The 72,089-nt window shown below is 34.5% G+C and overlaps 1 protein-coding gene across 1 annotated transcript; it reads right to left on the bottom strand.

Annotated features, from left to right (window-relative positions):
• Positions 1-18,709: 18,709 nt before the first annotated feature.
• Positions 18,710-62,246, bottom strand: MS3_00009844 (uncharacterized protein). Its single transcript, XM_035731501.2, has 7 exons — positions 59,614-62,246; positions 31,403-31,501; positions 28,678-28,824; positions 25,135-25,323; positions 22,739-23,512; positions 20,777-21,092; positions 18,710-19,548 (listed from the first exon to the last, which is right to left on the bottom strand). The coding sequence occupies exons 1-7, from the start codon at positions 62,101-62,103 to the stop codon at positions 18,998-19,000; spliced, it is 4,566 nt and encodes a 1,521-aa protein (XP_035586014.2). The 5' UTR covers positions 62,104-62,246; the 3' UTR covers positions 18,710-18,997.
• Positions 62,247-72,089: the final 9,843 nt, after the last annotated feature.

Raw genomic sequence — 72,089 nt, 5'->3', positions numbered from 1 at the left:
CGTGGGGCTCGAACCCAGGACCTACTGGCTTCGCGCGCGAGCACTTAACCACTAGACCACTGAGCCGGCATCCAACGGTGTTAATGTCTAACTTCAACCAATCCACGAAGTTGCGCCACCGTACACCATTGTCTTCAGTGAGTTCCTATCTCACAACAGACCTGGTTGAACTCCACTGGTAACGGCTTCTCACTAGAACTTCGGGAGTTTTTCCTGAAGTCAGTCACTAGTGAGCAGTTGATTATTATCAGAATGGGTTTTGTGGAGATTTTTAGAAATTTCACAGATTGAAATCATGAGTCAGTTGAAGCTAGACCACCATTGAGAACCTGGAAGCACTGGACGGCCGTTTCGTCCTAGTATGGGACTCCTCAGCAGTGCGCATCCACGATCCCGCACCACGTGGGGCTCGAACCCAGGACCTACTGGCTTCGCGCGCGAGCACTTAACCACTAGACCACTGAGCCGGCATCCAACGGTGTTAATGTCTAACTTCAACCAATCCACGAAGTTGCGCCACCGTACACCATTGTCTTCAGTGAGTTCCTATCTCACAACAGACCTGGTTGAACTCCACTGGTAACGGCTTCTCACTAGAACTTCGGGAGTTTTTCCTGAAGTCAGTCACTAGTGAGCAGTTGATTATTATCAGAATGGGTTTTGTGGAGATTTTTAGAAATTTCACAGATTGAAATCATGAGTCAGTTGAAGCTAGACCACCATTGAAAACCTGGAAGCACTGGACGGCCGTTTCGTCCTAGTATGGGACTCCTCAGCAGTGCGCATCCACGATCCCGCACCACGTGGGGCTCGAACCCAGGACCTACTGGCTTCGCGCGCGAGCACTTAACCACTAGACCACTGAGCCGGCATCCAACGGTGTTAATGTCTAACTTCAACCAATCCACGAAGTTGCGCCACCGTACACCATTGTCTTCAGTGAGTTCCTATCTCACAACAGACCTGGTTGAACTCCACTGGTAACGGCTTCTCACTAGAACTTCGGGAGTTTTTCCTGAAGTCAGTCACTAGTGAGCAGTTGATTATTATCAGAATGGGTTTTGTGGAGATTTTTAGAAATTTCACAGATTGAAATCATGAGTCAGTTGAAGCTAGACCACCATTGAGAACCTGGAAGCACTGGACGGCCGTTTCGTCCTAGTATGGGACTCCTCAGCAGTGCGCATCCACGATCCCGCACCACGTGGGGCTCGAACCCAGGACCTACTGGCTTCGCGCGCGAGCACTTAACCACTAGACCACTGAGCCGGCATCCAACGGTGTTAATGTCTAACTTCAACCAATCCACGAAGTTGCGCCACCGTACACCATTGTCTTCAGTGAGTTCCTATCTCACAACAGACCTGGTTGAACTCCACTGGTAACGGCTTCTCACTAGAACTTCGGGAGTTTTTCCTGAAGTCAGTCACTAGTGAGCAGTTGATTATTATCAGAATGGGTTTTGTGGAGATTTTTAGAAATTTCACAGATTGAAATCATGAGTCAGTTGAAGCTAGACCACCATTGAAAACCTGGAAGCACTGGACGGCCGTTTCGTCCTAGTATGGGACTCCTCAGCAGTGCGCATCCACGATCCCGCACCACGTGGGGCTCGAACCCAGGACCTACTGGCTTCGCGCGCGAGCACTTAACCACTAGACCACTGAGCCGGCATCCAACGGTGTTAATGTCTAACTTCAACCAATCCACGAAGTTGCGCCACCGTACACCATTGTCTTCAGTGAGTTCCTATCTCACAACAGACCTGGTTGAACTCCACTGGTAACGGCTTCTCACTAGAACTTCGGGAGTTTTTCCTGAAGTCAGTCACTAGTGAGCAGTTGATTATTATCAGAATGGGTTTTGTGGAGATTTTTAGAAATTTCACAGATTGAAATCATGAGTCAGTTGAAGCTAGACCACCATTGAGAACCTGGAAGCACTGGACGGCCGTTTCGTCCTAGTATGGGACTCCTCAGCAGTGCGCATCCACGATCCCGCACCACGTGGGGCTCGAACCCAGGACCTACTGGCTTCGCGCGCGAGCACTTAACCACTAGACCACTGAGCCGGCATCCAACGGTGTTAATGTCTAACTTCAACCAATCCACGAAGTTGCGCCACCGTACACCATTGTCTTCAGTGAGTTCCTATCTCACAACAGACCTGGTTGAACTCCACTGGTAACGGCTTCTCACTAGAACTTCGGGAGTTTTTCCTGAAGTCAGTCACTAGTGAGCAGTTGATTATTATCAGAATGGGTTTTGTGGAGATTTTTAGAAATTTCACAGATTGAAATCATGAGTCAGTTGAAGCTAGACCACCATTGAAAACCTGGAAGCACTGGACGGCCGTTTCGTCCTAGTATGGGACTCCTCAGCAGTGCGCATCCACGATCCCGCACCACGTGGGGCTCGAACCCAGGACCTACTGGCTTCGCGCGCGAGCACTTAACCACTAGACCACTGAGCCGGCATCCAACGGTGTTAATGTCTAACTTCAACCAATCCACGAAGTTGCGCCACCGTACACCATTGTCTTCAGTGAGTTCCTATCTCACAACAGACCTGGTTGAACTCCACTGGTAACGGCTTCTCACTAGAACTTCGGGAGTTTTTCCTGAAGTCAGTCACTAGTGAGCAGTTGATTATTATCAGAATGGGTTTTGTGGAGATTTTTAGAAATTTCACAGATTGAAATCATGAGTCAGTTGAAGCTAGACCACCATTGAAAACCTGGAAGCACTGGACGGCCGTTTCGTCCTAGTATGGGACTCCTCAGCAGTGCGCATCCACGATCCCGCACCACGTGGGGCTCGAACCCAGGACCTACTGGCTTCGCGCGCGAGCACTTAACCACTAGACCACTGAGCCGGCATCCAACGGTGTTAATGTCTAACTTCAACCAATCCACGAAGTTGCGCCACCGTACACCATTGTCTTCAGTGAGTTCCTATCTCACAACAGACCTGGTTGAACTCCACTGGTAACGGCTTCTCACTAGAACTTCGGGAGTTTTTCCTGAAGTCAGTCACTAGTGAGCAGTTGATTATTATCAGAATGGGTTTTGTGGAGATTTTTAGAAATTTCACAGATTGAAATCATGAGTCAGTTGAAGCTAGACCACCATTGAGAACCTGGAAGCACTGGACGGCCGTTTCGTCCTAGTATGGGACTCCTCAGCAGTGCGCATCCACGATCCCGCACCACGTGGGGCTCGAACCCAGGACCTACTGGCTTCGCGCGCGAGCACTTAACCACTAGACCACTGAGCCGGCATCCAACGGTGTTAATGTCTAACTTCAACCAATCCACGAAGTTGCGCCACCGTACACCATTGTCTTCAGTGAGTTCCTATCTCACAACAGACCTGGTTGAACTCCACTGGTAACGGCTTCTCACTAGAACTTCGGGAGTTTTTCCTGAAGTCAGTCACTAGTGAGCAGTTGATTATTATCAGAATGGGTTTTGTGGAGATTTTTAGAAATTTCACAGATTGAAATCATGAGTCAGTTGAAGCTAGACCACCATTGAGAACCTGGAAGCACTGGACGGCCGTTTCGTCCTAGTATGGGACTCCTCAGCAGTGCGCATCCACGATCCCGCACCACGTGGGGCTCGAACCCAGGACCTACTGGCTTCGCGCGCGAGCACTTAACCACTAGACCACTGAGCCGGCATCCAACGGTGTTAATGTCTAACTTCAACCAATCCACGAAGTTGCGCCACCGTACACCATTGTCTTCAGTGAGTTCCTATCTCACAACAGACCTGGTTGAACTCCACTGGTAACGGCTTCTCACTAGAACTTCGGGAGTTTTTCCTGAAGTCAGTCACTAGTGAGCAGTTGATTATTATCAGAATGGGTTTTGTGGAGATTTTTAGAAATTTCACAGATTGAAATCATGAGTCAGTTGAAGCTAGACCACCATTGAAAACCTGGAAGCACTGGACGGCCGTTTCGTCCTAGTATGGGACTCCTCAGCAGTGCGCATCCACGATCCCGCACCACGTGGGGCTCGAACCCAGGACCTACTGGCTTCGCGCGCGAGCACTTAACCACTAGACCACTGAGCCGGCATCCAACGGTGTTAATGTCTAACTTCAACCAATCCACGAAGTTGCGCCACCGTACACCATTGTCTTCAGTGAGTTCCTATCTCACAACAGACCTGGTTGAACTCCACTGGTAACGGCTTCTCACTAGAACTTCGGGAGTTTTTCCTGAAGTCAGTCACTAGTGAGCAGTTGATTATTATCAGAATGGGTTTTGTGGAGATTTTTAGAAATTTCACAGATTGAAATCATGAGTCAGTTGAAGCTAGACCACCATTGAAAACCTGGAAGCACTGGACGGCCGTTTCGTCCTAGTATGGGACTCCTCAGCAGTGCGCATCCACGATCCCGCACCACGTGGGGCTCGAACCCAGGACCTACTGGCTTCGCGCGCGAGCACTTAACCACTAGACCACTGAGCCGGCATCCAACGGTGTTAATGTCTAACTTCAACCAATCCACGAAGTTGCGCCACCGTACACCATTGTCTTCAGTGAGTTCCTATCTCACAACAGACCTGGTTGAACTCCACTGGTAACGGCTTCTCACTAGAACTTCGGGAGTTTTTCCTGAAGTCAGTCACTAGTGAGCAGTTGATTATTATCAGAATGGGTTTTGTGGAGATTTTTAGAAATTTCACAGATTGAAATCATGAGTCAGTTGAAGCTAGACCACCATTGAGAACCTGGAAGCACTGGACGGCCGTTTCGTCCTAGTATGGGACTCCTCAGCAGTGCGCATCCACGATCCCGCACCACGTGGGGCTCGAACCCAGGACCTACTGGCTTCGCGCGCGAGCACTTAACCACTAGACCACTGAGCCGGCATCCAACGGTGTTAATGTCTAACTTCAACCAATCCACGAAGTTGCGCCACCGTACACCATTGTCTTCAGTGAGTTCCTATCTCACAACAGACCTGGTTGAACTCCACTGGTAACGGCTTCTCACTAGAACTTCGGGAGTTTTTCCTGAAGTCAGTCACTAGTGAGCAGTTGATTATTATCAGAATGGGTTTTGTGGAGATTTTTAGAAATTTCACAGATTGAAATCATGAGTCAGTTGAAGCTAGACCACCATTGAAAACCTGGAAGCACTGGACGGCCGTTTCGTCCTAGTATGGGACTCCTCAGCAGTGCGCATCCACGATCCCGCACCACGTGGGGCTCGAACCCAGGACCTACTGGCTTCGCGCGCGAGCACTTAACCACTAGACCACTGAGCCGGCATCCAACGGTGTTAATGTCTAACTTCAACCAATCCACGAAGTTGCGCCACCGTACACCATTGTCTTCAGTGAGTTCCTATCTCACAACAGACCTGGTTGAACTCCACTGGTAACGGCTTCTCACTAGAACTTCGGGAGTTTTTCCTGAAGTCAGTCACTAGTGAGCAGTTGATTATTATCAGAATGGGTTTTGTGGAGATTTTTAGAAATTTCACAGATTGAAATCATGAGTCAGTTGAAGCTAGACCACCATTGAAAACCTGGAAGCACTGGACGGCCGTTTCGTCCTAGTATGGGACTCCTCAGCAGTGCGCATCCACGATCCCGCACCACGTGGGGCTCGAACCCAGGACCTACTGGCTTCGCGCGCGAGCACTTAACCACTAGACCACTGAGCCGGCATCCAACGGTGTTAATGTCTAACTTCAACCAATCCACGAAGTTGCGCCACCGTACACCATTGTCTTCAGTGAGTTCCTATCTCACAACAGACCTGGTTGAACTCCACTGGTAACGGCTTCTCACTAGAACTTCGGGAGTTTTTCCTGAAGTCAGTCACTAGTGAGCAGTTGATTATTATCAGAATGGGTTTTGTGGAGATTTTTAGAAATTTCACAGATTGAAATCATGAGTCAGTTGAAGCTAGACCACCATTGAAAACCTGGAAGCACTGGACGGCCGTTTCGTCCTAGTATGGGACTCCTCAGCAGTGCGCATCCACGATCCCGCACCACGTGGGGCTCGAACCCAGGACCTACTGGCTTCGCGCGCGAGCACTTAACCACTAGACCACTGAGCCGGCATCCAACGGTGTTAATGTCTAACTTCAACCAATCCACGAAGTTGCGCCACCGTACACCATTGTCTTCAGTGAGTTCCTATCTCACAACAGACCTGGTTGAACTCCACTGGTAACGGCTTCTCACTAGAACTTCGGGAGTTTTTCCTGAAGTCAGTCACTAGTGAGCAGTTGATTATTATCAGAATGGGTTTTGTGGAGATTTTTAGAAATTTCACAGATTGAAATCATGAGTCAGTTGAAGCTAGACCACCATTGAGAACCTGGAAGCACTGGACGGCCGTTTCGTCCTAGTATGGGACTCCTCAGCAGTGCGCATCCACGATCCCGCACCACGTGGGGCTCGAACCCAGGACCTACTGGCTTCGCGCGCGAGCACTTAACCACTAGACCACTGAGCCGGCATCCAACGGTGTTAATGTCTAACTTCAACCAATCCACGAAGTTGCGCCACCGTACACCATTGTCTTCAGTGAGTTCCTATCTCACAACAGACCTGGTTGAACTCCACTGGTAACGGCTTCTCACTAGAACTTCGGGAGTTTTTCCTGAAGTCAGTCACTAGTGAGCAGTTGATTATTATCAGAATGGGTTTTGTGGAGATTTTTAGAAATTTCACAGATTGAAATCATGAGTCAGTTGAAGCTAGACCACCATTGAAAACCTGGAAGCACTGGACGGCCGTTTCGTCCTAGTATGGGACTCCTCAGCAGTGCGCATCCACGATCCCGCACCACGTGGGGCTCGAACCCAGGACCTACTGGCTTCGCGCGCGAGCACTTAACCACTAGACCACTGAGCCGGCATCCAACGGTGTTAATGTCTAACTTCAACCAATCCACGAAGTTGCGCCACCGTACACCATTGTCTTCAGTGAGTTCCTATCTCACAACAGACCTGGTTGAACTCCACTGGTAACGGCTTCTCACTAGAACTTCGGGAGTTTTTCCTGAAGTCAGTCACTAGTGAGCAGTTGATTATTATCAGAATGGGTTTTGTGGAGATTTTTAGAAATTTCACAGATTGAAATCATGAGTCAGTTGAAGCTAGACCACCATTGAAAACCTGGAAGCACTGGACGGCCGTTTCGTCCTAGTATGGGACTCCTCAGCAGTGCGCATCCACGATCCCGCACCACGTGGGGCTCGAACCCAGGACCTACTGGCTTCGCGCGCGAGCACTTAACCACTAGACCACTGAGCCGGCATCCAACGGTGTTAATGTCTAACTTCAACCAATCCACGAAGTTGCGCCACCGTACACCATTGTCTTCAGTGAGTTCCTATCTCACAACAGACCTGGTTGAACTCCACTGGTAACGGCTTCTCACTAGAACTTCGGGAGTTTTTCCTGAAGTCAGTCACTAGTGAGCAGTTGATTATTATCAGAATGGGTTTTGTGGAGATTTTTAGAAATTTCACAGATTGAAATCATGAGTCAGTTGAAGCTAGACCACCATTGAAAACCTGGAAGCACTGGACGGCCGTTTCGTCCTAGTATGGGACTCCTCAGCAGTGCGCATCCACGATCCCGCACCACGTGGGGCTCGAACCCAGGACCTACTGGCTTCGCGCGCGAGCACTTAACCACTAGACCACTGAGCCGGCATCCAACGGTGTTAATGTCTAACTTCAACCAATCCACGAAGTTGCGCCACCGTACACCATTGTCTTCAGTGAGTTCCTATCTCACAACAGACCTGGTTGAACTCCACTGGTAACGGCTTCTCACTAGAACTTCGGGAGTTTTTCCTGAAGTCAGTCACTAGTGAGCAGTTGATTATTATCAGAATGGGTTTTGTGGAGATTTTTAGAAATTTCACAGATTGAAATCATGAGTCAGTTGAAGCTAGACCACCATTGAAAACCTGGAAGCACTGGACGGCCGTTTCGTCCTAGTATGGGACTCCTCAGCAGTGCGCATCCACGATCCCGCACCACGTGGGGCTCGAACCCAGGACCTACTGGCTTCGCGCGCGAGCACTTAACCACTAGACCACTGAGCCGGCATCCAACGGTGTTAATGTCTAACTTCAACCAATCCACGAAGTTGCGCCACCGTACACCATTGTCTTCAGTGAGTTCCTATCTCACAACAGACCTGGTTGAACTCCACTGGTAACGGCTTCTCACTAGAACTTCGGGAGTTTTTCCTGAAGTCAGTCACTAGTGAGCAGTTGATTATTATCAGAATGGGTTTTGTGGAGATTTTTAGAAATTTCACAGATTGAAATCATGAGTCAGTTGAAGCTAGACCACCATTGAAAACCTGGAAGCACTGGACGGCCGTTTCGTCCTAGTATGGGACTCCTCAGCAGTGCGCATCCACGATCCCGCACCACGTGGGGCTCGAACCCAGGACCTACTGGCTTCGCGCGCGAGCACTTAACCACTAGACCACTGAGCCGGCATCCAACGGTGTTAATGTCTAACTTCAACCAATCCACGAGGTTGCGCCACCGTACACCATTGTCTTCAGTGAGTTCCTATCTCACAACAGACCTGGTTGAACTCCACTGGTAACGGCTTCTCACTAGAACTTCGGGAGTTTTTCCTGAAGTCAGTCACTAGTGAGCAGTTGATTATTATCAGAATGGGTTTTGTGGAGATTTTTAGAAATTTCACAGATTGAAATCATGAGTCAGTTGAAGCTAGACCACCATTGAAAACCTGGAAGCACTGGACGGCCGTTTCGTCCTAGTATGGGACTCCTCAGCAGTGCGCATCCACGATCCCGCACCACGTGGGGCTCGAACCCAGGACCTACTGGCTTCGCGCGCGAGCACTTAACCACTAGACCACTGAGCCGGCATCCAACGGTGTTAATGTCTAACTTCAACCAATCCACGAGTTGCGCCACCGTACACCATTGTCTTCAGTGAGTTCCTATCTCACAACAGACCTGGTTGAACTCCACTGGTAACGGCTTCTCACTAGAACTTCGGGAGTTTTTCCTGAAGTCAGTCACTAGTGAGCAGTTGATTATTATCAGAATGGGTTTTGTGGAGATTTTTAGAAATTTCACAGATTGAAATCATGAGTCAGTTGAAGCTAGACCACCATTGAAAACCTGGAAGCACTGGACGGCCGTTTCGTCCTAGTATGGGACTCCTCAGCAGTGCGCATCCACGATCCCGCACCACGTGGGGCTCGAACCCAGGACCTACTGGCTTCGCGCGCGAGCACTTAACCACTAGACCACTGAGCCGGCATCCAACGGTGTTAATGTCTAACTTCAACCAATCCACGAGGTTGCGCCACCGTACACCATTGTCTTCAGTGAGTTCCTATCTCACAACAGACCTGGTTGAACTCCACTGGTAACGGCTTCTCACTAGAACTTCGGGAGTTTTTCCTGAAGTCAGTCACTAGTGAGCAGTTGATTATTATCAGAATGGGTTTTGTGGAGATTTTTAGAAATTTCACAGATTGAAATCATGAGTCAGTTGAAGCTAGACCACCATTGAGAACCTGGAAGCACTGGACGGCCGTTTCGTCCTAGTATGGGACTCCTCAGCAGTGCGCATCCACGATCCCGCACCACGTGGGGCTCGAACCCAGGACCTACTGGCTTCGCGCGCGAGCACTTAACCACTAGACCACTGAGCCGGCATCCAACGGTGTTAATGTCTAACTTCAACCAATCCACGAGGTTGCGCCACCGTACACCATTGTCTTCAGTGAGTTCCTATCTCACAACAGACCTGGTTGAACTCCACTGGTAACGGCTTCTCACTAGAACTTCGGGAGTTTTTCCTGAAGTCAGTCACTAGTGAGCAGTTGATTATTATCAGAATGGGTTTTGTGGAGATTTTTAGAAATTTCACAGATTGAAATCATGAGTCAGTTGAAGCTAGACCACCATTGAGAACCTGGAAGCACTGGACGGCCGTTTCGTCCTAGTATGGGACTCCTCAGCAGTGCGCATCCACGATCCCGCACCACGTGGGGCTCGAACCCAGGACCTACTGGCTTCGCGCGCGAGCACTTAACCACTAGACCACTGAGCCGGCATCCAACGGTGTTAATGTCTAACTTCAACCAATCCACGAGGTTGCGCCACCGTACACCATTGTCTTCAGTGAGTTCCTATCTCACAACAGACCTGGTTGAACTCCACTGGTAACGGCTTCTCACTAGAACTTCGGGAGTTTTTCCTGAAGTCAGTCACTAGTGAGCAGTTGATTATTATCAGAATGGGTTTTGTGGAGATTTTTAGAAATTTCACAGATTGAAATCATGAGTCAGTTGAAGCTAGACCACCATTGAGAACCTGGAAGCACTGGACGGCCGTTTCGTCCTAGTATGGGACTCCTCAGCAGTGCGCATCCACGATCCCGCACCACGTGGGGCTCGAACCCAGGACCTACTGGCTTCGCGCGCGAGCACTTAACCACTAGACCACTGAGCCGGCATCCAACGGTGTTAATGTCTAACTTCAACCAATCCACGAAGTTGCGCCACCGTACACCATTGTCTTCAGTGAGTTCCTATCTCACAACAGACCTGGTTGAACTCCACTGGTAACGGCTTCTCACTAGAACTTCGGGAGTTTTTCCTGAAGTCAGTCACTAGTGAGCAGTTGATTATTATCAGAATGGGTTTTGTGGAGATTTTTAGAAATTTCACAGATTGAAATCATGAGTCAGTTGAAGCTAGACCACCATTGAGAACCTGGAAGCACTGGACGGCCGTTTCGTCCTAGTATGGGACTCCTCAGCAGTGCGCATCCACGATCCCGCACCACGTGGGGCTCGAACCCAGGACCTACTGGCTTCGCGCGCGAGCACTTAACCACTAGACCACTGAGCCGGCATCCAACGGTGTTAATGTCTAACTTCAACCAATCCACGAAGTTGCGCCACCGTACACCATTGTCTTCAGTGAGTTCCTATCTCACAACAGACCTGGTTGAACTCCACTGGTAACGGCTTCTCACTAGAACTTCGGGAGTTTTTCCTGAAGTCAGTCACTAGTGAGCAGTTGATTATTATCAGAATGGGTTTTGTGGAGATTTTTAGAAATTTCACAGATTGAAATCATGAGTCAGTTGAAGCTAGACCACCATTGAGAACCTGGAAGCACTGGACGGCCGTTTCGTCCTAGTATGGGACTCCTCAGCAGTGCGCATCCACGATCCCGCACCACGTGGGGCTCGAACCCAGGACCTACTGGCTTCGCGCGCGAGCACTTAACCACTAGACCACTGAGCCGGCATCCAACGGTGTTAATGTCTAACTTCAACCAATCCACGAGGTTGCGCCACCGTACACCATTGTCTTCAGTGAGTTCCTATCTCACAACAGACCTGGTTGAACTCCACTGGTAACGGCTTCTCACTAGAACTTCGGGAGTTTTTCCTGAAGTCAGTCACTAGTGAGCAGTTGATTATTATCAGAATGGGTTTTGTGGAGATTTTTAGAAATTTCACAGATTGAAATCATGAGTCAGTTGAAGCTAGACCACCATTGAGAACCTGGAAGCACTGGACGGCCGTTTCGTCCTAGTATGGGACTCCTCAGCAGTGCGCATCCACGATCCCGCACCACGTGGGGCTCGAACCCAGGACCTACTGGCTTCGCGCGCGAGCACTTAACCACTAGACCACTGAGCCGGCATCCAACGGTGTTAATGTCTAACTTCAACCAATCCACGAGGTTGCGCCACCGTACACCATTGTCTTCAGTGAGTTCCTATCTCACAACAGACCTGGTTGAACTCCACTGGTAACGGCTTCTCACTAGAACTTCGGGAGTTTTTCCTGAAGTCAGTCACTAGTGAGCAGTTGATTATTATCAGAATGGGTTTTGTGGAGATTTTTAGAAATTTCACAGATTGAAATCATGAGTCAGTTGAAGCTAGACCACCATTGAAAACCTGGAAGCACTGGACGGCCGTTTCGTCCTAGTATGGGACTCCTCAGCAGTGCGCATCCACGATCCCGCACCACGTGGGGCTCGAACCCAGGACCTACTGGCTTCGCGCGCGAGCACTTAACCACTAGACCACTGAGCCGGCATCCAACGGTGTTAATGTCTAACTTCAACCAATCCACGAGGTTGCGCCACCGTACACCATTGTCTTCAGTGAGTTCCTATCTCACAACAGACCTGGTTGAACTCCACTGGTAACGGCTTCTCACTAGAACTTCGGGAGTTTTTCCTGAAGTCAGTCACTAGTGAGCAGTTGATTATTATCAGAATGGGTTTTGTGGAGATTTTTAGAAATTTCACAGATTGAAATCATGAGTCAGTTGAAGCTAGACCACCATTGAGAACCTGGAAGCACTGGACGGCCGTTTCGTCCTAGTATGGGACTCCTCAGCAGTGCGCATCCACGATCCCGCACCACGTGGGGCTCGAACCCAGGACCTACTGGCTTCGCGCGCGAGCACTTAACCACTAGACCACTGAGCCGGCATCCAACGGTGTTAATGTCTAACTTCAACCAATCCACGAAGTTGCGCCACCGTACACCATTGTCTTCAGTGAGTTCCTATCTCACAACAGACCTGGTTGAACTCCACTGGTAACGGCTTCTCACTAGAACTTCGGGAGTTTTTCCTGAAGTCAGTCACTAGTGAGCAGTTGATTATTATCAGAATGGGTTTTGTGGAGATTTTTAGAAATTTCACAGATTGAAATCATGAGTCAGTTGAAGCTAGACCACCATTGAGAACCTGGAAGCACTGGACGGCCGTTTCGTCCTAGTATGGGACTCCTCAGCAGTGCGCATCCACGATCCCGCACCACGTGGGGCTCGAACCCAGGACCTACTGGCTTCGCGCGCGAGCACTTAACCACTAGACCACTGAGCCGGCATCCAACGGTGTTAATGTCTAACTTCAACCAATCCACGAGGTTGCGCCACCGTACACCATTGTCTTCAGTGAGTTCCTATCTCACAACAGACCTGGTTGAACTCCACTGGTAACGGCTTCTCACTAGAACTTCGGGAGTTTTTCCTGAAGTCAGTCACTAGTGAGCAGTTGATTATTATCAGAATGGGTTTTGTGGAGATTTTTAGAAATTTCACAGATTGAAATCATGAGTCAGTTGAAGCTAGACCACCATTGAGAACCTGGAAGCACTGGACGGCCGTTTCGTCCTAGTATGGGACTCCTCAGCAGTGCGCATCCACGATCCCGCACCACGTGGGGCTCGAACCCAGGACCTACTGGCTTCGCGCGCGAGCACTTAACCACTAGACCACTGAGCCGGCATCCAACGGTGTTAATGTCTAACTTCAACCAATCCACGAGGTTGCGCCACCGTACACCATTGTCTTCAGTGAGTTCCTATCTCACAACAGACCTGGTTGAACTCCACTGGTAACGGCTTCTCACTAGAACTTCGGGAGTTTTTCCTGAAGTCAGTCACTAGTGAGCAGTTGATTATTATCAGAATGGGTTTTGTGGAGATTTTTAGAAATTTCACAGATTGAAATCATGAGTCAGTTGAAGCTAGACCACCATTGAGAACCTGGAAGCACTGGACGGCCGTTTCGTCCTAGTATGGGACTCCTCAGCAGTGCGCATCCACGATCCCGCACCACGTGGGGCTCGAACCCAGGACCTACTGGCTTCGCGCGCGAGCACTTAACCACTAGACCACTGAGCCGGCATCCAACGGTGTTAATGTCTAACTTCAACCAATCCACGAGGTTGCGCCACCGTACACCATTGTCTTCAGTGAGTTCCTATCTCACAACAGACCTGGTTGAACTCCACTGGTAACGGCTTCTCACTAGAACTTCGGGAGTTTTTCCTGAAGTCAGTCACTAGTGAGCAGTTGATTATTATCAGAATGGGTTTTGTGGAGATTTTTAGAAATTTCACAGATTGAAATCATGAGTCAGTTGAAGCTAGACCACCATTGAAAACCTGGAAGCACTGGACGGCCGTTTCGTCCTAGTATGGGACTCCTCAGCAGTGCGCATCCACGATCCCGCACCACGTGGGGCTCGAACCCAGGACCTACTGGCTTCGCGCGCGAGCACTTAACCACTAGACCACTGAGCCGGCATCCAACGGTGTTAATGTCTAACTTCAACCAATCCACGAGGTTGCGCCACCGTACACCATTGTCTTCAGTGAGTTCCTATCTCACAACAGACCTGGTTGAACTCCACTGGTAACGGCTTCTCACTAGAACTTCGGGAGTTTTTCCTGAAGTCAGTCACTAGTGAGCAGTTGATTATTATCAGAATGGGTTTTGTGGAGATTTTTAGAAATTTCACAGATTGAAATCATGAGTCAGTTGAAGCTAGACCACCATTGAAAACCTGGAAGCACTGGACGGCCGTTTCGTCCTAGTATGGGACTCCTCAGCAGTGCGCATCCACGATCCCGCACCACGTGGGGCTCGAACCCAGGACCTACTGGCTTCGCGCGCGAGCACTTAACCACTAGACCACTGAGCCGGCATCCAACGGTGTTAATGTCTAACTTCAACCAATCCACGAAGTTGCGCCACCGTACACCATTGTCTTCAGTGAGTTCCTATCTCACAACAGACCTGGTTGAACTCCACTGGTAACGGCTTCTCACTAGAACTTCGGGAGTTTTTCCTGAAGTCAGTCACTAGTGAGCAGTTGATTATTATCAGAATGGGTTTTGTGGAGATTTTTAGAAATTTCACAGATTGAAATCATGAGTCAGTTGAAGCTAGACCACCATTGAAAACCTGGAAGCACTGGACGGCCGTTTCGTCCTAGTATGGGACTCCTCAGCAGTGCGCATCCACGATCCCGCACCACGTGGGGCTCGAACCCAGGACCTACTGGCTTCGCGCGCGAGCACTTAACCACTAGACCACTGAGCCGGCATCCAACGGTGTTAATGTCTAACTTCAACCAATCCACGAAGTTGCGCCACCGTACACCATTGTCTTCAGTGAGTTCCTATCTCACAACAGACCTGGTTGAACTCCACTGGTAACGGCTTCTCACTAGAACTTCGGGAGTTTTTCCTGAAGTCAGTCACTAGTGAGCAGTTGATTATTATCAGAATGGGTTTTGTGGAGATTTTTTAGAAATTTCACAGATTGAAATCATGAGTCAGTTGAAGCTAGACCACCATTGAGAACCTGGAAGCACTGGACGGCCGTTTCGTCCTAGTATGGGACTCCTCAGCAGTGCGCATCCACGATCCCGCACCACGTGGGGCTCGAACCCAGGACCTACTGGCTTCGCGCGCGAGCACTTAACCACTAGACCACTGAGCCGGCATCCAACGGTGTTAATGTCTAACTTCAACCAATCCACGAGGTTGCGCCACCGTACACCATTGTCTTCAGTGAGTTCCTATCTCACAACAGACCTGGTTGAACTCCACTGGTAACGGCTTCTCACTAGAACTTCGGGAGTTTTTCCTGAAGTCAGTCACTAGTGAGCAGTTGATTATTATCAGAATGGGTTTTGTTGAGATTTTTTAGAAATTTCACAGATTGAAATCATGAGTCAGTTGAAGCTAGACCACCATTGAAAACCTGGAAGCACTGGACGGCCGTTTCGTCCTAGTATGGGACTCCTCAGCAGTGCGCATCCACGATCCCGCACCACGTGGGGCTCGAACCCAGGACCTACTGGCTTCGCGCGCGAGCACTTAACCACTAGACCACTGAGCCGGCATCCAACGGTGTTAATGTCTAACTTCAACCAATCCACGAGGTTGCGCCACCGTACACCATTGTCTTCAGTGAGTTCCTATCTCACAACAGACCTGGTTGAACTCCACTGGTAACGGCTTCTCACTAGAACTTCGGGAGTTTTTCCTGAAGTCAGTCACTAGTGAGCAGTTGATTATTATCAGAATGGGTTTTGTGGAGATTTTTTAGAAATTTCACAGATTGAAATCATGAGTCAGTTGAAGCTAGACCACCATTGAAAACCTGGAAGCACTGGACGGCCGTTTCGTCCTAGTATGGGACTCCTCAGCAGTGCGCATCCACGATCCCGCACCACGTGGGGCTCGAACCCAGGACCTACTGGCTTCGCGCGCGAGCACTTAACCACTAGACCACTGAGCCGGCATCCAACGGTGTTAATGTCTAACTTCAACCAATCCACGAAGTTGCGCCACCGTACACCATTGTCTTCAGTGAGTTCCTATCTCACAACAGACCTGGTTGAACTCCACTGGTAACGGCTTCTCACTAGAACTTCGGGAGTTTTTCCTGAAGTCAGTCACTAGTGAGCAGTTGATTATTATCAGAATGGGTTTTGTGGAGATTTTTAGAAATTTCACAGATTGAAATCATGAGTCAGTTGAAGCTAGACCACCATTGAGAACCTGGAAGCACTGGACGGCCGTTTCGTCCTAGTATGGGACTCCTCAGCAGTGCGCATCCACGATCCCGCACCACGTGGGGCTCGAACCCAGGACCTACTGGCTTCGCGCGCGAGCACTTAACCACTAGACCACTGAGCCGGCATCCAACGGTGTTAATGTCTAACTTCAACCAATCCACGAAGTTGCGCCACCGTACACCATTGTCTTCAGTGAGTTCCTATCTCACAACAGACCTGGTTGAACTCCACTGGTAACGGCTTCTCACTAGAACTTCGGGAGTTTTTCCTGAAGTCAGTCACTAGTGAGCAGTTGATTATTATCAGAATGGGTTTTGTGGAGATTTTTTAGAAATTTCACAGATTGAAATCATGAGTCAGTTGAAGCTAGACCACCATTGAAAACCTGGAAGCACTGGACGGCCGTTTCGTCCTAGTATGGGACTCCTCAGCAGTGCGCATCCACGATCCCGCACCACGTGGGGCTCGAACCCAGGACCTACTGGCTTCGCGCGCGAGCACTTAACCACTAGACCACTGAGCCGGCATCCAACGGTGTTAATGTCTAACTTCAACCAATCCACGAGGTTGCGCCACCGTACACCATTGTCTTCAGTGAGTTCTTATCTCACAACAGACCTGGTTGAACTCCACTGGTAACGGCTTCTCACTAGAACTTCGGGAGTTTTTCCTGAAGTCAGTCACTAGTGAGCAGTTGATTATTATCAGAATGGGTTTTGTGGAGATTTTTAGAAATTTCACAGATTGAAATCATGAGTCAGTTGAAGCTAGACCACCATTGAAAACCTGGAAGCACTGGACGGCCGTTTTGTCCTACTGTGGGACTCCTCAGCAGCGCGCATCTGTGATCCCGCCTCACAAGATTCGAATCCAGGACCTATCAGTCCTGTACACGAGTCAGAAAATGCAAAACAATATCCTACTATATTCCTACAATATTCCACTCTTCTACTATTCTGCATATTGTGCAGCAAAGTTTATTATTAAGGAACCTGAAAGACAATAAAACGATTGCGTCACATCCCACTGTGTTTACCAATTTAAATGTGTGTGTGATCACACATACATAGAGAGGAGTAATCAGGATCTCAAAACTAGGGTATGTGAACATGTACCTAAATGGCTTCAGAAACAGATAGAATCGAATGTCCCAATAATAGTAGAGGATGAATACTCATCATCCTCTATTGATCTTAACTCAGCTTTTGTGGTGTTGTACAAATGTGTAAAAGGGCATTTACTAAAGTTTATTGAAGCCTTAGCCATACGGAAATTCAAACCATTTTGTGCATTCGAAAACAGCTTGTTCTCACCCCAAACCTACCTTGGTAATGTTAGCTTATTATTAAATTGTTTTCATATTATTTCTTTACTATCTTTGTCTCCTTTTACCCTCCATTTCTAGTCAGGTTGACCTTTTATTTTTATATATAAATGCTCTTAACAAGTATATGTGTGATTAGACTTTTCGAAATGTATTGCGTTAATACATCACATAGTTCTGGTAATCTTCGTCTTCTTATTACACTATCGAAATTTATCAAAGTGACTAATTGCTTTAAACATTCTGCTAATAAAAAGATATGAATAAAGATTCATCTCTATGAATTAATAAATCTAGTCCACTGAGCCGGCAATCATTGGTGTTTAACTTCAAATAACCCACGAAATTGAGCAACACATCCACCAATGTCTTCAATGAGTTGGACTCCATTGGTCACTGCTTCTCATTAGAACTCGAGGAAATACCTCTTGAAACCAGTCACTAGTGAGCATATGCTGATTAACATCAGAAAGGGGTTTTGTGGAGATTTTAGCAATTTTATAGTTAAAGTTAAACATGAACACCGAACAGCGTTCTCGTGCGAGACTGACAGTTCATGGGTTCGAATCTTGCAGGGCGGGATCGTGGGGTGCGCAATGTTGAATGAAACGGCCGGCCAGTGCTTCCAGGTCTTGCACAGTGATCTAGCTTCAGTTGACTTATGAAATGAACTAAAAAATCACTAAAATCTTAACCCCCCTTCTGAATTTATATATATATATATATATATATATATATATATATAAAGTGGCTCTTTGTTGAAACGATAACTTGAACTGGTCTTGTCTTATGGAAAAATTCTAATTTATAAAACGTACAAATATTAATAATCAAAGGAGTATCATTATAAACAAGAATTTCTTTTGGAAACTTATCATTAATCTTTACTAATTAATTAATTTTACTATTCAACATTGTACTTTACATTATAAAATATAAATAAACTATAGGTACAATCCCTTAGAAACACAAAAAATATCAATGTTTAACAGAAATCAATGATACAATTGGTTATTATATTTGATACATACATTTAAAAGAAAATCTAATCATACAATAAAATGTATAATTATATCATGTAATAGCTCCTTATTTCAGTATATATTTCTCAGTATCTTTTTTTATTATTATGGATTGACATTTTACAAAATTAATCTCAATTATGTAATCACTTTTTTCCTTTCTGCTAAACAGAAACACTGTATATATATATGGCAAGCGTTAGGTTTAATATGCATATGTATTCACAGGTAAAATAAACATACACAGAGAATAATATTAAATCTTAAATAAAAGTGGAAACATGTGAAGATATAGAAGTTACAATTGGATTAGATGATGAATATTTAGTATTTATATTTAATAAATTTTGTTCTCTATCATATTTGTTTATTAATGGTAATTGTTGATTATGTTCATCATTTTGATTTGAAAAAATTTCCGATAATTGATTTGATCTATTATTAATTGAATCTGGGATAGATTTATTTACTTTTATTGTTAACTGTTCATTGATATCAATATTATGAGTAGTATCATTTTGTTTATGTATATAATCATTTATTTGAATGGTTTGTTGTTGTTTATCTAAATTACAACAATATAATGAATGATTATTGATACCATTGGTATTCTTCTCAATATCAACTTCAACATCATTGGATTCTTCATTATTCTTATTATTGTCATTAGTTCTGTGTGAATTTTCATTTAATTCTGTAATACATCCTTTCAGTATACCTTTTGGTGTGAGATATAACAATGATTTATTATCTAGACCGAAATTTTTTGTCGCATTTGAATTTGATAATTCCATATTATTAAGTTTCATTAAACCTAAAATGGAATACTTAAAATGCATTTAGGGAGAAAATTATAGAGAATAAAGTAAAAGCATTTTATTCTATGTATGATTACATTTTCAGTATGTAGAAAAATAAAAAGAATTTTGTATTTTAGCTATAACGCTTTGCCTGAATATGTCTATGTGTATCTACAAGGTGTAAATATAGTATTCATTTACTGTACCACTAAGGCCGTATCGGTTATCTCTTTTGATAGAAGCAATTTGAGTTAGATAATGAGATAGTGAGATACTTGTGGTGCCATAAATCATTCCTGTTGACTGAATGAACATTAATTTTATTGTTGTACTCTCTTTTCAATAACTATTGTGTATCCCTATCTTAACAAAAGTCAATAGCCTTCATTCAAAACCATGTATTGTTGGTTAAGCACATGATCGATTGTCTATATTAGCGAAACAGTAGCATACTTATGATTTGCGAGTTGACAAATTTAGAAAGATCAAATAATTGCGGTTGAACTTCATGACTGTTTAGATCATTTAAAATAAATGATGGTCAGTCACAGGAGAAATGGAAACAATAGTAAATACAAGTATAATAATAATCTTAATGAGCAGACATCTAAATTTCTGACGTTTCTCAATTTAAAGTTGGTTTGGTATTATGAAGAAACATTCATCTTATTGTTTCAATTCGTTTTTTGTCGCGTTTTGCTGTGTTTATTTAAACAACCATTGTTAACCAATTTGAATTTTCTCAAATTAATTGCGTTTGGTAAATTTCCTAGCTGAATCCCACTTAGTTCGGTAACTTAATATTGTAACCATCTTTGTATTTTAGGTAACTACAGAAATTTACTCAAAATATAAATCGTTTTATGATGTTTAGGTTATGAGTTGCTTTGTGGAAAACTTTCCTCGGCTTCAAATAAATGACTTGTAACTTGTAGTCTTTGTTGACATGACACTTGTCTGTTAGATAAAAATAAGCTCTTATTTTATATTACATTAAAAGTTGAGGTTTTAGTTATATATAAGTTTCTTTATTCAGTTACAAGTATTTGGATGTAAACTACTGGAAGTTTTATAGGTAGGAAACGTAAAAGATTGTAAAGAAATAACTCGTGGAATACTATTTGAAATGCAGTACCATTTTAAAAAGTACAGATTAATAAATTATCAAAATGAGTTTACCTATAAATTTAATTTATATGCACATCTACATCAAGCATAATATTCTAATCAAATTAGTCTTACCATTTGCAAAATTTGGACTAATAGATATCTTATTATTATATTCATCAATTGTACATTCATGTGGTTGAAGAATTTCGTACTTTTGATTTAACATATTTCTATTCATTTGATATGGATCAATTGTTTTATATCGTTGACTGAAGTAATCATTTGGACTAGCCGGTGCTGAATGTTGAACATGCATTAATGATATCCATTTGTCTGAAGAAAGATTTTCAGCTTTATGATTATTATTGTGTATTGCTTGAAATTTTCTTGGAAATTGTAGTGAACTAGCAGTTATTGGAATATTGTAATTGTATATAGGTTTTGAATGCTTTAAAAAAGACCATAAAATATTACATTTGGCTAAACAATATATAAAAAATAAACAAACGTTCCTTGAAAATATATGAAACAATAAAGGAAAACCTTCATGATACATTCATGTAGTATTATGTAAATAATACTTATTCAAACCAATAGCATTAATGAAATAGACTCTTAGTACTTAAAAATGTGAAATTTAGTTTAAAATTGGAACAGCCTTGATTGTAAACTGTCCGTCGGCTACAAATATGGCATATTAAAAATTTTCTTAAGGTAGGAAAGTTAGCAGCTAACCATTCTTTCACGAAATAGAAACAAAGACTGGAAATGAACTCAACTCTGGTTTGTGATTTCGGCATCCAACTTGGCGATCACCCAGAATGAAGCAGGGACTATCGTTTCCATCATCTCTGACAGCGATGGCGGTTGGCTTGCCTCATTCTGTGCTTTTTTGCTAACTTTTTGATGTTGTTGCAACATTTATTCATTTAGTGTGCGAAAATTCGTCAATTTATGTGCTGACGATAGTTTTTTGAATCGGTTTTGTTTTCCCGGTTGCTACTACTACTACTACTACTACTACTACTACTACTACTACTACTACTACTACTCAGGTCAGTGTATTCCTTCTGGTGTGCTTACGTGCTTTATGTGATGAAATGATAATTAGTTTTGTTTTGAGTACTTTTTTGTAGATATCAGACACAAGAGTAAGTGCCTCTTAGCTAAAATCAATGTTGCTGCCACTTGAGACATTTGAACTGTCAGTATATTCGTTTATGTAGTTGTCAAGATCTATAAAAGATAACGATCTTCGGCTTGTTATGCTATTTTGTATTATGGATAACCCTTTACTTTCAACGAGTCGAACTAATACTGAATATCCAGTTGCAGTGGACACCATTGATGTATTTGAAAGGATTATGAGACCAGGTACCCGACAATATCGGACCAATTCAGAGATGCAGTCGATCTGTTGCAGAAGGCTTGATATTAAAAATATACCATATAACATGATTAAATGAATTGGATGCATTACGTGGTTCGTAAAAGCAAGTTAGGCAATGAAAAGTCAGAAATCTGCTATCGGTATGCTATGTACAGCGCAAAAACAAGAACTTAATGATCCTCAAGTCTTTGTTCATTAACGTTCATCACTCACTGTCTACTTCAAAACAACCACGACTTAGGGTATCATTCCAGCATGTAATGCACGTCTCTGCTGTAACGCGGTTTGACATAATGAATAAAAATTAAAAACATGGTAAAATTCAGAGTATAATCTAGCTTTTCAATGAAAATTACATCATAATATGGCAAAATTCACTAACCACATTGAGTATGGTTCCACTCAAAACAGATGATTGGTTAGTTTTAGACTGTGTTACATGAAAACAAGCTCCTTTTGAAGGTATGTAGTGTGCAGTCATATATATAGCTACTTTTTTTCAGATTCAATATGAACCTAGAGAAATCTGAAAAAATCTACGGTTTATAAAAAGTTTTCCGAACGTAGCCTGATTGTTTTAAACCAGCTAATTAACCTGTCTTTACTCGTCGATATACGAACAGAATACAAAAGCTAACCTTCATATAAAGCAAATAAGATATAAAACTGAATTTAGGAATTATTAAGCCTAAATCATTTATCACCTGTATATCTGTATTTATTGAGGTCATTTCTTTTGTACAAAATCCTAGTTGATGCACAGATCCTGCGGTTGAATTAGTATTCGTATCATACTTGACAAATGGTGAATAAAGATTGGCATCATGATTACTGCAGCTGTTGTTGTGAATTTTATGATCTTGTTTTTCCAATGTTTGAAATTTCGCGGGTGAATAAGTATTATCGATGTTACTGAAGCGATGTGAATTTACAGAAAATTGACTACCACATTGTTCTGTTTGGCACAAATTGAAATTTTCAGTTAAATGATTTGGAACCCGTTGCTGCTCATAGGTTGCTACTTTTTGACGAGCTAATGTAATGGCAACGAGGAAAGCAAATGCAACTAATGTTGAAATAGCAATGAGGCATATAACAGAAATCCAAATTTTTTCTAAACTGAATGGCGTCGAGGGTTTTTGATTTGTCATTGTAGAAACTCTCTCTTTTCGACGATATTTCTCATTTGAATTAGATGAAATAGGCAGGATAGTCTGAGCATAAGTTGGTTCATAAATATGTGATTCTCTGATGTCATATCGTGACTCGATTCCATCGAATTCTTTGTTTCCTGAATGAATTACTTCATTATCATTTTTCAAAATCGGTGAGCGGTAACTATTTCTCGAATTCAACGATTCCATATTTGTAGGTTGGTATTTGCCATTGTTGAATGGTAATAACTGAGGTGAGTTACTATCTAATATGATATTTATGTTTGCATATCCTGAGAGACTCGGTGTACCACTATCACGTACCTTTTTTAGGAACAGATTGAATATACAGTATTACTAGTTAGCAAGACAAAAATTCTGAATTATTTTGATAAAATAAATTATCTCAGAAAATGTAATTACAGATGAGTATCTACACCTAATATGTATTAATACTCAATATGGTCAACTTGACAATACTATAGGTTGAAGGAAAGTTGAATGATGGACTGATACAAGGTTAAGAATTACTAGAAACCATAAAGAACTCTTAAGCTGTTTAAGTTCAATTTAGATCTCTTGGGTGATTAACGTAAAAGTTCGTCCTGAAATTTTTAACTTATCTGTTAACTATTGCCTTATAAAAAAGTTTTCGGAGTTTGAGTAAAATCTCAAAACCGAAGAAATACGATTTCTTTTAGGTTAAAAAGTCAAAAAAGTATAACCGATAGAATTTTTGTTTGTTACAAGTTAACTTTAATCATTCAGTATATCATATTACATAAAGGATGATTGTCATGGCAAATTGTAAATATAAATAAACATGCATATTTATCATTTCAAGAAAGTTTGATTTGCTGGTATTAAGGCTTCTAATTGGAAAATTGTATAAGTGCGTGATGTTTTGTTGTCGTTATGTATCCCTAGCTTGATGGTTTATTCAAAACAAACTCTAATTTACATTCAATTTTGAATCCTAGTTTAGTATCAATATCTTAAAATAGACATATAAATTCTGAAAAACAGAGACATTCAGTGATGATGTCAGTCACAGATGGTGCAACTCAAATGGTATTGTGTATGTTTACATATAGCTAAATATCTAGCTAGATTCCATGTTTTGTAGTCAAATATATATGGTTTGCATAGAAAAGTTCAAAATTTTAGTGGGGTTGAAAAGCAATTAATGGATCTGATTCTTGAAAGCTACATGTAACTCCATGAAATCGACAGACAATCAGACATACAGTTTTATCCATGGAATTATGGTGCACATTATCCAAATCGGAAACAAAAGGAAACACAAGCGAACAAAAATATATTTATTATTAACTCTCTACCCAATGCTCAATTTATTTGAAACTATCAAATCCGACCTTGGTATGGGTACCTATAAGTGAACAATGTCATTTAAAGAGTCTATCAAGTTTAGCCACGTTAAGGGTGAGGTAGTTATTTATAATGCTATCAAATAAATTTCATTATAACTGATGCTTCTAGCAAATTTAGAACTGTTAACTAGTGAATATTAATTTAATGAGTGAGTATTCGTGCATACTACTTGAACTAAAATGTTTAGATTTGTTTTATAATGTTGATTGTTTTATCTGGATTATTGAAGAGCTTAGGACGAAAACTGTTTATTTTTTCATAGGTCTTTCTGCTGATGTTATTTTCTGCTGAATATTTATCTTCGAATTGTATATAGTCTTTAAAAAGTGTTTGTCAGTAATTAATTCTCTACAATCTTGTACGTGTTCCATTCTGTTTAAGAAGGGAATAAAATTCACTTACTCAAATATAAATAAGTTAGCAAATAATGTAAACAAGGTTCCTTTTTATTCCTACCACTAAATTTCACATTGTCAAAAATAATGATTTTTTCCTAATAAAAGATAATATTTTATCGATGGATATATAATAATTGATAATTTATAAATTTGTACCTCAAACTTCAGTTGATAGCGACCTCCAATAATGAATGGATCCACTGTTGGTAACAGACTTAGTTCTCCAGTATGTGGATCCACTGTAAAAATATCTTTTTCGTTTGATTCATCAAGAAGATGAAAGGTTAACTGTGAATTTACACCTTCATCTGAATCTGTTGCTGTTAATTTAACTAGCGGAATTCCCTGAGATGTTTTATAGAAAAGTATAAAAAATTTTCTGTAACGAAATATTTATAAATTGCAAATTTTCATAAAAAAATCGTAATTTAAATCTGTGAAAACAGTTTAATCTACACTCTGCATGCTTGAATGTGTTACGCAATTATTTTGAGACAATTTCCGTAACAAACTGATGAACAAAATCCTACTTAGAAACTAAATTATCTTGTAATGTAAAAAAAAATTATCCATGCCAAAAATTTTGTTCACAATTTATAGTTATTATTCCATTGTTTTTCATGAATGTTTATCTGAACTACACTAAGCATATATCTCAAACTATATGAGATATAGATTTGAGTTGATCAATGTTTAACTCAAAGAAAATGAAACATCTTTAAACTAATCATTCCAATAACTTCATAAAAGAAAGACTGAACATAAATATTTTGTTTCTCTAATACATTTAAATTCAACATTAATGTACTTTTAAGCAAGTAATGTACTATCAGTCCAACTTTATATTACTTAAGTGAATATTAGTTTAAGTATCCTATGAACATGATGGATGTGATGCAGATGTGAAGGCGCAGATCAGTAAAGCAAGAGCAGCATATTCACAACTGAAGATCATCTGAGACTCAAAACAACTGTCAATCAACACCAGGGTCGGGATTTTAAATACAAATATCAAAACAGTTATACTGTATGGAGCGGAATCCTGGAGAAATACGAAAGCCAACATCCAGAAGATACAAGTGTTTATTAACAGTAGTCTACGCAAAATACTTCGGATCCGTTGACCAGACACTATCAGCAACAACTAACCGTGGGAAAGAACAAACCAGATCTCAGCGGAGGAAGAGATCAGGAAGAAGCACTAGAAGTGGATGGGACATACATTGAGGAAAGTACCCAACTTCATCACAAGACAAGCCCTTACATGGAATCCTGAAGACTAAAGGAGAAGAGGAAGACCAAAGAACACATTACGCCGAGAAATGGAGATAAACATGCGAAAAATGAACAAGAATTGGATTAAATGGTGAAAGAAGTCGCAGGAGAGAGTGGGTTGGATAATACTGGTTGGCGGATCATGCTCCCCCATGGGAGTAACAAGCGTAAGTAAGTAAGTATCCTATGAAAGTAAATATCAAAACCAATTAACATTTAAGTCACAATTTTCAGTAATTAAACTATCAATGAAAAATTATCACTTTTTTTGCTTTAATAAGAAAAATGTTAATTGATTGCAAATCAATAAAATATAAAGCAAAAAAATATTGAACAATTTTTGCAATATCTATAATCCCTTTAGGCAATCATAAAAAGAAAAATCAGAAAATCACTGATTAAAGTCAAATGATTCATTTTTTTAGTTCAAAGATCTATTTTCTTTCTCTGAATTTTTTCTTTCTTTTTCTCTACTTTTTTTCTGAAAAAAACAAGATCTGTTAACCCCTTTCAGCATAAACAACAATAAGACTGTTGATGATATGATCATAATGAATAAATAAGTGAAAAAGTATTGTTGTGATTTTGATAGGATCAATGGTAATAACCTTGCTTTTCTTTTTGTTTTATTTTGTGAACATGATTGTTTATAATTTCTTATTTATTTGCATTATGTTCCTTTTAAAGGGAGAGTTATTCTCAAATAAAGAAGTCGTTTCATGTATTTCATGTATATTCATGTGTGTTTAGTTGTTCGGTCTTTGATGTATCATCGTCATTATTATTATTATTACAATAACAAAGATATTTCCTTAAATTCGACATTTAATTTGAATTTCACCTATCTTAATTCAAATTTTATTCCTCCTTTGAAAAGGTATTAAATAAAATTGAAAAAAGAGCCTTAGGCAGTTTGATGATTAAATATACAGTATTAGTAATAGTTATTATTATTATTATTATCATAGAGACAATATTGATGGGTATGTGATAGATCTGTTTTTTTCAAATCTTGTTTTTCACATAATTTTTCTTTTATTCTTTTCTATCATATTAAATGATGCATTCAGTATTTTTCTTCTTTCAATTTAATTATTATAAACACTAATTCAAAAATGACTTTATTATTGAATGAGTAAAATGAAAGTAACGTAATGAAAAGATTGTTGAAGAATTCTAATAGAAATAAGTAGTAATTTTCATTCTACATAATTATAAATAGAACATAAAAGAGACATTAATTATCTATAATTATATACATATAGATCACTGGTTTATATAGAGATAGTTTTTTAAAAGATGAAAGTATTTAATTTAAGGGTATATTAAATTTTGTTTAAAGAATAAACTACAACATGTGGACAATGAACGTTAATTGTTCAATAAAAAAAATTAACTAACTACAACAGGATAAATTTGTGGAAATATGAAACATTGGAAGTTATTCTCTCTGAGAATTCATGTCATATACACCTCAACAGTATTGAATAAACATTTATTCTATGAGATTTTCATATTTCATTTTGTTTTACCTGAATGTAAATGTTTTATTTGACTGAATAATCATTTAGATTCTGCATGTAAACCGTCTAGGGTTACAGCCGGTTTAAAGCCTGGATGACAGCAGAAGATTGGGTATTAGATTAGTAAATTCATCTTGTAGAAGACGAATTTGCTGAAAAAACACTAACCAGAATAAACTAAAACTATTTGAAGTCAATTTTGTAAGTCGAAGGATCTTTATTTGGAAGAATCATCTCGCCTCATAGTGAAAGCCGAGATTCTTCAGAAATCACGAGGCCGTTGCTTTTTTTTATAATCAGAGCAACAATTAATATAGGAGCATGGAGTGTGCGGACGATGTGTGAGACTGGGAGGACCAGTCAAATAGCAATGGAAATGAGAAGATACAACTTGGTGATGCATGAAATAAGTGAAAGCGATTAGACCAAGCTAGAAAGAAAAGATAGGCTTCGGGAGAGATGCTCTTTTACCCCGATCAGAAAGAAGGACATGCTTCACACACACATGTTGTTGCACTAGTGCTGTCAAAAGAAGCATGAAATGCACTTATAAGATAGGAGTCCTATGGATCTCAAGGATCGTCAAAGCACCGTTCAAATCAAAGAAGGAGGGATTCACAATGAACGTTATCCAGTGCTTTGCACTTATTAATGATAGCAACGGCAACGATAAAGATCAGTTTAATGTAGTAGCTACCATTGTAACAGTAGGCCCCAACATATATATATATATATATATATATATATATTCAATGAACAGAACTAAAAAAAAGATATCTAAAATACAACTATATTTTTAGACAGACTTTGAAAACTTAAAATGTGTCAATAACTATTTAGATATTCTACTATAGTAAAAGATGAGACATCTACAAGTAATAATTCGATTAAATAAACTTACTGGGTTAGTAAATACTGAAGCATAAACTGTATGATTACTATGAGTAGGATAGACAAATTTCGGAGCATTATCATTGACGTCTTGAACTTTGATGTGTACTTGACATGAAGAACTTTGTTTTGGTGTTCCATGATCATATGCCAAGACCTATAGAAACAGATAAATATTATCAGCGTGTATTTGTGAAGATTGTTGGGTTTCATTGAAATCACGCATTGATTAATATTAGACAGCTATTGAGAATCTAGAAGCCCTAGATAGCCGCATTTTCCTGGTATGAGACACCGCAGAAGTGCGCGTCAACGATCCTACATGCAATAATCAAACCCATCATAATTAGACTTGCTCGCAAACACCCAAACTCTAGATCACGGAACTGGCATTAAATGGTGTTGATGTTTAACTTAAGTTAGTTCACGATAATGGGCGACTGTGTCGAGTGTGAGACAGGTACCCACTAGAGACAATAGGAGATGTTCGCGCAATATCATGGATTGGTTAAAGTTAGTCAGTAGCGCCGCTGGATGCCGTCTCAGTTGTTTGGTGGTTAGGCGTTTGCACACAAAACTGAAGGTTTCGGGTTCGACCTTCACGTGCTTGGTTTTGGACGCTCACTGTCGAGGAGTCAGGACGAAATGGCGGTTTAGAACTTACAGTCAAGTGTTAATTTGAAAGTGCGTATAAAACACTTTGAGATCGTGAAATGAACCGGAAAAATTTGTTTTGACCTTGATTTCAATGTTATTTAAATATATAATCTATATTTTTGTTTGTTACCTTGTGTAGAAACTTACTCGAAAATTTTCGTGTCGTTTAGTGATGTCACGTTTCTTTCCCTTTTCAAAGCAACCACTTAGTCGGTTTTTGAAAGAATGTCTAAGGACTAGACAGTTGACTTTGAGTGTCAATAATGTGGTCACACTTATTATATTTAGGATTATTGAAATGTTGTTATCGATGTTTTGAAATGATTAACAATGAAGCAAAACAGTTATGTGTTCAAACTTTTTAACTTTATTACTGAATTTTTCATACTGGCTAACTGTTTAAGGTAACTCATTAAATATTAACTGCACTTGATTTACTCGAGCGTCTTATATGGTAAAATAAAAATAGTTGGTTTCAATTTATTTTAGCTGAATAACTGATTTCTTTGTGGAGACTGTTGACTTTAATTCATGACAAACTACTTCACATAATATTTAAGAGTGCATCAAGTTACCGCACCATAACACAGTGTACATAATGTCCGATTATTATCAACAAGTTCATGGGTAAAAAAATTAAAATGGTTTGTTAATTCGAGGTTAGTAATCATATGAATATCCTATTACCGGTAGCAAACATTTCTTGATTTTGTTCTCTAGAACATTTAAAGATAGGATTCAGAGAAATCAAACAATGGAAATTTAATTTTCATCGGATTCAGATCTGATAATTGCTAAGTTTACATTATCGGCAGATGTATCCAAAATCATACTTCCTCTGTATTATTTAACAAAAACGGGCCCAAAACAACTCGAACTGTGGTAAATTCTGTTCCAATTGTGAATATCGTAATCAAAATGCCGACTGAATTCGGCTTTAGAAAACTTTGACTTAACAAGTAGAATAGAGTTAGCATCAATTTTCTAACCTATCGATCGAACACATGGTTTAGTGTTTAATTGTAAACTTGGAAAGATGATTTTCACTTTCTAGAGCAATCGTCTAGAACAGAGAGATCTATGTTTAAATGTTTGTGAAAGACTAAGTTGCGCTGATGTTTGCCTTGTTTTAAACTGAATAGTTCACCATTAAATCTGATTCAGTTACACTTTTTCTGACATTAGGACGGTTTATAAATTGTGTGTCATTAGATAGACGTATTTTTAGATCTAAGATACACAAAATCATCTTATCTGGTTACAAAGTGGCAGAAAAAAATTATTAAAGTTCAATCGTGTTACAATTTCATCGAAAAAAATGTCTTTTAGTAATTTTTATTCCTATATCCCTTTAAACTTTCATGTATACTATGTAATCCAGGGTCAGAATATACTAAGGCAACAAATACTAAACAGTAATGTAATAAGTTTATCGTCAAAATCATAGACAGCGCTTGATACTTGTTCGACAAGCTTAAGTTGGTTTATTTTGTCATACATGTCCTTAGTAGATTGGAATTCTAGTTAAATATTAGATACCAGGATTTCTTCACTCTGTATTATATCATGAAGCACTCGATGAGTGACATTTACATCACACACTGATATCTTAATGTTTTAAAATAACATCGGTATATAAATTTAAGTCTTGTTAAGACTTCTTTTAGTCACTTTAAATTTGTAAATCATAAGTAAGTTTCCTCGAATTCTAGATGTTACATCACCTCGTTGTCTGTGAATACGAAACGAGTAATTTGAAATTCTAATGTATTTCCTTTAATTGAGCGTAATCAATTAGCTGTAAAATAATTAAGAATATTTTTTTATTACTCTAGTGTCTTTTCATCAAAAAAACATGAACTTTGGTTCTTGATAATTATTTATTAATAATTTTACAAGATCTTTGTCAAAAGATCATGGTGAAATTTAACACAAATCGATGAGTTTTCATTCAGAAAGAAAATACAACTCATCAGAATTTAAGTAATCAACTCAATCCTATTACAACTAATGTGTATAATATTTGATTTAAAGTATATAAGGTGAATAGTTATTCATATGTTAATTAGATTACTTACCTTAAAAGTATAACTATCTAATTTTTCCCGATCCAATGGGGTACGTAACCATAAAGTTCCATTATTTCTATCAAGTCGAAATGTTTTGATTGCATTTCCCTAAACCAAAATTAAACAAAAATAAATCAGTACAAATAAATTAAATATGAAACTGACATTACCATCGATAACTAAATATGTATTGCTAACAATATTGTTAATTTTAATAAGCTTTGTAAGCAATATAAACGTTTTCGTTTATCATGAATGACAGGTAATTTAGATTCATTACAGTGTAATTGTTTATTGAGATAAACATGTGTTCAGTATATGTGAAAATGTTAACTACACTATTAAGTCATATTTAAAATTGAAGTATCTATTTACGGTTTACAGAAAAAAGGAGAGTACAATCATTTTTAAGCCAATTAAAGACAGATAATTGAACGGTATCATCAACTGTTTATTATTCAGCTGAAGAAAAATAATAATAATTAATGAATTATTTTATTGGCTTATAATTAACGAAATAAATTTCTTTTCGATTGTTTATTTAGGGCATGACTTGTACCAGCTTTATTAAGAGTGAAGAACTATTTAACTTTTCTCATATAATTGTTTGTTAATGAATTTGATTGGCAACAGTTTCACATTTTAGAATGTAGTACAATATTTCATAAGTTAACCAATTATATTTAGATATTGTGCAGATACATCCAGTTGATGAGTCTTAAATAGAACGAAACATGCGTCCTGGATACCACTTCTAGTAATCATCCATCTCTGCTTATAATAAAATAGTAGATAACTGAGAACTACCTTAGGTTAGTAAAAAAGAAATACATTAGAAATGTTTTTTTTATAATTGAATTCAAAGTGAATTAATTGATATAGTTATTTGTTATAAACAGTTGTTTCTAATTAAATTTCTTAACTTTCTGCTACCACATTCTTTGTCGATATATATATTCATACAAAGATGTTACTGTTTGTGGTCATTAATTTACAAATTCATTATATCGTTTCAATTAGAAATAATGTTTTCAACGAACATTATTGTGACTAGTTAAGTTTTATTCAAGCATCAATGGGTATGTAGTTGAAGTATTGTTCCATTCACTTGTTATTCATTTATTTTATGAACATAATATGCTTCATATATAATAATAATAATAATCATATTTTAGAACTGTAAGTAGAGTAACCATGAGAATAATAGTTTGTTGACACCTCATTCACTGATAATAAGAATACAAAATACAGGCCATTGGTTCAATGATAATAATAATAATAATCATTATACTTAAGAATTTTGATGACACGTAACATGAGTTTATAACAAGCATAAATCAGTTTACTTTTTGTGTATGTTTGAATGTGTTTTCTAATATGCTTGACTAAGAGAATAACTGATGAATAATTTATTAAATACTGAAATCATTTTCACATTGATATTTTCTCTTTTAGGAATGATTTATTCTTTTATATCATAATAGATTCGGACATAGGTGACATTTTTACAGTTTAATATGTAAGAAGGTTTCTTCCTGATTATAGATAAAATCATATAGATCTGCAATTTATGTTTATCAACATTATTTTCCATTGTTTATCTGGATTACAAAAAGAATCTAATTGCTATAACTTGTGACCTTGTGTCCCTTCCAATATATGACTTAATGACACCGTCAATTAGAGAAGAGTGAATTATCGACTGAGCCGTTGACTCAGTCAAAAGTCCTTTCTTGTCCTTCCTCCTGTCTAACCCTGCCTGTTGAGTCCAGAACACAAATCTCAGCCTCCGCTATATGAATCATGTATTACAAACATACTAGGTTTGTATACAAACCAAACAGACTACATCACACCACAAAACAAATCATAACATGTGTATGAGATCTAACCGAAAGTGGCTGTGAATGTGGGAGATTGTAATTAATAGAATGGGTATAACTCAAGAATCGTATAATGATTGTCTATGAGTCAAAATAAAGCTTATAATAAAAGGGAGATGAATATGTATAGTTTAGTTACATAACAACTATACAATAAAAAATATAAATGTCGTATTGGTCCACACATAGTTCTCAAAAGTTACCATTCATAATAATCGTCACGATATAACACTATTCCATTAAATGTAAAGTTTATTCTTATATTTATATATGAATAAATTAATTATCAGTTGTAGAGTATTGAATTATCAATTTAATTTTATTTAGAAATATTCTTTTGTTAGGAAATCAAATCTATATTCCAGTAAATGACAGGAAAGGTCAATAAGAAGTTTCATCTTTTATGCATGTAGTCGATTCTAGCTATAAAAGATGGTTCTCTAAATATGAACAATTAATTTTTGATTTAGAAAGTTTTCATATTTCAACGTTTTTTGTTATCACCATAGCAACAGATCTTTTCTTTCCGAATAGTTTGGTTTATTACTCTAACGGTATATTCTAAAAGAAATCAACAGATAACAAATAATAAGTTAGATCATGACTAATATAAATTTGATCAATTTTTTATTGTCACTTAATTATACGTATATAACGTGAGGTACCTGATTGTGATTACAATCCTTGGACTCATCAAAATATCGATTGTTAAACAATTCGTAAATATAGTTAATACCAAAAATATAATGGATTTTTGACTTTTTATAATTCATTGTAAAGAAGTGGGTTTTTTTTCAATAGAATAAATCATGTATTTCTATGTTTAATTGTAAGTATAACTTGAGAATTGCTTACCAGACCGTACAATAAATTAGTCAACCGTTATACCACAGAAAGAATTTTCTACATAGCGTAACAACTGAATTTAGTTGATTTGGTTCTAGCATAACCATTTTAACAAAATGACACAAAGAAAACCTGTTATATATATATATATAATATTATTTCCATACCGTGATAATACTATTATATTTCCATAAATATGAAGTCTAACTATATTTTAGTTAAAGTGAAATAGCTGAATGGGAAATGAAAGTTTAGTTTCAGTTGTTAGGTATACTTTGCTTATACCGCTTTGACTGATTTATCTTCTGTCACTATGAGTTACATTTTGATTTAATTAGATTATTTCTATTTGGATGTTTATTTCATCATTCAAAAGCAACAACAAAAACAACAACGATTTTCAGACGTTGTGCCACTATACTCTTATAAATTTCACTCTCTATACATATTCATATGAATCTATGTATGTTTAAATAAATTCGAACAGTATTAACTTTATTTAATAATAATTTTTCTCCTTCTAATGAAACCGTTTCACTGTCGATTATTTACTTCCTGTCACGATCTCTTAGTTATATAAACAAGCTCATGTATAATATTCTTATCAATTATGAAAGGATAGAATTTTTTTATTAGGATATATTTATACGCATAAATTATTCTATTCTATTATTCGAACCAGCAAGTTGAACCATTTAACTGATCAAGTGTAAACGCCTAATTTAACCATTTAATAAAAGAAAAAGAAAAGCGATCTGTTATTAACAGGTCACTGGTTCATTTAGATAGAAAAAGAAATTTTTTTCAGGGAGTAAAATAGATTTCATTACTCCATAAACTCCAGTAATGTTTTACTTAAAAAGGAGATAACAAAAAAACAATTGAAGAGAATAGTCCAGTATACAATAATAAATTATATTGTGTTACACTAGCACAACGTATTCTTCTACATAATGGTATGCCTATTTTCAATATTTTTGTTTTTGTTGTTGTTGTATATCTATTAAGGTAAAAACTATTTTATCATATTAACCTTTAACGGTCCTGCTTTTTGTGTAGTTATCATTAGAATAGTGAAAAAATCTTTATTATTTCTATTGTTTTTACTCATGAAATTAGGTCGTCTCCATGTGAAAAACTCTGTTAATATGATATTTATCCTTCTATATTTTCTATTTCATCTAATCTAATTTTACGTTTAATAGTATAATGAAACTAGTACTTGTTTATATCACATAGCTTTATATGCTTTAATACAATGTAATCACAGTATAAGTAATAATGGAGGAGATTAACAAATAACCAACCTATCGTTTAATACAATTTCTTCTTAAATACATATTATGCTTTACTATGTAAATCACCTGTCCATATGTTTACATTAACTAATTAAAAACTATTCAGCTTTTATTTTGTTATGAAGTAGAGAGAAACAAAATTAAATTTTTGTAGATTAAAATAGTTTGTTATGTATTAGGCTTCAATGTTACTACCATAATTCTTGTTTATCGTTTCCTTGACTGATGAAAAATGGTATTAAACTACAAATACTTATTCTATACATGAAATAATCTCACTAATCGAACCGTATTTTATCAGTTCTGAAGCCAAAAATAAAAACGATAATAAATTATTTATCGTAATGCACAACTTGTTGTACTTACTTACTTACTTACCAACGCATGTTACTCCTAATGGAGCATAATCCGCCGATCAGCATTATACAACCCACTCTGTTCTGGGCCTTCTTTTATAGTTCCATTCAATTCTTGTTCATTTTTCTCATGTCTATCTCCATTTCTCGGCGTAATGTGTTCTTTGGTCTTCCTCTTCTCCTTTGGCCTTCAGGATTCCATGTGAGAGCTTGTTTTGTGACGCAGTTAAGTGCTTTCCTCAATGTGTGTCCCATCCACTTCTAGTGCTTCTTCCTGATCTCTTCCTCCGCTGAGATCTGGTTTGTTCTTTCCCACGGTTAGTTGTTGCTGATAGTGTCTGGTCAACGGATCCGAAGTATTTTGCGTAGACTACTGTTAATAAACACTTGTATCTTCTGGATGTTGGCTTTCGTATTTCTCCAGGATTCCGCTCCATACAGTATAACTGTTTTGATATTTGTATTTAAAATCCCGACCCTGGTGTTGATTGACAGTTGTTTTGAGTCTCAGATGATCTTCAGTTGTGAATATGCTGCTCTTGCTTTACCGATCCGCGCTTTCACATTTGCATCAGATCCCTCCTGTTCATCAATGATGCTGCCCAGATATGAAAGGGTTTTTACATCTTTCAAATCTCCGTCAATTGTGATTGGATTGGTGCATGCTACGCCCGGAGTACCTCCTGGGCTTCTGCCTGTCCCAAGCCCGGATAAAGGAGGAGGGTTGGGCATGAAGTTAACGACCCCATCCCGTAGAAAACTAACTCGCGATAAAAGGTGCTGACCAGAAAAAATTCAAACAACTTGTTGTAGAGAATGAATATTGGACAGAGTTTATCTTTCACAATTAGAATAATCAAGAATGAGTTCAAACAAAAAGTGAGATGTCAGTTGGAAATTGACATAGGACGGAGATGCCTCATTTCACTAAGCTATGTGTTTATGCATATCACCACATTTACCACATTTTATGTTTTTGTTAGAAAAAATATTTAGATATTTCGATTTTGGTAAACATTACAAATAGTTTATGCCTTAGTATAATATTACTTTCATCGATTGATAGAGAATCATTCCTACGTAAATAATACGAAGTGAAATGTCAGCAACGTAAGCTACTTTACAAAGTAAGCAAACATAAATTTATTTCACCCTGGTTACTAGTTAAGTCACCAAAAATTACCATATTTATTAGATTATAAACGCAAAAGATTACTATGGTAGTGAACTAGAATACAAGTGCGGTCAATCAAATGTATTTGGATACAAAATTACAGAATCAGTTAGTAAAATTGGAGAACTATACCGTAAATACTTCATTTGGAAAACATCAGTCAATTGTCTCAGACTCCATTGTTCCTTCATCTCCACACCAATCATTCTCTGTTCACGTTCTCATTTTCTTCAATCTTCTTAACCTTCTGTCGCCAGGTATTTCACTTTCGATGGGTGATGCATACTACTTATATTTGTCGACATCAGCAGTACATACCACACTATTTAGAATGTATTTCTTAATAAATTTGTAATTATTTTTTACAAATCACAATTTATGCCAACATTTCAAAATGCAATCAAGAAAAGGTAAGCGAAAATACAATTTGACAAACTTTATTTACGATTACGTTATTTCTATTCATTTCCTTATTAAAAGTTGTGACAAATTTTATAGTCTATTAGCATACCATAATACACAGGTGACATAATTCAAAAACCATTAACCATGTGAAAGTCAAATATCCGACAGAGAGAAAACGTCTTAGATTCATTCAATATATTATTATGATATAAATAGGTTTTTATTTGGTTTATTATTGCAAGGTGATCAGTTCAAAATAAAACTTCACCAATTCGGTATCTACTGAATGTTCCAAAGTTGTAGTTAATTTATTATTCATAAAACCAATGATCTGGAATTTAAAGTGTTTTTCGTTAATAATATGCGTTATCTATAGAGTGATTGTAAAATCACTGAATACTAGATAGGTGTTTTGTACTAGTTTGTATTTCATCATCACCTTGGTAGTGTTTACACAGATAGAAATACTGGCAATTAACAACATCTTCATATATTACGTGGATGATAAGAATGTGTTATATTTTATTTATAACTTATAATTATCTTAAGTATCACTCTATTAGCTGTGATCAGCACATCTTTTACTAGTGAAATGAACACAATTTTAGATAGTAAACCGATTGTTGCAAGGTGAAGAATTACAGACTGCATGTGTAATATATAAAAACAATACATTCAGTGCGGTATTTACCCATATTCCCTGGGCTGTCCGTTACAAACGTTATCATTCTTTCATTTTTGTTGTTGTTTTGATTGTTTACTGGTTTACTTTTTCTCTTTTACTCGCAAGAATTCTACTTTCATTTCCCGATACATATTACTTATATCTCTCCATACAAGTAGTATACAACAGATGTATTTTTATTCGTCTTTTCATTGTTTCACAAAATCACCTATCAAAGAGTAATAAATGTCGTCTCATGTATTCACTCATTAACAATCTTCAGGGATGAGAGCAAATGAAGAACACTCATTGAAAAAAACTATTTTCTTTTTGTATTGATCAAATTAATTATTCATTGATGGCAACATTTAACTTCATACAGTAGTTAATCTGCCATAACAGAGAATGTGGAATAAAATAACAAATATTACCGTGATGACATTTAATGAACATATAAAGTGTTGGTTCAGTTGGTTTTGTCGCTCAAATTCAGTTTCACCCTAAACCTCAGTTCGTTTTATTTAAGGTTTGGAAATCGACTAGTATCATTAGACCTCATAGTCGAAATATGACTCAAAGCCAATTATAAGAAACTAAACTTAGTAAATTGGTAATAATATTTGTTGAATTGAGTAATAAAATAAATAAGAAATGTTGATTTTTAAAGCTCCTCCATTTTTACTATATTTCAGTATAATTAATCAGTTACTAACAAAAATTTTACAATAAACATAGATAATGGCTAACATTGGAATCAAGAACTTCATGTTTCATCCTAAGTGGATAATATGATAACGTTTGAAACGAACGGTGCTAGGTTCGAGTCCCATAGTGAACATTAACTCTAAGATGTAGATACATCGAGCTGACGAGTCCCAAATAGAATCAAATATTCGTCCTAAATGAAGACAATATCGAGGCAGTACGTACAGTATGAACATATTCCAATAAGAGATCGATCAATTGCAGTCTTAAACATCAATGGAAATATTCAAATTAAACAATTTAAACCATTTACTGTTATGTTTTTTTTGGTAATAAATAGTTTTATACATGATGCTAATTAATGTAATAGAAAGTTTGTATTACCACTGTATTATACCACTTTCATTCAAAATAAATACATTACATCAAATTACAAAGTGAAATAAAAGAAATTTTAAATCTATTTTTGTCTATTAAACTTTTTTCCTTAAAAAAGTGCTTTAATGGAGACTGTTTTGTTCTTTATGTTTTAATTATTAGACAGGTTGTGTGTTTTTTTGTTTCTTTACCAAATAATAATAAAGTTAAATTAGTTTTATTCAAGATAAACAATGAAAACAGGATGTCTTAGTAATTGTTAGACTGAATGTAAGCGGATCACATAGAGAGGGATTTAAATTCTGTCTTCTTTTTTTTCCTGGTTACTTTTTATAAATACACTAATAAAGCTTCTTTATTTTTCTTAGTTGACAGGATAAAACTTTATTTAAATCGTTAGATATTTCTTTCTTGCTTGTTTGTTTTCTTTTTCTATTGTTGCTGCCTTTTTATTTGTCTAATTTAATTTTAGCGAAGAAAATAGTTAAAGAAAATTGAATAAGCACACTATTTAATTTAATAATAATAATAATATTATTATTATTATTAATGACAATAATCGTTATTGTTGCATGAAGGATTGTAAAAAATAGGGTTCGATGAAATATTAGTACATGGAAACATTTACGCAAAAAACACACACACACACAGAGGTTCGATTTCTATTTTCTTTCAAAATGTTTATTTTAACTTTATTGATTTAATTTCATTTATCAAGATATGATGTATTGCACATTAAGTTTTTAAATAAATATCAGTGTGTTAGTTAAGTTAACAGTGAGGTGTTTTGAAGCTCTTTACACATTCTTAGTAGAAGATCTAAATGAAGCTATCTGGAATGGGGCTCAAGATTTTCAGTTATGCCAATTTTAATTCTTTAGGGGAGAACTGAGTGGTTCACAATCAGTTGGTTAATAAGCGTACAGATCGTCTAATACCTTTGGATTCTGGCCCAGTTTAAAGGTAACGCCCTCATCATTAGATGCCGAAGGTCCTGGGTTAGATCTTTGAGAAGAAGTGACGGGTGCTGAATGCTCAGTAGTTCCCTAGTAGGACAACATAGCTATCCAGAGATATATAAATATTTATTGGTGTCGTAAGTAGTGTTTATTTATGATAAACACAACATAATAGACCAGATAAGACTAGAATTCTAAGCGAAACACATAACATTTAAAACATTAAGAATTCAAAATCAAATTTATTGAAGTAGAACCCAAAATAATTGATTATGCAAGCTACTCAGGATCAATATAAAAAAAATGTGCACACTGACATTCGATTTATGCAAATGAGTCATTTTTAAGTGGTTCTGTTTTTGAGCTTGGATGAACAGTAACTATATTTGACCTGTAATTCATAAGAAAAGTACGTTTACTCGTGTTTTTATGGAAACTTTAAAACAGTTACATGAAGTAGTAACAGCATATCTGTATAAACACATTAATGATACATTTTCATGGATGGAGAACTTTTTTGAACTCGAGAGTGTATACACTTTTGAACGGACAATACTAGAATTTTATGACATAGTCATCTAATAATGATCTAAATTAGAGAATTAATTAGTACAATATTTTAGTCATTTCAGTAGAAACAAAATAGGCTTCATATTATGTGTATTCATTTGTTTAACAAATTAATCAACACAACCGTTAGTTTTGTTGGTAAAATATAGAGAAATGGTAATTCTTATTCAATATCTTCTTGAAAATAATAATCATAAAATATCTTTTGGCTTCTTTCAGATAATTTTTTTAGTCCAACTACAAGATGAAATATAGAAAATACAGTGATTAAAGTCCATTTACTTCTTGATAAATCCTAAAACCTTGAAATTAATTTAGTATAAACTTATAAACGATCGATTTTGAAAAGCTCCAAATTGAAAACTATTTACAAGTCTCTATATTTTAACCGATAATTTAACTGGTTTAATTTTGAGAGGAAAGGTACCTTAAAAAACTGTAATATTGAATAAGCAAAAACGGATGGTGGCTAGCAGTGGAACCCTGAACGCGCGTTTCGTCCTATTTGGGACACGTTAGCTGGTTATACCTACATCTCCAGCCCAGTACCATTGACTTCAAAAACCTAAATGGGAAGATAAAAGCAAAACAGTACCAAGTGAATTTAAATTCACTCCACTACACAAGCAAGTGGCTCTCAGGACCCAGTAGCTGAGTGGATAACGCGATGGCGTCTAAAGCGAATGGTACTAGGTTCGAGTCCCAGAGTGGACAGCAAATCTGAGATGGAGGTACATTCAGCTGACGAGTCCTAAAAAGGACAAATCGGGCGTCCTGGATTCTACTGCTAACCACTATCCATCTCTACTCAAAATTTTAATGAATTAAGACAATATCGAGGCATGCGCACAGTATGCACATATGCCAATAAGAGACTGATCAATTGCAGTCCTAAACATCAATGGGAAGATACAAGCCAAACAATACCACGTGAGTTTATGATACTGAATGTTCTAATAAGAAAAAGAAACATCAGTTAGTGATTATTTGACTATTAAGTAAAAGTTATTTCATATGTGATCACATCAATTTAAGATTTGTCTGTTTTGTTTGTTTATTTTCTCTTTAAAAAACATTTAGTGAATTTAAATAACAGTTCATAATAACATTTATAATCATTCCAATAAGACATTAATGCATTACATTAACATTTTATGACTAGTAAAAAAGGGGAAAAAATGAAGTCATTACATTTACACTCAATTAGACTATTAGATAAATAATTTATTTCTATATTATTTCCTGATGAATATAAAACCATAAATTTATTTGGAATGTAATAGTATCTAATGTTATGAAATAAAATGAAGTTAGTTCATGTTTATACATGTTTCTATGCTGATTGAATTGTTAGTGGTAATGGTTCATTCATATTTTAAATGGTTATTTCAAAAACAAAGAAAAAAAGAAAATAGTTGTAATCAAATTTGTTTGGGTAAAAATTTGATTGTTTAATATATTTGATGTTTACAAGAAATGATACATAGAGCATTAAATGTTAGATGACGGTTGGAGGTAGTCGACAGGAAACTCTGGACCCGGGTTTCGTGCTACATGGCACTCGTCAGCAAGGTGTACCTGTAATCTTGAGGGAACTGGCGCTCCCTGGCAGATTCGATCCCGTGTCACCCAGCTTCACAGTCAGAGACGTTACCACTGAGCTATCTGAGCTGCAACCGATCTCCTGTAGTATTGAGATGTAATCACAATTGATTGATCACTGGGTGGTGATCAATGTCATGCGTGTCAAGTCCTTATTTAGTGCAGATCGAATGCTAGCGACCATGTTGTAATGTGGCCACCAGTCTAGGTGACTCGACACCGCATTAAATGTTTAGTAAAATAATCATAAGAGTACTCATTCGAACAACTTTACTATTCATATAGTATGGTAATATATATTTAAAAATATTTTGCGTATGTTACTGTCTTTTGATAGTCTAAAATGATATAAATATAGCGGTCATTTATGCACAGATGTTGATTTTGGACACAGAAAGCTTACAATAAATTTACATGAAAAAACGAAATCATTTTAACATAAAATATATTTTGATAAAATTCAGTTCGAATGTAATTGATTGATAGATATAGACTTTGTGGATAACTTGCAAACCTTTGAAATTAGATCTGATTACCACGACTACTTATTCTATATCTCACTTCTCTCAACAAAATTATTAAATTGTTGACAATTCATCATTAAATAGCCTTGTATGCTTACAGTTAAATGCTTTACTACTTATATGGTTATCAGATAGCAGGATGCTGAGAAGGATGACGTTCTCTTCGACCGTTTAATACTATCTAATATATATATATATAATTTGCTTGGCACACTTTTCGCTTTTTCTCCCCGCTAAACATAGTCAAAATAAACGTACGATTTTTGATAGAATGTTTTACTATAACCAGACTTATAAACAAAAGTTACATTAAAACAACATTTCTAGTAATTTTATTCAAATGGAATTTATTTATTGAAATAGTGGTTATTCGACACTGTTAATTTAAAGTTTAGATGACCTAAAATTCCAGAGATAACAGACAGCATTTTCTTTAGTCGTTTTGATTTTTGTTTGTTTTTCTTCCATATTCGTTAGGGAATTTCTGTTCGTTTATATGTTCTTCACATTTTAGACTAACTCAATATACGACAGTATTTTATTTGGTTGCCGATTTTTATTATTAAAAATTAAATAGTTTAGTCAATTCACTGAAAAGATGTTTACATTAAAGTAGAAATAAGAAATAAACCCAAGATGAACGATTATTATTGTCTATTGAAAAAAATAAACTTCTTTTCATATTCAATGAATGTTACAAGCAAAGATGGATAGTGGCTAGCAGTGGAATCCTGGACGCGCGTTTCATCCTATTTGGGACACGTCAGCTGGTTATACCTGCATCTCAGAGTTGATGTTCACTCTGGGACTCGGACCAAATATTGAGGTAATATGCACAGTGTGCACATATATCAATAAGAGACTGATCAGTGGCAGTCCTAAACATCGATGGGATGATTCAAGTAAAACAATAACAAGTGAATGAATGTTACAGTTTAGTTTTATGAAGAAACGAAAAACTGTATTTAAAACAATTGAATAATAGATGTTTTCATTTTGATTTGATTTTTACAGATTTAGAATGTATTCAAAGTAATGAACTATAGTTATGCTTCATGTGTGTGTTTAACTTTGAATTTTAATAGATTTTAGGTCATATAAACTATTAAAGCAACATAGTTGTTGATAAGTATTCGTATATAAATCAGATATATTTGAAGAATCATTGGTTTTTCATTACATATTCTCTGTTTATATTCTCGTTTTTTTATCCAATACTGTTACTAATTCATCTCACTTCATGTTATAAGTTATAATTTCTTCTTCCGTTACAAACACAGTCTTTTTCAGGTTAATGGTGAATATATACATATCGGTACTTAAATAAGAATTGTTTGTATATATATAGGTATTTGGATAAGTAGATTGATAAAAGAAAGTGTCTATTCTTTGTGTCATTGTTTATTTATTTATAAACAATTATTTGTAAGCTTAAGGCAATATTATATTATTATCATGTGAGTACTTATAATGGAAAAAGTCGACCTCCGTTAACTCTTTAAAGTAAAGAAAGAAAATGAGTAGTGTTTAGTTTGTGTTTTTTTTTCTTCAAACCTTATTTTTATGTCTTTAACAATTGATAAATGGCATTTACATAGATTTTGTGTTAACTGATTTACTGGATTAGATACAAAAAATGAAAACAAACATTATCTGCATACAGTTTATTTTAACACTGGAAATAATAAAGAAATAGTGTGTAAAATATGGGCGGAAATTTTGTTTTGAACATTAATTAAAGATCATATACGTTGTTATGTCTTGTTTTATGAAGTGATACCATGTCAATAATCATAATGCAAGAGTAATATATAAATATGTTTATATATTTATATGTGTCTAAAGGAAACATACAAAAGTTGATTTATTTCCCTTTTTATCTCTATAAAAATAATCTGTTTATCACTATTTTTAGCTAAGTTCATTAATACCTAATGGTAGAAATGTAATGATATTACTGTTAATATAACGTGAAAAATGCTATTCAAGTTTAATATTGTACATTTAAAATAATGGAAGTGAAATTGGAGATTAGATTGACCTTAACGTTTTGAAAAGATTAGAGTGGTTTTTTTCTTTGTTCTTACATTTTTAACAAAGATTGTAAAAGTACATTATTGTTGAATGAACAATTTATTAAAATTTTAGCTCCTTTTTTTAAGTCTATAATTTTTGAAATACAGATTGACCATAAACTGGTACGAATAACATAGATTTTATTGAACATAATAACAATGATTTAGAATTATTATTAAGGGAACGAAATATGATTATTTTATTCTTTATTGTTTCAAGTTGGTTTTACTCTCAATATAACTGAGTTTGTTTAGTTACTGAACTCATAGAAACATTAATAAGTTGCTCAGTTATACCTTGAGATATTCTAACGATGCGGACTGATAGTTTTATGCATAATAAAAATGGGCATTTTAGTATTTGCTCCTATGACAAAATTAGTGACCTCTGTTCTTTCATGCTTCTCTTGTTATAAATGACAGTCATTCTAGTTGTATAAAAACAACAGACGAATGTTTTATATTTATAAGAGCTTATTAAGCACAAATCTTCATTAGTTATTTTCAGTATGGAGTTGTGAAGATTGTTGAATTTTACTGAATTCATGAACCGATAAGTGTTATATCACCAGTAAAACCCTGGAAGCACTAGACGTCCATTTCTTCTTCTTCGTATGAGACTTGTCAACAATGCGAACCCACAGCCCAGCACACGGGACTCAGACCAAAGACCTTCTATATCACGTGGATGCTTAACCTCTAGATCACAGAGCTAGCATCAAACAGTGTTAATGTCTCCCTTTAGCCCAACCCTCTACCATCGTTTTCGGTAAGTAACTGCTTCACACCCGATACAGGGTGTTCTTGGTAAACGATTGGTGAATTATTCAGATTTCATTCACAAACTTATAGAACTACTTCTAGTAAGATAATAGAGCTTCGATCAATCCGAGGCAAGATTAGATTGTTAATGTTTAATATAAAAAGTAAAAGTCTCTACAAAACTTACATAATTAACATTCATTATAATTAGTTAATTTATTTTTCGTCATAAGCAATCAATCTCATTCCATATAAAAAGAAATATATAATCTATGTTGATTTTAGTCAGTTTAACAACATATCGTATAGATATATAATTAAGGATCATATAAATCTAAAGTGACCATTCAACCAGAAATTATTCATTTAGTAAATTTAATTAATAAATTAGATATCAGTGTCATGTTAATTATGTGTGGACAAGTTATGTTATACTATTACTTTAACTAAATATAACTTTAAATAGATTTATGTAAACGTTTATACAATTTGATTGAAATCAGGTTAGTAAATCATTGTGTATAGTTGATGGAATGAATATATATTTATAAGTGAAAATATGAGCTGTATTGTGTAGGTATACACTATGGATATTTATTTAAATTTCTTATTAACTTTATCACAATTAAATATTCTGCATAAGTATGATGGAAGACTATTGAAGTAATGGATTCTAAATTATGATGAATACAATTTTATCTTCTATCAACGATATAAGAAAAAGTGCCATTTATAGGAAATGTTACTACTTTAACTGAAGTGGCAAGACTGTTATAAAGTTATAAATGATAAATGTTGTATAAGTAACGTTTGAATATAAACAAGTGCATAATAAATTGCTGTAAATAAATGCATCATATACACTATATACTGAAATATTCATGATAAAAAATGTATTTTTGATGATTTTTAGAACGTACTTTCAAGTTCCGCATGCATGATCGTGAATGAGCTCTGTTGATGAGTTCCATACTAGAACAAAACGGCCGTCCAGTGCTTCTAGGTTTTTAAAAGTAGTCTAGCTTAGATCGACTAATGATTTCAACAATAATATTCATCAAACATCCTATATAAATATCTTCTTCATTTATCAGAGAAATAATAACATGATCACGATGAGTATAGTGTAATTTTATGATTAGAATTTGATTTGGATAAATGATTATTCAATCGATTTTATTACAACTATTTTATCTTAACTGATCATTTAACTTTTAGATAATAAAAAACCATATAACCTTGTTTGTCCGACACAGTGCGTGTTTTACTACATCGTTTAGTTAGAGTCGAACTAAAACTGTGGCATAACGAAAACAAAAAAAGTACATTTTTGTATAGTACTTCATTAAATGCATTTAGTATATCAGCAGACGGGTTAAAAGGTCAACAGAATTTTTAGGTTTTATGATGAGCTAATTTTTACTTAAAATGTTAAAATGATAATAGAAAAATTAATCTTAATTCTCGAACCATTACACAATAGTATTTCAAGTCATTATGAAAACAAGATATAAAGGGATCACTATAGTACTACAGTTTAACCTAGAGTGAACACATAACATATTTATGTGTTTTTATTGTAAATTCATTCAACTTCTTTAATAAATTTTATCTTATCACCTTCGTTGAATTTACTTTAAAACAATATTGATCTATATGAATTTAAATCAATAACCAAACTAGTTGTATATAACTAACATTGTCATGACCATAACTACAAGGTACTGAGTAAGCTATTTCAATCATTTTCAAATGTTTTTCACTTCTGTTCATGATCCTTTATTATTTCTTTTATATTCCAACTTAGATTAATAAGGCAATTTTTCCTTATGTTATAACGTTAAATTTGTTTTTGTCTATTCTACTCTACTTATCTTGATTATCTACACTTACTTCTAGTGATTGTTATTGTGCGTCTGAAAGATTTTAAAAGAGATTGTTCTAAATTCAACTATAAAGGATGAAATAAATTAAAAATTATGATTCTGTAATAAACAATTAATCAGTAAGTGAAAATTTGATGTGATAGATATAAAGTATTGTACAAAGTACAGTTTATTTGAATGCGATGTTGATTTATAATGTACTACTTACTTAAAATTATCTCAACTAAATTAGCATACATGAAAGGATAGCTATGTAGTTTTTGCTTATAAAAGTCACCAATCAATTCACTTCCTATATGTTCCACCTGGTAATTTATCAGAATATATCTCATACATTGTACAAATTGATTCATACGTGACATTTATGTTATGCTTTTTAATTCTTTATATTCATTGAATTCCAACGGTCAAATAAATCATTCAGATATTTGAAACTACCTTTCATTTTATATGATATCGTATTCTGGTGACTGATGAATAGGTAACTCAATATTTAAGTTTTATGATACTTGGTACTCGTCATTAAGGTATGAATAGAGCCTGTGGTTTAATAACTCAGCAATATCATCTATAACTCAAAAGATTCTATATCAGTGATAGCTAAGTAATTCGTTCATTTAATGTGTTTTAAACAAAGAATTTACCATGTTTCTTTAACATTAATTTTTTAACTATTATTGTTAAGTTAGTTATAGATACTTCAGAACAGGTATTTATTAGTCTATGAATTGCTAAAGCTAATATATTACTATTGTGTACGAATCAAATCGGCCATTGGAATTGCAGTCATTTTACTGACAATAATAAGCATATGAAAAATATGTATTTCGTCATCAAAATATAAAACAAATTCTTATGACGTTAAACCGGTTTGTTTTGATGATATTTTAGTGTTTTGTGTTATTGACAAAATACCTACTGTATCCATCTACGTAAATAATATCAAATATCCTTTTTTCTGTTTTAGATTAAAAAAAATCTGTGCACAAAGAAGGACTTAGGAATAATCAAATTAAAACCAGTACATTGAAAAGAAAATTCCTTAAGTTGAATTCAACTTTGAAAAAATTAGGCAGTAATAAACTAAATAATGTTTACTAATGATTAATATAAGAAGGAAAACATTCAGAGAACACTAGACAGTTAGTTAAATAAGAATCAAATAAGAATTCACATTTGAATAATTTTTTCTGGTCAGGATTTTCAATACAAATGTCAAGACAGTTCTACTGCATGGAGCGGAATCCTGGAGAAATACGAAAGCCATCATCCAGAAGATACAAGTGTTTATTAACAGCAGTCTACGCAAAATACTTCGGATCCGTTGACCAGACACTATCAGCAACAACTAACCGTGGGAAAGAACAAACCAGATCTCAGCGGAGGAAGAGATCAGGAAGAAGCACTAGAAGTGGATGGGACACACATTGAGGAAAGCACTTAACTGCGTCACAAAACAAGCTCTCACATGGAATCCTGAAGGCCAAAGGAGAAGAGGAAGACCAAAGAACACATTACGCCGAGAAATGGAGATAGACATGAGAAAAATGAACAAGAATTGAATGGAACTATAAAAGAAGGCCCAGAACAGAGTGGGTTGTATAATGCTGATCGGCGGCCTATGCTCCATTGGGAGTAACGGGCGTAAGTAAGTAAGTAAGAATTCAGATTCTATTTTCATTCCAATAAATCTATGAGCTTTCAGAGTAGTTGTGTTTTAAATAAATTCATTATTGTAGATGTTTATCGTAGCAATTCGCAATGGTATCATATAATTGGACTGTAGATAACTGATATTAAATTGTAAGATAACTTTGATTTTAGCAACTTTGTCTGTACATTTAATTACATATTTGTAATATCGCACGCGTTTCATAGAATGCCAAAACTCTCTATTCTCCCATAGAAGAAGGCCTGAATATTTACTTAACTTTGACCGTCTCCCTAAACAATCACATTTAATTCTGTTCATTTCTCACACAAGATATACAATAAAAATTCAACACCACTAATTTGTAGTATAAATTTCACATTTTTCATACCCACTATTATGCAAGCAAACGCACACAGTGATGTCTCATATGGAATCACTTTGAATGGAATAAAATAAAATCAGCTCCATTGGACTTATTTAGTTTCTGATTTCTATTGAATTAAATATTCTGCCTTGTACCTGTACACTCCTTAACCTTGTGTCAATTCACTTAATTATTTATTTTAAAGGAATGTCTTACACTAAGTCACAAAACGTCAGAAATGTTAACTTTTATGTAATAGGATATCACAAATATATCATTATTTAAGTATAAAGATTCTATCGAGTCGAACCTTCGTATTGATATTTATCTATACATATTTTCTCTGTTTGTCGCTAATGATTTTCATTTAAAACAATGTAAATAACTTTTGGTGAATTTTGATGGAGTTTTGTTCTTTGAGCTTTCACCGTTTTTCTGAACGATATTATCAGCACAAGCTTCAGGTTGAAGTGAAGTGTTCGAAATTTGTGCTGATGATGTTGTTCAGAAAAATGATGAAAGCTCCACGACCAAATCATCCAGCTCGGAAAACAAAACTCCATCAAAATCATCCAGCTGAGCTACAAATCTTCTCCATTTTTAGTGAATCTTAAAGCGTGGATATGAAAATTTCTTGTACCCAAAAAGAGGACTTTATTGAACGCCAGAGTTATTTTTTGCAATAATATCTTCTCTTAGAATCTTCATTTTAATGAGCAGAACATTCATCAGTAAATGTTATAATCTTTCTGGTAAAGAACTGAATAGGTGTTTCATAACTTACTTATTCAAGCATGCCAAAAGTTCGGTGTTTATGAGAAATCGTATAACTTTAGAATACAGTGTGTTGATCTTAGTTTCCATTGACTCCTTTTTCGTGTCGATCCAAAACCAAAACCAAACTTCGCACCTGATGCAATCTTGGTCAGTGTATTTGAAGAGTCGTTTTGGTGAAGTGTGGAAATCATCAAATTTAACACAGCAGAAATTTATACTGAGTTACCAATGTCAACAAACAAGCAATCAGGTTTAGTTCATTATCAAAGAGACTCTCGTACAAGAATTGCGCTTTTCGGCTTTATGTTTAGTTATGTATATACAAAAAATCAACTAATCAATGAATTACTTTCACCTTACAGAATATTACACTTCTGATTGTGTAGGTAAATTATAGTAAATTAATGAATGTAGGTATAAGGTAGATTGTGGATTCTTATGGAGTTTTAAAATGCGAAGAAATCATGGATGCAACAACAAGGATTAAAATCTCAGTTTACTTGCTTAGCCTTGCGTCCAACATTAGAGTTATCGGGAAATGTTTCGTGGTACAACTATATGTTTTCGTGAATGCATCAAAGCTTGTTAGTTTTAAGGAGCTTGAACCCTATTAAAATATGTATGTAACAATTCTCATACGATTGTGTAAAGTGAAGTAACTTAATCATGTAATTAAGTTTATTGGTGTGAGTTTTATAACTACATAAGGAATTAGTTCTACGGATGTGACATTTCATTCCAAATATTTTAAAACTTTTTCAGTGTCATTACAAATCTATAATAATGAAAGCTACAAAACACAATGGGACTCATTTAGAAACACTTCCATATTATATGAAGGGTTTTTATAATCGCATAATATGCAGGTGATTAATTCAGACCTCAACATTTTAACTTTTTACCTTTTCAGTAATTTACTTATTTCGTTGTTTAATTTCACAATAAAATACTGCTTTTACAATTCATGAATGATTTTAAAATGAATACTTAACAGATCATCTATGAACTCCTACCATTAAAATAGCTTATTAGTAATTGACCTGATCTTTATAAATCAAAGTAACAGTTGTTCGGATTGATAATACTGATGTTTGTAGACTTCTATAAACTGATATTTGCCTCTCTTGTTCAGTATAATGAACAACCAAACTTTATTTTTGTCGTAATGATCTTATGTTGTCTGTTACTGATAGAATACTATACTAAAAGAAATTTTAGACTCATTAATGTATAATAAATAAGTGTTCATATATAATTAATTCTCATGTAACATAAACCACTGATAGACGTACGCACTTAATGAATCCATTTTCATATCAACATAGCAATAAAAGACTTAATGACAATGTAAGTATCTATATAATCAAGCGGAGTTATTTATTGCTACTGATGAGCTCATGTTGTCAGGATCTTTTAGTTCAAAAGATGGTTAAAACGTTTTTATAAAGTAAGAACTTGAAACTAACCGGTGATTAAACAAAACATGTTGCAAGCAAAGCAACGCAATAGTATGTAAAACGTTTAATAGATTTTATTGTTGTCAGTCATAAATTTCTGTTTGTTCACACAAATGAATAATAACAGAGAAGTAAAAGTCTTTGTCGTTGCATAATTTGAATTGATAAACTTTAAGTGGTAGACCTGCTGCTTAAGTGATTAAGTATCGACATTCAACAATTAATCACAGACAAGTTTAACTTCTGTCAGTCAATGTTTTTATTGTAAAAAGCATAATATTTACACAAATCATGACTTGCACTTAGATTATGCATTTGAATTATTGTCTCTATATTATACTTCTTAATTTGATACGAACCAGAAAATTGTCTTGCATAAGCATTTGAGTTTCTTTCAACCACATTATTATTAAGGTGATGTTTCCGACACTAATTTAGTGCTATATCATTTTGAGTAAACCTGAAATTCATGTAAAATTAAAATGAAGGGGGCATGATATGGAGTCTTTTAGTCCTGATAAAAATCTATCAAATAAAATACATATTGGGAACTAACCTTTGAGACTCAATATTACGTATACTATGTTGCTATTTAAGGTCCGGGATCTACTATCAACTAAATCTGACCACTTATCTACACTAAAAATTCTTATTAGGAAAGTTAAAATTCATTCACAGTTCGCTTCAGTGTATTGTTATTCAGAACGTTATACGACTGTCACTTTACTTTCATAAAATTTAACACACTTTATTTCGATTATCAAATGTATCGAATTTTATGTTTTAAACTTCAGTTGTTAATTCTTAGCTATTTATTCAAATGCAAGGAAAAATGTTCGACTGTAAAATTTGGTTTTCCCCAAAACAAAGAAGTCAACGACACAGTAATTTGAATGAAAAAAAGTTTTTTTTCATAATTTATCGATAGATTTATGTATGGCTATAATGAGGGTACATAAAACTCTCATCTTTTACAATCAACATATTCTGGGGTAACAAGACAACTTTGTCAATTCCATCTTAATAAAATACTTTCCTTAATCTTTTCGTATAATAAAATTGTTCGTATGAAAACGTTTGGTAGTCCAAGCTTAGATTGTATTTAATGGAGGTAAAATATGGACATTATTGTAGAACCAGATAAAATCTTATCAGCTTAAAAAGAATAGAAAAGTATATTTCGATAGCGAACATCAACCACGTTCGTTAAAATAATATTTTAAAGTTTGATCACTGTACAGAGGTTTATATTCAGTAATCTTTAAATGAGATAAACGTTTGTTAACGGGAAGATTAAAACGTATACGATACAGCAATCAGTATTTCATTTGTAATCAATGTAAATTAAAACGTTTTATTAAAATAAAATTGCTATTATCGGACTATATATACATATATATCATATTTACAAATACAGGGTTACTTTATTTTTCTTCCAAATGTATGTATAACAAGGATTGTTCGTCCTTGTGGAATGCTAGAGATTCATAATGATTGTACTCTTTTCATTCATATTCACTGTAAGTTCAATTATATAAAACAGTAGGGAAACTAAATAAAAGTAATCGGTTGTTAAATCAAAATGTACGTCTAAAATGATAACAAGATACTTAGATTGTCAGACATAGGAGTCTATTAGCTATTCGTTTTTCAAGATGAAGACAATAAAATTGTTTGATTTCTCATTATTTGTTTCGTTAAGATGGTATATACTAATATATAGTAATTTTATTAGTAATTCTTTTAGATTGTTCATTATGGTTGTTTCCATGTATTTTATAATTACGTTTCAGTAATGTGCTTTTTCATGATAATTATGTTAGTTGTTCAAGAAGAAAAATTTTCAATCATTCAGGACCACCTAATTTCCAGCAATACAAATAATACAACAACAAATTTTCCATCTTATTTATTTATTCAAATTGATTAATTGTGTTAATTTTTATAATGAACTCATTTGTTTTTATAAAAATGCTTACAACCTACCACAATGTTAACTACTGAAAAACTAAAGCGAAGACACCGCAATAGTTGCTATATTTTTCTTTTTTTTTGTCGAAGTCAAAAGACAATAACACTGGAATTCATGCATGTCAAATAATGATACAAATGCTCTACAGCAATTTATCTAGTATACATACATAATGACATAGAAAAATTAACCGAAACCGTTGTAGACGGAATCATATTTATTTTAAAATAAATGGTAGTTAATCACTATTGTAGAGAAATTTATCATAATTTATGTATGTTTATAACTAAAATGTAATTTGTTGCAGTGTTTCGTATATTATACTAAAGAACATTTATACAGTCAATGAATAGACAGTTATGAATTATGTGAGTATTATGTTAGTCTTATTAAAGAACTTTATAAACTCTTAACTTAATCATTTTGTCAGTTTCAATATGGTCAATAAATAAATAATGATATTCAAAATTCTATAAAAATAAAAGGAAATATTTTAGTAATTTAGAAGAATTAAAAATGATAGTGAATTAGTTAAGTTTATGATATTTTATCAATATACATTGTAATCATTATCAACCAGTATCCATGTCCACGCACACACACACACACATACATACATACGTACAACGTTGGCTGAAATAAAAATTAATACACTCACATGAATGTAAGGAAATTAACTATTAGAAACATGAATCCCATAGTTTTATGTCCAATTTTAAGTTATTAAATAAACATAGTTTTAATTCAACATATTTTATGAATAAATGTAAATCTAGAATACAATTACTATGACACCGATTGTCATTGGTTATGCCATTATATAATTTCATTGTAAATAAGCTTTATTATTTATATTATTTCATAATGGAATAATGGAATTCTATCTTTGTGGAAAATTTATTTAGATCTGATTGACTTTGGCAGTAAGTGGAAAAAGAATTTTTAAAAAAAATAAATTACATAATCATATGATGTAATTAAAAACAATAGGTTTCCACAATTGTTTAGAAGACTTACGTAATTCACTTTATCTTCTTATAAATGTGATGAAAGAAACAAACAACTCAATGTTTTGTATATATTATGTTAATCTATTGTCAGGTCCTAAATATATGATATGGAAATGCTATTTACTTAAAATAAGGTGGATCTTTTCATAAGGTTATGCACTAACTATTTCATCTTATGAATCTTCAGTTATTTTTGTTAGCTATGAAGGATACTGTTGGTTTTATGTAAGTCTTCTATGTGTTTTGGCATACAATAAACCATAGTTCAAACCTCAAGTAACTTATTCATGTTTAAATTCATGACTGGTAATATTAATACTATCATTATTATTATTAATATTTTTATAGATTCTCACTAATGTTAACATTACAGTCATGATAATAAAACACTGATACCGTATTTTTAATTTTACAGATACAATAGCCTTTTGCGTGTAAATTTACTGAAATCCTGATAAATTATTCAATGTTTTGTTATTTTATTCTGTATAATTTTGTTCTTAATTTTCATACTGTTTTTGGTAACACCTAAAAACTAATAGATCGTTAAACCTTATACTGGCTTCTAAATCTTGACTTTTAAAAAAATGCGGCGAGACTATAATTTATGGATGAACCAATCAGGTATAAGATAACAGGTTTGGGATTTCGGCGTAAAATTCTAATTCCTCACTTTAACCATCAACTGAAAATCATAATTCTAATCCCCCATATTGTTTCGTAATCCTCATTTGATCCTAGTTACTAGGTGGACACTTTCAAGGTCACTTCAGCGTCACTCAAAAATCACCCATAAATTATAGTCTCGTTAAAAATACTTTTCACAGATAACTTTTGATTATATGATTATAATTTTATTATTCAAAATGTGATCATACAATTTGAGCAATTAATTCTCAAAGTGACCTAAATATTGTTGTATGTGAGCTTTATTAGTTAGGAGATGTAATCAATTATTCAGCTGTTAAAAAAATCGTTAGGTTCAATAGTTTGAAAAGTTCCTATTCTAAAGATATATATTTAGCCCCATTTTTAAATTGGTTAGACTCAAAGCTAAAGAACCCGTCTATATCTGTTACATAATGACTCAATTCAACCTATTTTGTTAGTCTCCGTGGATATTTATTACTTGATTCAGTCATAGTCATTATTAATTTATTTTGATTGTTAGCAACGGCTTCGTTGCACAGTGTTAGATAATTTATTCAGCAGACATCATTATATTTACAGTTATTTCATTTCATATTATGTAATTAGTAATCACCAACCAATTATTTAATCTTATTATTCAATTCACAATGCGTCCTATCACATTAATTTCATTTTACACACAAATCTAACTTAACCCATTGAAAAATATTTATTCTTTTAGGTCAGTGAAATAAAGTTACGAAGGATCATGATAAGAATTCTATGAGGATGATATTCATTATTCATGCAAATACCACATTTCTTTTGCGTTTCTATAATGTATTTGCTATTTTTTATTCAAAATGAGTTTATTGACATTCAGTGGATATTACATGACTTAGTATTTGTGCTTCAGTGAATTTAATATCATAAAAATAATTGGACCGTGTTTACAATTATAATTGACAAAGTACTTCTACAACATTGTAACTTGTTAATAAAACACATAGTATATTTAGATTATGATCACTAACAGAATTCATGATTCATGTTTCATTCTATTTTGAACTCATCAACAAGATATTTCTGCATTATACTGTTGATGTTCATACTGAAATAAAACACTAGTTACAATAGCTTTAAACGTCAATCTGTTGTGCACTAAACTGATGAGTTCAGATAACCATTAATACGCCTAGTGTGAAGGAAGGTGTCAACTAAGGTATGTATCATTTTATTGTTGATATTAAGGATTCCAACTGATAGATGGAGATCATTATATGAACAGCATAAATACACAAATCTTGTTGAACATCTATAAAATATTTAAAATATATTCATTTAATGAATAACATGAAATACAAACCTTTAGACTAAAAATTAGTTCCTCAGTTGTTTCATTATATTTGTGTTAAATTTTACACTATACATGTTACAAATGATTGTTAGATCGATTTAAATTATAAAACATCCGCTTTATAGACATTTACTTTACTAAATAAACGTGAAGTAACCCAGTAACTGATAGACTTTTATATGGATTATTTACATAGTTCATAAGAACTATTTTTTCATCTGACATATTATATTGACGGCATTTCATGAAAATCAGATTATCACTAAAGCTTCACAAGTTTCCACTTTATTCTTGTCTTATACACAAAGTAAAAATATAAAGATCTATTCATTGGCTTATAGGCGTATGATATAAAGTACTTTTTATTACATATATATACAGACTTTTGAAACTTCAATTTTCGGTGAACGGTTTAATATGTGTGTTAATGAAATAAACTACTTCTCTGCAATTATTATTTAAAAAATACTGGTTTAAACAGCTCAGTGAATTACACATTTTCGTTTATAACAATAAGGACTGTCAACCGAATCAATGTGAATATTTTCAATGTTTGAATACAAATACAAATCTTTTTCAACAGTATAATGTGACTGACCTATTATACTTCTAAAGCACAACATACAATAAAGTAGTTTTAAATGAGCTTTTCGTTCAAATTAAATACACAGAAATGTCTTTATTTCATGTATTACATTTCACTGGGAAACCTTTCGTGGGAATAGAGAACTTTATTAAAAGTATAAAAAATATCGTATTATTTAGTGACTTGAATGTTTAAAAGTCATATTCATTAATTTAATTATATTGTCAATGTAAACTCAGAAATTTCAAATGATTTAAATATGAAATTAAATATGTCAGTTAGATTAAACTAATGAGTTGTTACAAAGCAAAGTTGTACTGTAATTACTGTTAATTATCAGAAAGAGGTTATGTAGCTTTGTGCTCACTAGGTACTGGCTTCAAGAGGTATTTCTAGTGTAAAGCAGTGACCAGTGTTCAAGCGGGTCTGTTGTGAGATAGTAACTCACTGAAGACAAAGTTAGACAATAGCACAATTTCGTGCATTAGTTGAAATTAGACATTAACATCGTCGGATGCCGGCTTAGTGACCTGGACGTTAAGTATTCGCGCGCGAGACCAAAGGCTTTGCTTTCGAATCTCGTGTGCGGGGTCGTGGGCGCGCACTGCTGAGAAGTCACGTACTATGATGAAACGGCCATCTAGTGCTTCTGGGTTTTTCATGGTGGTCTAGCTTTTATTGACTCATGAATTCAACTATTAAATTATCAAATTAAGGTATCAGACTTGCAAGAAACAATTGTGCGGTAATGATTAAAATTTAAGAAATGCTCATCTTTACTCGATAGGTATTTTTTCAATAGTGCATGCAACAGTTTAGGCTACAATCCATGTTGTGTTATAAACTCTTTTCCTAATGATTTCAACGCTAGCTGACAAAAATATGTGTTGGTTGTAATTCTTGGGAATTTTATAAATCTCGTTAAATGTTCGATTTAAACTGAGGACCAAGTAGTTAATTTCTAAGTAAATTGACTCATTTTGTGGTATGTCAATCAGTAGTGAAAATTGTTTTTAGACGTTTAGGAAAATGATGATATATGTAAAACTAACATCCCTAACTTAGCTGATATTAGGTGACTTTCATATGAGTAAATTCATTTTGTTAGTTCAATTCTTGCTAAACTGAAATCAATAATTATTTTCTAATGAAGTGACCAACACAACAGAGAGGAAAAATTACAAATCAAATTCTCTGTTTTATAAGATATTGCAAAAATATTATTCCCATTATAATAAAATACATAAAAATCAAGTCAAACGATAAGTGAAACTTAATGGTTACTAAAAGAATAGAAGAAGAAGAAACTAAGAATTTCATATTCGATAATGCTGTTCAAAATCTATTACACCTACATATTCCTAATATATATCATCCGTTCTTTGTGTGGTATATACAAAAAAAGAGAATTAAATTTTCATCCTTTCTTGTCAGCTGTTTACGAAGTGATTTTTTAACAATAATGTACTGTAAATCAACTAGTTAATTTTCAATGAAAGTCACTTCGGAAATTAACTTTTATGTTTACAGCGCTTATTAGTGAGGATAGGATATAAACTGCGTTATAATTTAGCGTAATACTTAGGGATATTTGGTGATTTAACTCATCTTTATGTTCATTTTTGGTTATCAAGAATATTTACTAAGTAATCATTAAACTTCAGTAAAATTAGTACATAAATGAATGTATTTAGTTAAAGAATCTATCATGTTTTGGAGGGTGAGTCAAATCATTATCGACCATCAGATTTTTCATTTTTCTAGCGTCGTATTTGACCTTAGTTCCCCCGTGTTCCACGTTCGGTCCTACAGTAATAAAATTGGTTTTAATACCTTACAGGTGTTGTGACATTGAATGTTTCAAACAAATAGCACACCACTTATTAATTCAGATGAATATAAATGTCTTGTTTAAATTGCAATTTATTGAAATAAGTTTTATATAGTTAACCAACTTATATTTTGATGTGTTATAATGAACGAAAGAAAAGTGGTTTGCAAAATTATGGGAGAGGGGAGCAACACTTGTATATAACACTACACTAAGTATTCATTGGCAGGTTTATTGAGCCATCTTTGAAGTTGTAATCATTCTTCATCTTCCTCTTACTTTTTGATCCGTGTTTGCTTTACTGTTGTTATTGATAAATTTGACTTATTTACTTTTCATCACAGTAATTCTCTCAGATTTTGCCACTGAATGGGATAGCAACATCTATGTTGTGTAAGACTAACTAGCAGAGATATTAATTTACGCTGTTGTGAACTTTACATATTAATCAGAGAAACGAGAATAAAGTTTTACAAGCAAGCAAATCAGACTTACTTGTAAGTCATCTAATTTATATGTGATTTCCGCATTTTGTCCAAAGTCATCGTCGTGTGCAATTAGTATAGCTGCGATTGAATTCACTGGCAAATCTTCCGATAAATTATAATAGAATATTTGGTTTTCAAATTTTGGTGCATGATCATTTTGATCTATAATATTGATAAATACTTCAGCCGTAACATTTCTGGGTGGATGGCCGTTATCCATTGCAGTCACATTGAATTTGATTTCATCAACAATGTTCTTGTCAATTTTTACTTTACTATACAAAATACCAGTGTCTGGATCAATACGTAAATATTGCTGTCCATTTGAATCAATCGCATATTTAATTCTGTTCGTTGACTGAATGCTCAACAAATTTTGACGTTGTTGTTGCTGATGAATGTAATGATAATTAGGTTCATTCATTCGATATGTATTTCCTCCAGATAAATGATTCTGATAATCTGGATCTGTTGCATTGAAAAAAAATATGATTTCGTCCGGTGGTGTATTTTCTAAAATATCCAACTGAAATTTATGTGTATTAAATGAAGGGGGGTTGTCGTTTTCGTCTAATACTCTTACATAAAATTGTATTCTTCCTGTACGTACTGTTGCACTATTCAACGGTTGGTCTGTACATGCAATTTCTACGATTTCTATTATACTCAGCTCACGATCAAGTTCTGTGGAAGTGACTACTTTAAAATCTAATGTATTTAGAGGCTCTTTTAAGGATTGACTGCTCAACGGTTCAAAACTATAAAAATTGAAGTTATTATTTGAGTGAATGTCTGGAATAGAGTTTGATAAAGTTATTTGCTCAAGTTTAAACTTGGGATTATTTATACGACATGACAGTGCACCATTAGGACCAGAATCTGCATCGGTAGCAGTAGCGAATGCCACTAATTGACCTGGCTGTCTATTCTCCATCACTGTAGGATACGGTGGATTACTACGGCTCTCTAAATCTATAACTTTAATCTGTGGTGTTTCATCATTGACATCATTTATACGGACATCAACTAATGTATAAGAGGAATGTGAAATTGGTTTACCAGAATCACTAGTTAGTACTTTAAATCGTAAGTGCTTATTCGATTGAGGTAGTCTATCAGCATCTAGTGGTCTGTTAACTGTTATACTCCCTGTTTGTGAGTCGATAACGAATGGAAAATTTGATATCCCTGTCTGATCCATCATAAGGTGATAATGTAATTTACCATTGTCACCAAGATCTGGATCAGTACCATTAATTCTTCCTAATAATGTGCCTACCTTAGCATCCTCTGAAACGTCAAGATTCAGTGCTCTCGGTACTATAGGAATGTTATCATTGATATCTATAATGTGAATACGAATCAAAATGGTGCCAGTATGTTTAGTATTTTGAAAAGAATGTTCATTTGATGGCTTTTTATTGTTTACATCCTGATAACCGGAAGCGTCAGTCTCCAAATATTTAATTCCATCGATTGCCAACAGCTTTATCCAATAATACTCGATTGTTTCCCGATCAATATGACCAATAACTTTTAATGAGGGTATCAACAGTTCATTGTTTGCAATTAGTTCGAATCCTTCATTTGTTTGTTGCACGGGAGTATTCATGTCTACTTCAATGTAATTCTGGACTAATGGATCAGTGCACGACTTGTGTTCTAATGAAAACGGGAGTTCATTTTTATCTATCCCAATAAGATTTGAATGGGAAAGTTTGTTTTTTAATTGAAAGATATCTGACTGAGTTAAAGATTCTATTCGATACTCAGTTACATCATAAATACTCGAATCTAAATCTAATGCTTCAGGCAATTGTATACAAGTATGTAATTCCATTGATTCTTCAACGGATATTTCAATTACAGGCATTGGATTATACAAAAGTGTAGTTGTTTTTGGCATAGGAACAGGGAGAATAAACTGTGGTGAGTTGTCATTAATATCCAATAATTCAATTTCTACCGTAATGTATGCCATTTTCTCAGTTGATCCATCCATCTGATTGTTTCCAACAAAATCATGATGATAATGCATAGAAAAAATTACACGAAACTGTATTAAACAAACATCTGCCGTTTTGCTGTCATATGATTTATATGTTTGACCACCACCTGAAATAGGCATTCGACCAGAAGTATCTATATATCCATTTATACTGTTTTTAATTGTTGGATTTGAACAACATAACTGATTTTTACTGCATAATGTATCTCTATCAATAGCCATCACTGTATGTATACTTTCAGTTTCTTTGTTTAATCTGAATAAACGGGTCACTGATGAGATTTCAGAGACTAATGTCAAACTAGATGGTACAATAAACATTCTATTTTTTAAATCATGTTCAATGTTATTTGAAGTGTTATAATTAGTTAATGGAACAGAGTTTAAAAATTCCCCAATATTTATTACAACTGTTCCTGAAGGTGATTCTTCTTTGAGTTTAATTCGAACATATTTTGGAACATGTATATCATTGATTGATGCATTCATACCCCAACAACATATCATATCAAATTTTATTAATAAAATATTGATGATTAACAAAATTGATCCATAATAAAATATAAATCCAATATAATGTAAAATGAAAATATACAAGTTTAATATATGTTTATTATAATTTATAATAAACATGAAATAAATAATTGAGTTTGTTTATTATAATTTAAAATAAAATAATTTCTTCAGTGAAGCTACATGATAAATGAAAATTTAATAAATTGAAAACTGAATTTATTTATCTGGTTGGAATTTTATCCAATCAGAAGACTGGTTTATTATGATTGGTGGAATAGAATTTAGTTGGATTAATGTACATGACAACTTGATACGTGTAAAATTGTTTCTGTGAAACATTATTCAATTTAAATATAAATTTTCCTTTATTCAGAATATATAGAGGCTTTGATCAACTACATATTTCTATAATAGTTTGTTACAGAATAAACGTCCGTATAATAGCAAAATGGTTAGAGGTATTGAGGAGTAAAATCTAGATCCATTTCAAGTTGTTTTTACTGACCAGCATTTATAATCTTAAGGCAAATGATATTCTAGCAGGAATTAAACTTGAACTTATAGTTCCAGAAATAAACGTGACCTATATAGTTCAATGATAATATTTCAGAATGAGATGGAGTATCTTTCGTTTTAAGGTTCCAACCATTGATAATGAAAAGTGTCATGAAGTCTAGATGCAGCTTGGTGTAAGTAGACTAATTTAAGAACTGCCAGAAGTGTATTATGATAAAACCATGTGTCCAAGGATTAATATCATCTGTTTTATTAATAATAAGCTTATGAAAATCTGAATATCACATTGTTCTTGAGATTTCCGCTAAAGTCACATAATTTATCATCGTTTGTAAAAACTATAACATCATGATTACAGAAGCCCAAAAATAATCAATCAAGAGGTATGAATAATTATCTACCTGTTCCATTTAACGTTAGTTTACATTAATAATGCAAGAGTCAACTCTAATTGATTACATTATTGTTCAATCACTTGATCTCTTTGCATATGTAATTATATGGGCCACTAAATTCGAAATTTTCTCAATCATTTTACAGAAAATGGTATATCTTTAGCTAAGCTGAATGCAATCTGGACTCAGTTCATTCATTATAACTTGTTGAAATTTGAAATGAAGAGTACTAGTTTGGAATTATAGGGTTAACATCAGCACTGGGGTGTAATCACAACCAACAAGTCCTCGGTTTTTCTGCTGGCCATATAACAAATTTACTAAAACTCCACAAAATATCCTAGGGAATATCAATTAAGCCTGAATGTAAAGAAGAAACTTTACAGACTTACGTTATTTCGCATTTTTAATACATTAAAAATATGTAATTAGTGGGAATATCGTTATACGTCAGTGGTTACTGAAGTTTAATTGTTTTTTACTAAAAAATAAAATCGGCTGGAAAACTATCGAGAATCTTGAAACACAAAAACGGTAGTTACTCTCTATGTTGAACTTCTTATTAACATACGGGCTCTATGCAAATACCTACAAAATTAAATTTCAATGAAACACATTCCCACTTTCATACGAACGATAATATAGCATCACTGTCACTCCTGGTACCAGTTTCATTCTTATCATCACTGAACTAGAATTTAACACTGTCTGTCTTCATTCTGTCTTTATTCTAAATGTATCTTGTGACTGATGGAGTTCAAAGAATTAATAAACTAGCTGATGATCACCTGCAGTTATATCATATGGTTGAAAATAATGTCTAAATTGATTCAGAACTAAGAACAGGCCTTGTAGTAAGGTGATAAATTGTATGTAGTAATTTATTTATTCGTTAGTGGAATTATCAACAAGGATTGTGGTTTGTGATATTGATGTCGACAGATATAAATAGTATGTATCATCAATCGAAAGTGAAATGCCTGGAGGCAGAAGGTTGAGAAGATCGAAGAAATGAGAACGAAAGCAGAGAATAACTGGTGTGGAAACGAAAGAACAATGAAGTCTGAAACGATTGATTGTCATTTTGCAGATGAAGTATTTACTATATGATTCTCAGAGTTTACTAACTGATTCTGTAATTTGTATTCAAATACAATCGATTGTCCCCATTTGTGTTCTCTTTCACTATAGTATATCCTTAAAACAATTCATTCGTTTAGATTTTCATTCAGTTCTCTAAAAACCATCACTAAGATGTTTTAGTTTGAATTCACCAAGATTTTTATAATCTAAAAGTTTCACTGTATTTTTCATCATTCTTATAGAAATCAACAAATAAATACGTAACTTTATTCTTTCAGAACAAGTATATGACACTATCATGAGAAATAAATCTATGAACAATTATTTATAATCGAATTGGTGATCATTTATCGAAATAGATAAGATCAACTAAATTGACAAAAGAAGAAGCTGATTACAAATCTGTATAATATACTTAACTACTAATCTAAAATTGAAATGAGATCAGAATTATTACAATTGACAAAATAAATTTATCAAGCTTTATCTACCTTTTCAATGTTCTCTTTTTTTTTCTTTAAATGAATTTTTCTTAAGAATTGTTCAACTAAAGATTTACAAAGGTTTCTCATTAAAGTAGAATTTCTTCCAATACAATATCTTTTATTAACATTAATCTTGTAACTACATTCGTAATTCTGGATATTACTTACTTACCTATGCCTGTTACTCCTAATGGAGCATAGAACACCGGCCAGCATTCTCCAGCCCACTCTGTTCTGGGCCTTACTTTCTAGTTCCATCCAATTCTTGTTCATTTTTCTCATGTCTGTCTCCATTTCTCGGCGTAATGTGTTCTTTGGTCTTCCTCTTCTCCTTTAGCATTGAGGATTCCATGTGAGAGCTTGTCTTGTGATGAAGTTGGGTGCTTTCCTCAATGTGTGTCCTATCCACTTCCACCACTTCTTCCTGGTTTCTTCCTCCGCTGAGATCTGGTTTGTTCTCTCCCACAATTCTGGACATAATCAAATTGTAAAAAAGATTACGTAATCTATTTGATTACTGTGATATACAAATGAACTTATTTGATAGAAATCTGTGGAAAATAGTAAATATAATTAACTTTTTTAAAACAGTTGCTAAACATAAATTAGTTTAAATAACTCTTCAGCTATGATATTGGTCAATATACGAACGATGTGTAACATTTTATTATTTGTAAATTGTGGAATAAAGTAAGTGCAATTACAGTTTATAACTTTATAGGAAACCATGAAATAACAAGTAGTTAACATTTGTCATATATAAGAGATGTGAAAAGAGAAAGAAACATAATAGAAGAGTTTAACGAGTTATGTTTTGCTGATTATCAAAAATGCTAATGAATTTGTCCAACATATTCTGATGTATAGTTATGTCAACATACAAGTAATTGCTTTAGTCAATCAAACGCTCAAAATGAAAAATAAACTTTTAGGTAGTAAAAATAAATTGTTCTTATCATTGAAGTGTAAATTTTTTAGTTAGCTTTTCAAATCTTTCACCTTTTAGTTTAGTTCTAAAAATATTATTTTAAAAAGAGTCTAACAGTGGGCTTATTACTAATTCTTCTATCTTGTTTTTTTCCAATTTAGTCAGGCAAACCAGTTCAGTTTACTTATACCGTTTTGAAAAATTAAAATATTTAATATTTACAGTATATTTCATCTTTTTCTGAAAAAAAATCATTTCAAAATTTTCAGTGATCACACAATTGGACACCGGCTCAGTAATGTCGAGGTTAAACGGTTGCGTGCGAGAGCAATAGGTCCTGGGTTCGAATTTCGTGAGGCGGGATCGTGGATGTACGCTTCTTAAGTGTCTCACAATAGCACGAAACGGTTGTCCAGTATTTCCAGATTTTCCATGGTGGTCTAGCTTCAATTGATTCATGATGTCGGCATCTAAAATTACTGTTCTTTTTGCTACAGTTAAGGAAAAAATAATTTCTAATAGAATTAACACGTCAAATATGTTATCATTAAGAGCACAGATGATGGAACACATCTATAAATATTGTTCAATGGTGCCTAGCTAGTATGCAGCTAACCTGTGATCAATCACAAGCTAATGGACTATATTACAACTTGGTTACTTCCGATCTGAGAATGTTTAATTGTAATGCCATTTATGATATTCGATAAATTGATCATTATTGCATTATCAGTACATTAGACTGGTTTCAGTATTTAAAAAAACATTCTGAAGTTTTATAGAAGATACATGAACTATTTAGAACAAAAAAAAACAAGATGTTAATTGTTCGATAAAATCTATTACATGTTGAATATCAAATAATTAAATAAATTTTATCAACCTTTCAGGATGATATACATCAAAATGCTTTTAGAAAGTAAATCAAAAACATGCTAGATGAATATAGTGAACATACAATCACATAAAACAACGAAAGCTTTATAAAATGAATGTATATATATTCATACTACAAGGAAAAGCAATCTCTTGTTATTAGTTTAGTAAAAGGATTAAAACTCACAAAATATATCATGGTAATGAATATTGCATACCTTATGATATATAGTTTGATGTGTCTAGAATTTTAAGGGTAATTTTCAAACTTTTATTTCCCTTCAAAATAATATATTTATGTGATTGTCTTTCGGTGTTTGTCGAAGGCTGTTTTTATACAGTTTTGTAATAGTTGCGACCGTCGTAGTACCCAGAAGTCGTTCAAAAGGTTATACGTCCTAGTTAATAATGGAAGAAATACGTGCTTTACTTTGTTCTCTTTGAAACATTCACTAGCTATGATTTGAACTACCAAAGCTGGCAATTGAATCTACTGTGGTTGTATGTTACATCTATGGTAGAGAAACTGTTGTAAGTCAGAAGGGGCTCCACAGTTGTCTTAACCTAGCCTAGGAGTCTCCAGCACTGAGGTCCATGACTGAAAATATAATTAAACCTAGAACGTTGTTGATATAAAACGAGTTAGTTTATAATTAGTTTATTTCGTTATGGTTTGGTGATTAATATTTCCAGCCTTACTCAGTTCGTAACAGTAAAATCATAGTTTGAAGCCAATAGTAGTGACTATCTATTTCAAGAAAAGGCTGAAATTAATCAGTTGTGGCTTTTAGCTGGAAATCCGAAATTTATCCCAAAATGTTCTCACCATTGCACTTTTACATTTTGTTGTTACAGCTACCGTAATGAATTAGTCAACGTTGGGAAAAAGAGCAGCTAGACATCCACCGCTGTTAACTGTACTTTGAAGGATATGAGTGACAAATTTCAAGAGTATATTTTATCCCCTCAATTTAGACACTAAAGCTACTACTATTCGCCAGTCTTAAATTTTTTCATTTTTAACTATTAACTGTTTCTGTCTCTCCATATATATATATATACCTTTGCACTTGATATTTGATACTTGAAATCATGGAAAATTCTTAATATGTTACAATTTATAAATTATCTGTGTTATGACAAAATAAAGGTTCACTAAGGTATTCCAATCAACTCAACACTTTTATAAGATCATATAAATTACTTTGAATGGGGACAAGCATAATTTAATGAATAGTGTGGTGGATTAGTTTCGTTAATCAATCACCTTGATAACCACTATTGTATAAATCCCAACGGTGTTTGAAATCATAAGGCTATAAGAAGCGGCGACTACAGTTTATTAGCGGATAGCACAGATTACAAAGTTACAAGCACATCTAGCGATTTTGAAGCAAATAGGCGAGTATATGTTTGCGAACAAATTCAAAGGCGAATTTAGTCAAATCGAACAAGGGCACAGCAAGGCAAACGCCATTAATAGGATTCGAGTACATATATACATGGGGTAGAGAATGATTCATCGAGAGATATTTCAGCTAGAGAGATATGTGCGTAGGCTGTCATGTGACCAAGCGTACACTTCTATACATACATGATAGTGATCATAATAGTACAAAGAATCATTCGAATTTTACTATTCAAATAAAATTGTCTATTAAGTAAGTTAATAAAAAAGGCTCAACAAAAATGAAGCATAATTGAAATTGATTACAAAAGAGTTGCTATAATGAAACGAAGCTAGTGAGGTGACATTTTCTGTACCTTGAACTATATTTTTCACTCTTACACATTTCTGTCGCAACCATTAAATTGTGTTTAATCGAATAATTTCACATTCTCTTCAAATTATTACTGATTATTTAGCTAATACCCGCCCTTATCAATCAATATGTTATCAGCTATCTAACTAAACTATATTAATTATTTTATTTCTTACTCTACAAGTGAAACAATTCAGTAAAAACAACAAAATATTATTCAGCAATTAATAATCATTTTATTACTGCGTGTTAACATGTACAGTAAGGGTCAAGTATGAAGTGATGAAGTATAGAAATGAAATGAAATTCTATTTATAACTGTATTATTCATTTAAACATCTCATAACAGAAAGGTGAGTCACGAATAGTTAAGAAAGTAGGTGTTTACTTTCTATTTACTTGTGATAAACAATTATTTTCTTCACCTATTTCTCGTTTGTTTTGTTTTCTTCTCTCTCCACTCTTCTATTTCGTGCTTAATTAATGATTGCCTTTAACTTTTATTCGTTACTTATCGTTTCTAAATAAGAAAAGAAGAAAACAAAACAAAAAAAACTTTATCACTTTCAACTGGTAAAGAGATTTATTTTTGAATTTAAGAAGAAAAAAAAATAATGAAGACAGTAAACTGATAGTAAAAGTTTAGTTAATTAGAAACAAAAGTTGATATAGAAGAATAATTGAAGGATTGAACTGAATAAATCAAAAAAAGAGAATGCTTTTTACATAGGTATAATTAACTAGTGTGAGTAAAATAAAATTCATTCAAAAAGAAAAAAGTACTAAACTTATTGTTATCCCTATGGTTTCATTAGAACAGAACATGATTTGGAAAGGAATATCAAAACAAAATTAGGTAATAATGGAAGATAAATCTTGGATGTGCACTGCTGAGGAGTCTCATACTAGAACGAAACGGCCGTCCAGTGCTTCCAGGTTTTCCATGGTGGTCTAGCTTCAATTGACTCATGATTTCAATCAGTGAAATCTTAAATAGATAATGACAGATTTTTGAATTTATTCTTTATTTTTGAGTGGTTAGAAAATTTATCTCCTCGTTTCTGTATTTTATATATGATGTATTAGATGCATAATTAGTGCTTATCATTCAACTCAGTTTGTATATCAAGGTACTCATGGTGTGTATTTACTTCAATTCGTTTGAAGCTGTACCATGTATATTGTATTAAGGTGATTAAACTTCTTGAGTCGCATAACTCATGAATAGTTTGTGAGTCAAGTTATATTTTTTAAATTGAGTAGAATATTTTATCAGATTAAGTATCCATGCCTAAAGGCTGTAGATTAAAATAAATTTTTCCTTTCTAACGAGACTTAATTAATTCCGTTGACATAGTCATTATCTTGTGAAACTACTATGCAAATAAATAATCATCCAAATATTAATCGAATAAAGTGAAAATAGACGGTTAAATTTAATGATCATTAAAATGTTTTTGTGTTCTAAATTCTTGCTCTTTGCTTTAGGTAAAAACTGGAATTTTACTTTCAGTGATCAACCAAACTGTTATTCGCATTTACAAACAATACAGATTCCGTTTTATATGACTTGCTATAAATAATCAAATTCGATAAACTCAATTGACTATTAGAATAACAGATCTTCTTTAGTATCATAGTGAACAATCTTGAAATGAATAAAACTTTGGACTATTGTTTAATAATATTTACAATTTCGATATTGTGATGTAAATGTTTGTCCGAATAAATGTCCACACCACAATCTTAAAATTTTATATCGTGTTAGTTTTTCATATAAATAAGCAAACATTAGGATGAAGCAATAAATCAAAATCTGACTTTCACCACTGGAATATTCAATCTGATATTAAGCGGTTTTATGATTATATATGTATTACGGCCTATAATACAATCCACTATTCTTGTAATCATTACATAATATAGTAAGTTGTTTCGTTGAAAAAACTATGGTTTGATTCATTCAATTATCCTTATTTTTGTAGTGCATTCAATAATGAGTAACTAGATCAATAAGATTAAATTTAGAACTAAATTTTATCGCAGCTTCGATAAACCAGCTTACAAATTCAATGGAAATACATGTGAATTAGTCTGTTACATTAAAGTTGTTTCTAGGCTTTCTGTTGATTACAAAAAATAAATGATTATTTAATAGTTGGATTCATGAGTCAATTGAAGCTAGACCACCATGGAAAACCTGGAAGCACTGGACGACCGTTTTGTCTTAGTATAGGACTCCTCAGCTAATTCGGTGGTCTAAAAGTTAAGCACTTGAGCACGAGACTAATGTGTTCTGGGTTCAAATCGCATGATCGTGGATGCGCACCGCTGAGGAGTCCCATACTAGGACGAAACGACCTTCCAGTATTTACTATAATATTCACAAAACCCCTTTTAAATGACAATTTATAATTTCCATATTAGATATAAGTAGTTTCTTAGTATCTTCTTATTTTTAGTAAATCTCTAAATGCTTTTCACGTTGTATTTCATATCATTTTTATTATAAACAATTTACTTGAATTTGTCTAATTAATTTTTGTCTATTATTATTATTCAATAACGGATGTTTGAAATGTTTGGCTAAACAGATTTATATAAATGATTTCTAAAGCACTAAAAACGGTCTCTTAACTTCAGATGGTAGAGTAATATGTACGCCGAAATTGTTATAACATGTGAACCTGTGTGCCTTGTATATTGGATAACGCAGCGATACCGCCAATCAGAGAGCAGCGAATTATCGATCGAACTAGTGACGCATAAAACACGTGCGAGCAGTCTAGAGTCCCGATCGGTCTAGCCCAGCCAGTTAAGTCCAGAACAATCTCAGGCTCTGCAATATGAATCATTTATTTCAAACATACTCGGTTTATATATCAACCAGATAGACCGCAACGTACCATAAAATATGAAACAACATTTGTACAAGTATTAGCCAAAAGTGACTATGGGTGTGGGAGGTAGTAATTAATAGACAGGGCATAATTCAAGAATGGTAAATCATATAACAACGGTTCATAGGTCAGAATAAAGCTCATAATAAGAGGGACATGAATATGAATAGTTTAGTTTAAAGCAATTAGTCCCTTTTACAAATTTCGATAGAACTCCGTCTTCTCATTGTTCTATCGAAATAGTTTAGTTATTTAATTATTATACGATAAAAGTATACGCATAGTATTGGCTCATAAATGGATCCTAAAGTTACCATACATTATTCTTATCGGGATATAACAGACATTAAAAACAAGAAATGAAGATTTCGGTTAATCTTTTTACTTCAACTTCATATGATCATATAATATAATATAATATATATATATATATATATATATATATATATATATATATATATATATTAATATGTAGTTGTTAAGTAATTAAACTACGTATATATTCCTCAGATTATAAGCTTTATTTTGATCCATTGATTATCATTATGCGATTCGTCCTTCTTGAGAGATGACCAGTCAGTTAATTACAGTCTCTCACATTCACATCCACTTTCGGTTAGATTTTGTACAATTGTTATTTTCTATTTTATAGCGTGATGTAGTCTGTTTGGTTTGTATATAAACCCAGTATATTTCAAATACATGATTCATATCGCAGAGGCTGAGATTTGTGTTCTGGACGCAACAGACATGACTAAGCAGGAGGAATGACTAATAAAGACTTTTGAGTGCTCGTATGGGTTTATACGTAATTGGTCCAGTCGATTAGCTAATGTTCCCTAGTTGGCAGTATCATTACGTCATATGTTGGTAGGGGCTCAAGGCCACACATTATAACAGTATTCAGTTTGATTAATTTGAACAATAAAAGTTATTGTATTTCATTTGTATTTTTATTTCATTTTAGATTCACATTTTTATTTTAGATAATCAATATGTTATTAACCTTATTG

Source organism: Schistosoma haematobium, chromosome 1, assembly GCF_000699445.3.
Source record: "Schistosoma haematobium chromosome 1, whole genome shotgun sequence".
NCBI classification, from domain to species: Eukaryota; Metazoa; Platyhelminthes; class Trematoda; order Strigeidida; family Schistosomatidae; genus Schistosoma; species Schistosoma haematobium.
This window is presented reverse-complemented; position numbering and strand designations above follow the sequence as displayed.

Coding starts and splice junctions, on each gene's coding strand:
- MS3_00009844 (XM_035731501.2), bottom strand. CDS start 62,103: ATGAATGCATCAATCAATGATATACATGTTCCAAAATATGTTCGAATT. Junction 28,825..31,402: donor TAGATAGTTATACTTTTAAG/GTAAGTAATCTA, acceptor CTGTTTCTATAG/GTCTTGGCATATGATCATGG. Junction 21,093..22,738: donor CAATAAATACAGATATACAG/GTGATAAATGAT, acceptor TCTTTTTTAAAG/CATTCAAAACCTATATACAA.